At 41.7% G+C, this 72,089-nt stretch overlaps 2 protein-coding genes across 7 annotated transcripts; one reads left to right on the top strand and one right to left on the bottom strand.

Annotated features, from left to right (window-relative positions):
* Window positions 1-15,519: 15,519 nt before the first annotated feature.
* PSMB4 (proteasome 20S subunit beta 4) lies at window positions 15,520-17,791 on the top strand. Its single transcript, XM_068965462.1, has 7 exons — window positions 15,520-15,659; window positions 15,902-16,108; window positions 16,331-16,477; window positions 16,644-16,725; window positions 17,092-17,208; window positions 17,407-17,495; window positions 17,681-17,791. Exons 1-7 carry the CDS (start codon window positions 15,520-15,522, stop codon window positions 17,691-17,693), a joined length of 795 nt encoding a protein of 264 aa, XP_068821563.1. The 3' UTR covers window positions 17,694-17,791.
* Window positions 17,792-21,365: 3,574 nt separating this feature from the next.
* On the bottom strand, window positions 21,366-51,156 carry POGZ (pogo transposable element derived with ZNF domain). Of its 6 annotated transcripts, none has more exons than XM_068964569.1 (18): window positions 51,033-51,156; window positions 49,891-50,049; window positions 40,845-41,020; window positions 39,837-39,945; window positions 38,389-38,679; window positions 38,090-38,308; window positions 35,229-35,335; window positions 34,210-34,547; window positions 33,663-33,817; window positions 28,708-28,808; window positions 27,879-28,025; window positions 24,873-25,007; window positions 24,584-24,756; window positions 24,289-24,429; window positions 23,753-23,809; window positions 23,442-23,554; window positions 23,167-23,191; window positions 21,366-23,037 (listed from the first exon to the last, which is right to left on the bottom strand). In XM_068964569.1, the coding sequence occupies exons 1-18, from the start codon at window positions 51,154-51,156 to the stop codon at window positions 21,366-21,368; spliced, it is 4,242 nt and encodes a 1,413-aa protein (XP_068820670.1). The 6 variants fall into 6 exon arrangements, with proteins under 6 accessions (XP_068820670.1, XP_068820671.1, XP_068820672.1 ...); XM_068964570.1 differs by having other exon boundaries at window positions 38,090-38,281; XM_068964571.1 differs by lacking the exon at window positions 49,891-50,049.
* Window positions 51,157-72,089: the final 20,933 nt, after the last annotated feature.

The raw sequence follows: 72,089 nt of genomic DNA, 5'->3' as shown, positions 1-72,089 counted from the left end.
TGAGCTCTGCAGCCCACAGACACAACTAGGGAGAAACCTCCATGCCTCAGTGAAGAGCCCACATGCTGAAGCTAAGACCTGACATGGCCAAAGTAAATTCTAAAAAATGAGGACAGTTTAAGAGACCTCTGGGAAAACATAAAACATACAAATATTCATATTATAGGGGTCCGAGAAGGAGAAGAGAGAGAGAGAGAAAGGTACAGATAAACATATCTGAAGACCTAACAGCTGAAAACTTCCCTAACTTGGGAAAAGAAACAGACATCCAGGTCCAGGAGGAAAGTTCCAAACAAGATCAACCCAGAGAGAATCACACCAAGATACACTATGATTAAAATAGCCAAACTTTAAAGAAGGAATATTAGGAACAGCAAATGAAAAGCAACAAGCTATATACAAAGGAACTCCCATAAGACTATCAGCAGACATCTGTGCAGGCCAGAAGAGAGGGGCATGATATAATTAAAGCAATGAAAGGGAAAAGCCTATATCCAGGAATACAGGAATACACCCAACAAAGCTTTCATTTGCATTTGAAGGACAGATCAAGTTTTACAGATAAGCAAAAGCTAAAAGGGCTTAGCACTATGAAACTAGCCTTACGAAATTGTTAAAGGGTAGTTACAAGATTCAAAATTGGTATAGAGAAATCTGCTGCATTTCCATACACCAGCACGAACTATCAGAAAATGAAATTAAGGGTACAATCTCATTCACAATCACATCAAAAAGAATAAAATACCTGGGAATAAATCTAACTAAGGAAGTAAAGGTATATTTTGTCACCCTGCTTATTTAACTTAAATGCGGAGTACATCATGCAAAATGCCAGGCTGGAAGACTCACTCGTTTGATTTCCTTGCAGTCCAAGGGACTCTCAAGAGTCTTCTCCAACACCACAGTTCAAAAGCATCAATTCTTCCTCACTCAGCCTTCTTTATTCTCGCATGCATACATGACTACTGGAAAAACCATAGATTTGACTAGATGGACTTTTGTCCACACAGGGATGTTTCTGCTTTTTAATATGCTGTCTAGGTTTGTCGTAGCTTTACTTCCAAGGGGCAAGAGTCTTTTAATTTCATGGCTGCAGTCATCATTCACAGTGATTTTGGAGCCCAGGCTGGAATCAAGATTGCCAGGAGAAATATCAACAACCTCAGATATGCAGATGATGCCACGCTAACGGCAGAAAGTGAAGAAGAACTAAAGAGCTTCTTGATGAAGGTGAAAGAGGTGAGTGGAAAAGTTGGCTTGAAATTCTACATTCAGAAACTGAGATTGTGGCATCTGGTCCCATCACCTCATGTAAATAGGTGGGGAAACAATGGAAACAGTGACAGATTTTATTTTCTTGGGCTCCAAAATCACTGTGAATGGTGACTGCAGCCATGAAATTAAAAGATGCTTGCTCCTTGGAAGAAAAGCTATGACAAACCTAGACAGCATATGAAAAAGCAGAAATATCCCTGTGCGGACAAAGGTCCATCTAGTCAAAGCTATGGTTTTTCCAGTAGTCACGTATGCATGCGAGAATAAAGAAGGCTGAGTGAGGAAGAATTGATGCTTTTGAACTGTGGTGTTGGAGAAGACTCTTGAGAGTCCCTTGGACTGCAAGGAGATCAAATAAGTCAATCCTAAAGGAAATCAACTCTGAATATCCATTGGAAGGACTGATGCTGAAGCTGAACCTTCAATGCTTTGGCCACCTAAAGTGAAGAACTGATTCACTGGAAAACACAGATGCTGGGAAAGACTGAAGCCAGGAGAAGAAGGGGACAACAGAGGATGAGATGGTTGGATGGCATCATTGACTCAATGAACATGAGTTTGAGCAAGCTCTGGGAGATGGTGAAGGACAGGTAAGCCTGCTGCAGTCCATGGGGTCACAGAGTTGGACATGACTGAGTGACTAAACAATTTTTTGGGAATTCCTCTAGTGGCCCAGTGGTTAGGACTCCATGCCTTCACTGCTGAGGGCCTGGGTTCAATTCCTTGTTGGGGAACTAAGATTCCACAAGCTGTGTGATGCAGCCAAAAGAATAAAAAAAAAAAAAAATATATATATATATATATATAAACACTTTTCATCAGCATAATTGAAACTAAAATAACATAACATTTTCTTTATCAGATTGGCAAAAAGTGAAACAGTGATAATACCCAATGGTTTTGAGGGTGTGGGGAAATTGGGACACATTCTAATTACACAATCATACACCATTTACGAGAGTCAAAGTTTGATACAATCTGTCTTAGTTGGCTTGGGCTGTTATAACAAAATACCACAGACTGGGTGGCTTAAACAATAGAAATTTATCTGCGTAGTTTCGGCGGCTGGAAGCACAAAGGCCAAAGTGCCAGCAAGGTTGATTTTTGGCGACATTTCTGTTCCTGGATTACAGATGGCTGCCTTCTTGCTGTGCCCTTACCTGGCCTTTGTGCATGTGGGGAGAGAGAGCTCTGGTGTCTCTTTCTCTTCTTATGCAGACACCAGTCCTGCAGGATCAGGGCCCTACCCTTCTGACCTCACTTAACCTTCAATTACCTCTGTGCCTTGTCTCCAAGACAGAATTCAGAGCTTCAATACGTGAATCAGGGCGGCTGTGAGGAGAAGCAAAATTCAGGTCATAACACAGTAACACAGTCTTTTTTTGGGGGACTGCTCCACCAAGCACGCATGTGGAATTTTAGTTCCCCAACCAGGGAGGGAACCCATGCCCCCTGAGGTAGAAGCCTGGAGTCTTAACCACTGGACCACCAGGGATGGTCTAGAGAATTGCAGATATATATATATATGTGTGTGGCTGTGTGTATTTTAAATACGTTTATTTATTTCTGGCTGTGTGGGTCTTCGTTGCTGCTCAGGCTTTCCTCTAGTTGCAGCGAGCGGAGGCTACTCTGCAGCTGTGGTCCTTGGCCTTCTCGTTGTGCTGGCTTCTCTTATCACAGAGCATGGGCTGTAGGGCGTGCAGGCTGCAGAAGCTACAGCTCCTGGGCTCTAGGGCACAAGCTCAAGGGTTGTGGTGCGTGGGTTTAGTTGTTTCACAGCATGTGGGATCTTCTCAGACCAGGGATTGAACCTGTGTCTCCTACAGTGGCAGGTGGGTTCTTTACCACCGAGTCATCATGGAAGCCCCATTTGAAATAGTTTTAATATGTCTAAGTTTTAAAAGATTTATTTAAAAAAATTTTTGGCCGTGCCACACAGCATGTGGGATCTTAGTTTCCCTGCTAAGGATCAAACATGCATCCCCTGCAATGGAAGCATGGAGTCTTAGCCACTAGACCCCCAGAGAAGTTCCCATAACATAGTATTTTTGAAAAGCATCTGCCAACATCTATTAAAATTAAAAATATGCTTATTCATCATAGCCAACAGGTGGAGATTACCCAAATGTCATCAATAGAGTAAGTAAAATATGGTATATAGCTTCTGTAAGATCTTAGTTGGTGAGGGACAGGGAGGTCTGGCGTGCTGCGGTTCATGGGGTCGCAAAGAGTCGGACACGACTGAGCAACTGAACTGAACTGAAGATCTTACAGAAAAATCCAAATGAACGTTTTGGCCAATCCAATACATACAACAGGATATTATTTTTCCTTAAAAAAGAATGAAATTCTGACAAACAAAATGAATAAACCCTGAAGATACTATACTAAACAAAATAAGTTGGACAGAAAGTGACAAATATCGTGTGGTGCCACTTACTATACAGTATTTAGAGCAGGTAAACTCATAGAGATTCAAAGTGGAACAGGGCTTACCAGGGACTGGGGTAAAGAGGGAAGGGGTAGATATTATTTAATGGGTATACAGCTTCTGTCTGGGATTAAGAAAAAATTCTAGAAATGAACAATGATGTTAGCTGTACAATATTGTGAAGATACTTAATGCCATTGACCTGTACACATAAAATGGCTTAAATAATAAATTTCATGTTGTGTGTACAATAAAAAAACTCAAAACAATTTTAAACGTACACACCAATTTATACAATGGAATACCACACAGTAAAATAAACAAACAAAAACAATCATACCATTATATGCAACAACACGGATGAATCTCAAAGTGTTGAGTGGAAGAAGCCAAACACAAAGAAGTGCATGCTGCAGTATTCTGTTTATCTGAAGTTCAAGAGCAGACAGAATTTCTATGTTAACAGAAGTCAGAATAATGGTTTTCTTTGCTGAGGAGGATTATTGATGAGGAAGGAGGAAGGAACATAATAAGAGTTTTCTGGGGGAAAGATTTATATCTAGATCTGAATGGTGGTCACATGGATATCTACACACATAAATGTTATTTGAGCTGTGCATGTAGAATTTCTACACTATAGATAAACCCATAAAGATGTAAAAAAAAACCCAAGTATCTTTGATTTAGAAATCACAATTTTGGGAATCTAACAAAAGCATCACTATGTAATAATAAAAGTTTGCACATCATAAAAACAAATCACAAGATTCTGGGACAATGATGATTACACAGTTTTTGAATCTCACTGAATTCTCTCATAAAAATAGAACAACTAGGCAGCAAAGCCAAAATCCCATTAACAGTGACAAACTGACGGGACCAGAGCCCCAAGATATCCAAAAACAAGTGGATGAGGACAAACCACTAAACGTTAAAAGACCAGTGTGGTGTCAGCACTTGTGTGGGAGACACCCTGGGGCCTCTGACACACCTGAGAATACCAGACCCCCAAAGAGCCAACAGACATTCACAGGAAAGCAGAACAGGGTAATTTGAAAACAGCAGTTCAAGCAGAGCAGGGCTTTGCCCAGTGATGCAGCTGAAGAATGCAAGGAGTCCGTGGTAAGGTCTGAGGGGGCTGGAGAAGCCTCGGTCCCAGGAACCCTCTGATTGAGCGGGAAGGCTCCTTCTGGGACAGGGCTCCACACTGAGGAGAAATTGATGCAAGCAGAATAAAAATCAATTAAAACAGGACAATAGAGCCAGATGAAGAGAAGGAAGGTCTAAGGAAAAGTGAAGAGAAAGCTAGGAAATCTCAGAGAATAGGTCTGGTTTTTGAAACATTACCTAAAAACAACGGCAGAGGGAGCCCTGTGATGTTAGAAAAGCTATCCTGAGCCACGCCTCTTAGAAGCTCGGGAAGAGAGAGATTTCCAAGAGAAAAGAGAAACAAGAAAGGATAGGGGGCAATTCCCACACAAAGTTATTATAAAAATAAAGAGAATAAGAAGCAGAATAGCATCCCTACTGACAATGAAAGTACACCAGGCAGACATGTCCACGAGCAGAACAAACTGTAATACGCTATTTCAAAATGAGTTGAAAGATATTGTGAAAATAATGTAGGAAATGAAAGGACAACAGAAACGAGAATTTGAAAAATGCAGCTATTAGGTGACTAGACATAGGAAAGAACTGAAAATAGAAGAAAAAAATCTTTTCAGAAATGAAGACTAAATTAGAAGGAATATAAGACTAGGTATATATAATAGGTAGTGTCTTAAGAGAGATAGAAGGTAAATTTTTTTTAATTAAAATAAATGAAGAGATACAGGGAATACATACTAAAAACTAAAAATCAAGAAAAAAAATTAAACAACTATATATTTAACTAACATACCACATATAAAAGATTATCAATTCAGAATAACCACTGTTGTCACGTTCTGGTAAAATTACTGAGATTTAAGGAAAAAAGTATTTCATTATCCAAGCTATCTACATGAGGGGGAAAATTATATTGACATTAGACTGTTCGACAGGAACAAATTATGTCAGAAGAATTCCCTGGTGGCTCAGTAGTAAAGAATATGACTGCCAATGCAGGAGATTCAGGTCAGTCCCTGGGTTAGGAAGGTCCCTTAGAGAAGGAAATGGCTACCTACTCCAGTATTCTTGCCTGCAAAGTCCCATGGACAGAGGAGCCTAGTGGGCTATAGTCCATGGGGTTGCAAAAAGACTTCTCAACTAAGCAATGACAACTGAGATACACTCAAGAGAGAAAAATGTGGGCTAAGGGTTTTATATCCAGCAAAACTGACTTGGCAGTTTGAAGGGCACACACAATTTTTACTAGTGATAACTAAGAGAATGTATATTCCATGAGCCCTCCCTGAAGGATCTAGAAAAAAGCTTTACAAACAAAATGATTACAGCAACATCAACAGAAGGGCTGGTGGTAAGACATATATATGTGTGTGTATATATAACTTATAGAACCAGGAATAAATATATGTTTATTTTCTTTTCCCCAAACTCTTCCTTTGGTGAACAATTCAGTCCAAAGCCATTAGGTGGGACCAAGCAACGTGGGCAACCGTGTATGAAGCAGAGAATGGTGGCACAGCAGAGATGTGAGGAGGACATCTAGGCAGGGAGGCAGGCGGCAGTGACAGGGAACTGACACAGGCTGTTGGAGCCACAGGAGGATAGAGGGTGGTCACTTGGAGAGATGGCCCAGGATGGTAGCCTGAATGGGGTCCAGAGAAAATCTTCATGAATGGATGGTCCAGTAGGCTGTTGGAGCCAGAGCAGAGTGAGGAGGGCAATGGTGAAGGGATGCAGATGCTGACAGTGATGGAAGATTGGTTATGCATAAAAGAACTGATTTACATACAGAGAGAGGATAATTGGAGCTAGATTTCTCATTTTCAGAAAAGGAAATTACAAATATGGAAAGCGAGGAGGTCAGAATATGCCCAACAGTGCTGGATTGAAATTGGAGATACTGGTATAAACCTGTATAGATAGTTTTCAGTTCAGTTCAGTTCAGTTGCTCAGTTGTGTCTAACTCTTTATGACCCCATGGACTGCAGCACACCAGGCTTCCCTGTCCATCACCAACTCCTGGAGCTTACTCAAATTCATGTCTATCAAGTGGGTGATGCCATCCAACCATCTCATCCTCTGTCATCCCCTTCTTCTCCTACCTTCAATCTTTCCCAGCATCAGGGTCTTTACAAATGAGTCAGTTCTTCACATCAGGTGGCCGAAGTACTGGAATTTCAGCTTCAGCATCAATCCTTCCAATAAACATTCAGAACTGATTTCCTTTAGGATGGACTGGTTGGATCTCCTGCAGTCCAAGGGCCTCTCAAGAGTTTTCTCCAACACCACAGTTCAAAAGCATCAATTCTTCAGTGCTCAGCCTTCTTTATAGTCCAACTCTCACATCCATACATGACTACTGGAAAAACCATAGCTTTGACTAGACGGACCTTTGTTGGCAAAGTAATGTCTCTGCTTTTTAATAGGCTGTCTAAGTTAGTCATAGCTTTTCTTCCAAGGAGCAAGTGTTGTTTAATTTCATGGCTGCAGTCAGAATCTGCAGTGATTTTGGAGCCCTCCAAAATAAAGCCTGTCACTGTTTCCACTGTTTCTCCATCTATTTGCCATGAAGTGATGGGGCCAGATGCTATGATCTTAGTTTTCTGAATGTTGAGCTTTAAGCAACTTTTCCACTCTCTTCTTTAACTTTCTTCAAGAGGCTCTTTAGTTCTTCTTTGCTTTCTGCTATAAGGGTGGTGTCATCTGCATATCTGAGATTATCGATATTTCTCCTGGCAAACTTGATTCCAGCTTGTGCTTCATCCAGCCCAGCATTTTGCATGACATACTTTGCATATAAGTTAAATAATCAGGGTGACAATATACAGCCTTGATGTACTCCTTTCCCGATTTGGAACCAGTCTATTGTTCCATGTCCAGTTCTAACTGTTACTTCTTGACCTGCATACAGATTTCTCAGGAGGCAGGTCAGGTGGTCTGGTATTCCCATCTGTTGAAGAATTTTCTACAATTTGCTGTGATCCACACAGTCAAAGGCTTTGGCGTACTCAATAAAGCAGTAGAGGTTTTTCTGGAATTCTCTTGCTTTTTTGATGATCCAGTGGATGTTGGCAATTTGATCTCAGGTTCATCTGCCTTCTCTAAATCCAGCTTGAACATGTGAAACTTCATGGTTCATGTACTGTTGAAGCCTGGCTTGGAGAAGTTTGAGCATTACTTTGCTGTCTTGTGAGATGAGTGCAATTGTACAGTAGTCTGAATATTCTTTGGCATTGCCTTTTTTGGGGATTGGAATGAAAACTGATCCTTTTCCAGTCCTGTGACCACTGCTGAGTTTTCCAAATGTGCTGGTATAGTGAGTGCAGCACTTCAACAGCATCATCTTTCAGGATTTGAAATAGCTCAGCTGGAATTCCATCACCTCCACTATCTTTGTTCATTGCTTCCTAAGGCCCACTTGACTTTGCAGTCCTGGATGTCTGGGTCTAGGTGAGTGATCACACCATCGTGGTTAACTGGGTCATGAAGATCTTTTTTGTAGAGTTCTTCTGTGTATTGTTGTCACCTCTTCTTAGTATCTTTTGCTTCTGTTAGGTCCATACCATTTCTGTTTTTTATTGTGCCCATCTTTGCATGAAATGTTTCTTTGGTATCTCTAGTTTTCTGGAAGTTTATATATAGTTTTCAGTATATATATTGATAGATACAGAAATAAATATGATGTAAATGTATGTGCACAGCTCTATCCACTAAGTAGTCTTGGGGACAGCAAAATCTCAGTAATGAACTCACTAGAAACCAAATTTGGCCTCTAAATACCAAGGTCAAGAATTTCAGTGGTGGTCCAGTGGTTAGAACTCTGTGCTGTCACTGCCAAGGGCCCAGGTTCTATTCCTTGTAGGGGAACTAAAATCCCACAAACTGTGTAGCCAACAAACAAACAAACAAACTTGTCCTAAAACAAACAAACAAACAAAAAGAGGAATAAATATCTGTCTCCACTAAAAGGAATCAAGGTCCTTTGGGAAAATGACTGATCCAGGGCTGGTGCAGAGAAAATACGCGCCTGGAACATCTTGTTTTGCCAAAAAGTAAGGATGTGATCAAATAATGACGTGTGTGTTGGTCACTCAGCCATGTCCGACTCTTTGTGACCCCATGGACAGTAACTATCAGTCTCCTCTGTCCATGGAAATCTCCAGGCAAAAATATTGGAGTGGGTAGCCCTTTCTTTTTCCAAGGCATCTTCCCGACTAAGGGATCGAACCCAGTCTCCCACATTGAGGCAGATTGTTTACCATCTGAGCCTCCAGGGGGGAAGTCCAAATAATGATAGGATACGTTAAAAGGATCCAGAAGCCAGTATTTTTAAATTAAATGGCTCTTGCTGGCCAAATCTGGAATAATTTGAGCATCAGAATGAATGTTTATATCTATGAGTTCATGCTGCTGCTGCTGCTGCTGCTGCTGCTGCTAAGTCGCTTCAGTCATGCCCGACTCTGTGCGACCCCATAGACGGCAGCCCACTAGGCTCCCATGTCCCTGGGATTCTCCAGGCAAGAACACTGGAGTGGGTTGCCATTTCCTTCTCCAATGCATGAAAGTGAAATGTGAAAGTGAAGTCCCTCAGTCGTGTCTGACTCAGCGACCCCATGGACTGCAGCCTACCAGGCTCCTCTGTCCATGGGATTTTCCAGGCAAGAGTACTGGAGTGGGCTGCCACTGACTTCTCCCTATGAGTTCATAAAAATATATTAAAAAAACTAACTGGTCACATTTAGATAATGATAGGGGCAAATCATTTTAAAAGTCATTAAAGAGAAAGAATAAAGCATTTATCTGACCTTTCTTAGATGGGTTTAACACCAGTTAACCAAAAAGTAGATGAGAAACGTCTCTTTATGGAAACACTTAAGCTAATGAATGAAAACAATGTTATAGAATTAGAATATCATTATTGTGCAACACCAAATAAATTAACTGAAAAGGAGCAATTGATAATATCACAATAAAGAGAGACAACTAGACACAGTGGGCACACTGTGATTAAAAAACACACCACCACTTACAGTCTTGCCAAAGGCATCAAATAAGAGTGTAAAGAGACCTCTGGGTTGAGCTGTCTATGTGCAGGAACTGAAGAGGACTGAAGAACATGTCAAAATACTCTACTAGCATGCAATCAGTAAAACCCAGGCTGTGGGCAGAAAGTAGGGTACACAGCGCAAACATCCTGAGGTCTTCAGCAGATACACTGTCATGCAAAGAAAGGGCTAGAGGAGGAAGTATGTAGATTAAGAAACTCAAAACAAGTATAAGTCAAATAAACAGGAAATCCAAAGTATAGTGTCCAGGGAAGCACACTTGGATAATGAAAGTATAAAGAAATCCAAGGGGATAATTATCACAAAATTCAGGAGAATGGCTATTTTCAGGAGAGGGAGACAACTGCGATCAGAACTGGGCTAGCTGGAGAAGTTCCATTTCTTGATTTAGATGGTAGTTTTCAGGGTGGTGGCCTTAAAATAATTCATTAAGTCATATACTTATTTATGTGTGTTTTATCTTTCAGTTTTACAAAGGTAAAAAAAAAAAAAACACATAATAGCCTTCTGATTACAGATGTGGTGGGCTGATAACGGTTTCCCAAGATATATCCACAGCTTAATCTCTGGAAGCTGTGAATACTTCCTTTTCTGCAAAATAAGGAAAAAGAGCTTTTATGTGGAAAAAGGGATTTTCCCTGCAGATGTGATCAAACTAAGGTCCTTTAAATGAAGAGACTATAATGGATTATCTGGGTGGGTCCTACCTGTAATCACAAGTGTCCTTATAAAAGAAGAGCAGAGGGGGATCTGATAGAGGAGGTTCCTGAGCAGAGGAAGTAAGAGGAAGATGGAGAGAGATTAGAGTGATGTACAGGACAAGGAACACCAGGTAAGCAATGCCAGCAGCCACCAGGGGCTAGAAGAGGCAAGGAATGAATTCTCCTCCAAATCCTCCAGAGGGAGCATTGCCTTGATGTTGCTTGGCTTTCAGAGTCTGGCTTCTAGAACTGTGAGAGAAAAAAATCTGTTGTTCTAAACCACTAAGGTTGTAATTACTTGCTAAAGCATCCACAGAAAACCAATACATCAAGTAAGCTGGAGGGCAAGGCTGGTCAGTATTCCTCATACAAGAAGCTAGAAAAGTTATAAAAACCATATTCTTTTGAAGGAAACAAGGACATGTCAAAGGAATGAAGACTAAACCAAGCTGAATTCCAATGACAAGAGAATCTTTCTGAAGTGAGGTGAGCCCAGGCTAGAGATAAGGCCTAACTTAGCTAGAATGTCTCTGCTTGGGGAAATTACTGAAGATTTTGATGGTCATGTAACATTGGAGTGACAAGTTAAAACTTAAGGGGCCTCAAATGATGGCTAGTTTTATATATGGAAAATTTGCTGAACTCTGGGAATGTTCATGAGACTGGAGAGTTGGACTAAAAGCTTCTAAAAGGCACAGTGAATCTCCCCTATGTGTGTGCTTATTCACTCAGTCATGTCTAACTCTGTGACCCTGTGGACTGTAGCCCACCAGGCTCCTCTGTCCATGGGGATTCTCCAGCCAAGAATACTGGAGTGCGTTGCCATGCCCTCCTCCTGGGGATCTTCCCAACCCAGGTCTCCCGCATTGCAGGCGGATTCTTTACCATCTGAGCCACCAGCAAAGCCCAGTAGTGGAGTGGATAGCCTATCTCTTCTCCAGGGGATCTTCCCAACCCAGGAATCGAATCGAGGTCTCCTGCACTGAAGGCAGATTCCTTACCGGCTGAACTACAGGGAACCCCAAATCTCCCATAGTCTGGCATTACTGATTAGGAAATGAAGACTTTCTGAGGCAGGGAAAGAAAAGCCTCAACCACTCAACTGGTCTCCTCCTCAAGATACTTGCCAGATTTTGAGACTCCTTGGAACAGGAGCCTGGAGAGCTAGCTCAATCTTCTACCTGCCCAGCTTTTAGTTAAAAGATTGTGAGGAACATGCCTGAAGAATATGGGTGAATCGGGCTGAAACAGCAACCCAACCTTAACATAGCCTAATCCTTGCCAGGATGGACGGCTCAATCCCTCATCTTATCTGCCTAATGGGAAAAAGGGAGAACCCTTTCTGGGGGAAGGGAACATGATATGGAGCCTCTGTAGTTATTCACAGTTTCTGGAAAACAACAAAAAAGCATGGGACTTGTAAAGAGAGAAGAAATATGACCAAAATGAAAAGAAAAAAAGAGATAATAGACTCACAGATGACCCAGATACCAGAGTTAGTATGTACGCGTGGTGCTCAGTCGCTAAGTCAGGTCTGACTTTTGACAACCCCATGGACTGCAGCCTGCCAGGCTCCTCGCACATAGGATCAGTGATTTCAACAAGGGTTCCAAGCCCATTCAGTGAGAAAAACAGTCTTTCCAACAAATGATGTTGAGAAAACTGGCTATCTGTATTTGTAATAATGAAGTTAGACCCTTACCTTACACCATAGACAAAATTTAACTCAAAATGGATAAGAGATCAAAACATAAGGGCTCTAAGTATTAAGCTGCTAGGAGAAAACATAGTGGAAATGCTTCTTAACAGTGCATTTGGTAATGATTCCTTGGATATGACATCACAAGTATAGATATGCTATCAAAAGTATGGGCAAGAACAAAAGATAAACAGGACTACCTCAAAATCTGAAACCTCCGTGCATCAAACAACACTGTTGAAAAACAATCTGTTTCTGCTTTTGTGGAACTTTTGGTTTAACACGGCAGCCAGTTTTTAGATGAGTGTAACACATGCTGTGAGAAAGATATTGCAGAACTGAATTAGAGAGGATATAAAATTGCAAAAATCCCTAGCACATACCCACAGGCAAGTGCATCCATGAATAAGCTGGACACATTTTCTTTTTCATCTGTCTGTTACAGCCCCCAGGGCCTGGCCCTGAGCAGGTCAAGAAATGATCCTCAACTCTTTTGTAGCTGAAGTTTAAAATTCCACTTCTCCTAAAATATGGAGCATTAGCACTTTCACTGTGGGAGTGTAAAATCTTAATGAGGTGGTGGTGATGGTGATGATTAATTTCAATTTAGTCTACTGTTATTTCTTTTCTGAGCATTTCAAGACATTCCCTATAACCAGGGATATCCTGACATGGTACAGAACCAGTCTGATGACTACTGATTTAAAAGCTTGAACACTGGTGAGAGCTATATACTAATTAAAGCCAACCACAGAAAACTGGGCGAACTTAAAAATGACTTTCCAGATAATACCAGACCTGATTTAAAAAGAGAAGAAACTTCTTAACTTGCCTTGTTTCAGTTTAACTTACGACTTGCTGTTTTCATCTTAGCACAAAAGACATGCTAGTCACCTTCTTCTGAATACTGCATCATCAAACCTTTTTAGTGGTTTGCTTTCCCGATCATCCTACTCTCAGGCTGGACGAATCTAGGATTCTTTCACTTTTCTTCTTTTCGACCCTGTGGAATTTGACTGCCTGCCTGATCTCTGGAACTGGTACTGGCCCTATCAGAGCCTTAATCTAGGGATCTAAAATAGAGTGAGATCAGAAACCAGCAAGCCACCTCAGGCCATTTCCAAACAAGGATATAGTCAGTTAATTGATGGCTAAATTGCTTTAAAGTTCATATGATGAGGGCTCTCCTAGCTATGAAAGTCAAGGATTCTAGCAGTTTTGGAGGAATCCCAGTAAGCCTTTTGTTATCACCTGCTATGTGTCTAAGTAAGCCTCTGAGAGGCCCAAGAATCACCTGGAATATGGGGGTTGGGAGAGGATGGCTATTAATTAGAAGGAAAAAATAGACTACCTGGTTTTCAAGTCCAAAAATTGACACAAAGAGCATCAGTTGGGTGCTTATTTAATTTATATGCAGAGTGCATCATTGAGAAACGCTGGACTGGAAGAAACACAAGCTGGAATCAAGATTGCCGGGAGAAATATCAATAACCTCAGATATGCAGATGACACCACCCTTATGGCAGAAAGTGAAGAGGAACTCAAAAGTCTCTAGATGAAAGCGAAAGAGGAGAGCGAAAAAGTTGGCTTAAAGCTCAACATTCAGAAAACGAAGATCATGGCATCTGGTCCCATCACTTCATGGGAAATAGATGGGGAAACAGTGGAAACAGTGGCAGACTTTATTTTGGGGGGCTCCAAAATCACTGGAGATGGTGATTGCAGCCATGAAATTAAAAGACACTTTCTCCTTGGAAGGAAAGTTATGACCAACCTAGATAGCATATTCAAAAGCAGAGACATTACTTTGCCGACTAAGGTCCGTCTAGTCAAGGCTATGGTTTTTCCTGTGGTCATGTATAGATGTGAGAGTTGGACTGTGAAGAAGGCTGAGCACCGAAGAATTGATGCTTTTGAACTGTGGTGTTGAAGACTCTTGAAATTCCCTTGGACTGCAAGGAGATCCAACCAGTCCATTCTGAAGGAGATCAGCCCTGGGATTTCTTTGGAAGGAATGATGCTAAAGCTGAAACTCCAGTACTTTGGCCACCTGATGTGAAGAGTTGACTCATTGGAAAAGACTCTGATGCTGGGAGGGATTGGGGGCAGAAGGGGACGACAGAGGATGAGATGGCTGGATGGCATCACTGACTCGATGGACCTGAGTCTGAGTGAACTCCGGGAGTTGGTGATGGACAGGGAGGCCGGACAGGGAGGCCTGACGTGCTGCGATTCACGGGGTCGCAAAGAGTCAGACACGACTGAGCGACTGAACTGAACTGAACTGAATGCAAGATCTTGACCCTTCCCTTTCCAGGGTTTCAAGACCTAATGAAATAACTTCATTTCAATTAAGCTAAAATTTCATGCATTGCTTTAGTTCAAATTAACTCAGGGAATTTAAAAAACAAAACTGATTTGGTTTCCTGCTGAGTAAAAAATTTTGCATCTAGTTGTGAAGGGAGGAGTGGCAAAGGAGTAGTTTTAGGATTATTGTTTGATTCTAGACACTGCTTTCAGGCACTGCTACAGAATCACACTGAGATGGGAACGCTTGGAATTTAGTTACACTCCCACAGTCGACCGAATTTTTCTGCTAAGAGGTAGGCAAGAGCATCTGACAATCAGAAAATTTTCACAGATTTGTCCAAGGTCCTACAGAGTGAGTGATGCACCTGAGAGAGCACACATCCCAAGGTACTCGCAACTGTTTGATTCCTTTTTTAAATTCTGAGTTTGAAAACTCAGACCTACCATTACTTGCTCTGTGAACGGGTTAATCACTACACAAGTCTCGGTTTCTTATCTGTAAAATGGGTCTAATATGCCGCATGAAGCTGCTTTGAGAAATACAAATTTAACAGACCCTGAGTTCACTGTTAGTTTCGTATGGGGTTTTCTTTTCCAATCTAAAAAGAGAGCTGCTTCCTCGCGCAGCGTCAGCGTCTTGAAGTGCCCCACCCCCGCCCCATATCCATCTCCCACACCACCCACCCCTTCCTTGAATTCGTGTGTCTGAACACAGTTCTAGTCCAGACTCTACCGCGTTGTGACACGAGGTCAGGCAATTCCAGTTCTCAGGGTCTCGATCGCTGCCCGGGACACAGGTACGGTCGGCCCCGACCTTACCAACATGGCTGCTGGAAGTGGCTTGTAGGAAGAAGAAAGGTGCGGCACTGAAGGATCACTTCCGCTTCCGTTGGTGCAAAAGCTTTCACTTCTCGTGCTACCGTGACTAAGATGGAAGCACTGCTGGAGTCGCGGTCCGGACTTTGGGCCGGGGGTCCGGCCCCCGGGCAGTTTTACCGCATTCCGCCCACTCCCGGTTCCTCTGTGGACCCGGCGTCCGCGCTGTACGGGGCTCCGATTACGCGCACCCAGTAAGCTCTCGGCGCCTTAGCTTGCGCGGGGGGAGGGACAGTGGGGCCTGGTGCTGCCCGCCGGTTCTGGGAGCCGGGGAAGTCGAGGCGAAGACCCGGGGCGCGCGACAGCGGGGGAGCTCGGGGAGGAAGGTCTCGGAGAATGAAAGGAGCCGTGGAAAGTCAGAAACGGAGCCCGCAGCTCGGGAAGCCGGCTCGTGCTTTTCGCCGCGCCGCCCCTCAGCAGACCTCCCTCTCTCTAGGAACCCCATGGTGACCGGGACCTCTGTCCTGGGGCTCAAGTTTGAGGGCGGAGTGGTGATCGCAGCAGACATGCTGGGCTCCTACGGCTCCTTGGCTCGTTTCCGCAACATCTCTCGCATTATGCGAGTCAACAACAGCACCATGCTGGGTGCTTCCGGAGACTATGCTGATTTCCAGTATTTGAAGCAGGTTCTCGGGCAAATGGTGTAAGTCATCTAGAGAGTAGAAGTAGTTGCCAAGTGGGGAGGGGAACCCACAGTTTTTTAATCCCTTCAAAAATTTCTGTGGGTAGAGAACAGGGAGACTTGCTGGGGGTGAAGGATGTGAGAATTTTTGCAAATAGTTTATTTCAGTGGGTTTAAATGGGGAAGATTGTGGTAACGTCTCTTGGGAGTGGATGGAAATCCTGACTTCTGTTCTCTTATAAGGATTGATGAGGAGCTGTTGGGAGACGGACACAGCTATAGTCCTAAAGCTATTCATTCATGGCTGACCAGGGCCATGTACAGTCGCCGCTCCAAGATGAACCCCCTGTGGAACACCATGGTCATTGGAGGTTATGCTGATGGAGAGAGGTTGATTTTAATACAAATAACTTAATTTCCTTGACCACCCAACCTCTAGTGCCTGTTTAGTGTCTGTCTCTTCCCCCTGAGTGAATCCCACTTCTGCCTCAGACCCTATAGTCCCATTCTTCAGCTAAGATACAGAAACCTAAGATGACCTATTGTGTCTTTTTAGCTTCCTGGGTTATGTGGACATGCTTGGTGTGGCCTATGAAGCCCCTTCGCTGGCCACTGGTTACGGTGCATACTTGGCTCAGGTAAGTAGTCAGTTGAGGGGTAGAAGACAGAAGGTAAGATTAGTGGCTGTCTGTCTTACCCTTTGAATTCGGACATGAGAAACAGACTATGTTCCCTACTGCTGGGTTTATTTTTGGTCTAGAGGCTGTAATGACAAGGTGGGGTATGTCTTGGAGTGAGTCAGTATATGTATGCAAAGTGAGGACACCCATGAATTTCCCCTTCAAGTGGGTCTTAGCACAAGTAAGCAGAATTCATTCTGCTGAGGCAGTAAGTAGAATGTCAGCTTTTCACTTATTTATGATTCTTTTTACATCATGGATTTGCAACAGATCACCTGGTATTCAGCCCATGGTATCTCCTGTTTTTTCCTCCAATCTCCCTAGCCTCTGCTGCGAGAAGTTCTGGAGAAGCAGCCAGTGCTGAGCCAGACGGAGGCCCGAGAACTAGTGGAACGCTGCATGCGAGTGCTGTACTATCGAGATGCCCGTTCTTATAACCGGGTGAGAAGTGTGAATAGTAAATGGGGATCTAATTGGCAGGCTGTGCAACTCCTGAGTCTCTATACGTTGAAAAATAGGCCATTTCTGTGTCTATTTTTCACATTTCAGAAAAACCCTCCATTTGACCTTTGACCAGGCCTGAGACGTCTTTGATGACAGGGTTGGTATTTTCATTGAGAGCTCTGTTTTTTTTTTCAGTTTCAAATTGCCACTGTAACTGAAAAAGGTGTTGAAATAGAGGGACCCCTGTCTGCGGAGACCAATTGGGATATTGCCCACATGATCAGGTGACTGACATTAAAATTATAGTGGAATAATAGTTGGGAGATCCCTGGTTGTAGTAAGGTTGGTTTTTCTGGAGGTCTCAACCAAAAATTCTCTGGGTGGCAAGGGTTTGGGTTGAAGATAGAGCTACTTTTGGGAATTGATTTCTCACTCTATGGCTTCATGATTTTATCATCTCTTTTTTTAGTGGCTTTGAATGAAATACAGATGCGTTATCCAGAACTGAAGTTGTATCCTTCTTCTAACTTTGAACTTGGTTGGTTCAAAGGTACTATTCTTTTTGTAAAATAAATAAATCCTTTGAAATGCTGGCTGAGTGGTTGTATCATTTGACTAAGTCACACCAAGAATGAAACTGCTAAGTACTGCTATATGCCATCTCCCTGCCTAGTCAGAGAACTCTGGTTCTTGTAGCACATATAGACTTCTCTGCATAAAACAGAAGCTCCACTACTGTCTTCATTTGGGTCTGTACTGAAGGCTGCTTTCTGTAAAAGTCAGACTTGATCTTTGTGTGATAAATTAGCTTTTGTGTTTAACATTTTTCTTCAACATTCTCACCCATGCACTAGACTCTGAAATAGACTTTCTGGTTAATGTCGACTGCATATGGAATTTGTTAAAACATCATTTCAAAGATGGAAATGTAACATCTAGTCGACCTGTAGATTACTCCCAAACCAGAAGTAATAGCCTTAATCCTGCACCCATCCAACGTCCTCACCCTTCATGGGGAAACCTAATTTTGACATATAACCTAAATGTTTATTTCCAAATCTACTACTGATTTCTAGCACTGTAAGATCAGAGAAGGCAATGGCACCCCACTCCAGTACTCTTGCCTGGAAAATCCCATGGACAGAGGAGCCTGGTAGGCTGCAGTCCATGGGGTCGCTAAGAGTCGGACACGACTGAGCGACTTCACTTTCACATTTCACTTTCAAGGATTGGAGAAGGAAATGGCAACCCACTCCAGTGTTCTTGCCTGGAGAGTCCCAGGGACATGGGAGCCTGGTGGGCGCCGTCTATGGGGTCACAGAGTCGGACATGACTGAAGTGACTTAGCAGCAGCACTGTTAGACCTCTTAGAAATATTGTGTGTTCACTTAAAAGTCCTGTAGTTGTGAGTCAAATCAGTTGGGAGTTATTAGCCAGTTCTTTTGCCAGGATGGTGTTAAACTTGAATTTTAAAAAAACACCCTGGGTAATACTGATGGTGTATCTTTTCTAAACCTCTTTTTGAGAAACTAGTATAGGCAGGAAACCCCAAAACTACTACAGGCATACCTTGTTTTTTATGCTTTGCAGATACTGCAGCGTGTTTTACAAATTGAAGGTCTCTGGCTACTCTGCATTGAGTAAGTTTTGGTGTAATTTTTCCAACAGCATTTGCTTACTTTGTGTTACATTTGGTGTGTTACCCTAATCAGTGATCTTTAATGTTACTACTGCCAAGATCCAACCTGCTGAAGTCAACTGGTGATAAGCATTATTTGGCAGTTTTTTTAAGGTATCTAATTTTTTAGACAGTGCTATTGCCTGTTTAATATACTATAGTATAAACATATGCACAGGAAAACACAAAAAATGTGTGACTCGCTTTGTTGTTGATAGTTGCTTTATTGCGGTGGTCTGGATCCCAACCTGCAGTATCTCCAAGGTATGCCTGAAATTCAGTGAGGTGAGAGCTGAGGGAGAAATCAAAACCCTTTCACTTGTGTCATCCATGATTAGTCAGCAGAATTTAAGCAAAAGAAAACCATCCACTTTCAGTCTGAATTTCACACACTCAGTCTCAACACAAAGTAGTCAATAAATACTTGTTTATTGATTAAACTGAATTATAAAAAACAAAACAAAAAAAACTTCCTTCTACTACTAAGCCATGCAGGCAGAATCCACAAAAGTAATAACTTCCCGGCCAAAACCCAGCCGATCCACTGTTGGTATTATGGCCTTAGAAAAATTACCCATCAGGAAAGTCATACAGTGTGCAGAGGCCAGGAACCCAGCTCTAAGTCTGGGGCTGCTGCGGAGACTACCAAAGAGAAAGATTAGTCACTGTACATAAGAGCTGACCATAGTTCTTGAACTTTCTGAAAGGCAAAGTTTTGACTCAAAAGTCCATATTCTGTCAAAATGGCATCAGGCAAAAAGCTGAGGAAGAGAAGCCCAGGTGGTTCCTCCATTCAGTTTTCATATGCCACGGGTTCACAAAGCTGGCCAAGCTGTTTACGGAAGGGAACACTCCAGTTCACTATATTATAGTGTGCTGGGCGTTAAAAACACAAAAAGAAAAACAGATGAGGAGAAACAGGTGGTGTACTACCAGGCCCATCACATTTTGAGCACCTCCCAGTCTGTGAAAGCCTGTTCAAATAGGGTCACCTAGGAAAAAAACCACATTGTTTATAAATCCGTTTCCCCTCAATTTATTAAATGTTCCACTTATGTACATTTTAAAGTTGAACCATTTACAAGCCTACGTGGGGTGCCTCCTTGGCTCACAGAAGGGAAACGCTGCAGAAAGCCTCAGGATGGACAGAAAGACAGGATAGTTGTGGGAAAGGTAGACCTGGATTTCTTTTGCTCCTTTTCTCTGTTACAGTACATTTCAGTCTACAGCCATGAGTACATACGATTAAAAAAAAATCCCTCATGCAAATTGTAGAAAAAGTTTTCTTTCCTTGAAGCTGGCAGTGAAAAATAAAGATTCATGTCTTTTTCTTTGTGCACACCCCTATGTGTTTCTTCTTCAGGTCAGATTCTTCTCTAAGCGTTAAGAGAAATAGGGGAAAGCCACAGGATAAGCAGGATTTCAACAAGTGGTCTTTTTAAAGTTCAATACAACTTCTTGCAGTTAGCTGCTGGCTGGAGGACATGTGATCCCTTGAACAAGTATGCTGTCCACTTAATAGGAAGTTCGACAAAGCAGGGGCTGCCCCGTGGATTGCAGGATGAAGACCCATACACTGGGAATGGCTTCCACCCTAAGGTTCTGTGTGATCACCTCAGTACCTCTTGCTTGCTAATGACCCATGTATGATCCTTTGTCCAGAGGGATGGTGTAAGAATGGGGAAGGGGGGTCAAGGATCACGAGTGCAAAGAATATTGGTTTTATTGTGGTTTTGTTGGAGGGAGGGTGGTGAGGAAAAATAATCTCATCGTCTTGGATGATTAAAGGTGGTTTCATGCATTTTTAAAGCCACAATTTTATATCTAGAGTTTCTGTGGAAACCAACATCTCTGGAGAGGGAAGGAAAGAAAGGAGAAGGAAGAGAGAGTTCAGTGGGATTCTTTTTCCATTTTCATTTTTATATAAAAGTGTTAAGACCACAATGAAAAAACTTTATCCATATATATATATAATAAACCAGTTTGTGAGCTACAACGTTTGTCTTTCCCATCTTCAGAAATGTTCTCACATTGACAATGGTTGGATAGCATCATGCCCAAAGACATTGGCCACACAGTAAAACAAACAAAACCCAGATGTACTATGATACAGTTGAGGTAAAAGGGGAAACAAAAAATTTAACATTCGCCCACAAAGGATTTTTTTTTCTTTTTCTTGATTTTTGTCAGAAAAATACCAAACACAGTGATTTAAATTTAAAAAAAAGTCACAAAAACCGGTTTTTAGCAGAAGTGAATGACCAACAGGCCAGCTTATCGGCTCAGACGTGATCGCTATAGGTTTTCCTAATAATCCACAAATCCACAGGGATGTATATAAGTCAACATCAGGGGGGAGTGGTGGCATAAAATTAAAAAATATAAACCCAATACCCCCACTTGGTATGCCCCTTTATCCTCTAACCCCCCTCACACTTCCCCACCCCTACTCCACACCCCTTTGTGACCCCAACACTCAAATCTCCATCAGATCTAGGTCAGCTTCTTCAAAGCCATAGAAAGACTCGGTCTCGCTTTCACCCTCAAAGAGCTGGTGAAGGCTTTCAGGCTCAATTGTCTCTTCTGGAGATGACCTGGGTCGAGGAGTGGAAGCTGAGGGTTCCTCGGACTGTTCCCCACTCAGCTTTAGCTGCTCCTCTAGGGAGGCAATTAGCTCCTCCTGCATGTCAGCGTTTCGTGTGGGTGAGTTCATGTTGCCATCAGGGCCAGGCAGAACGCTAGCCACCAAGAAGGACCGCTGAACTAGCTCTGGACAGTCCCCAATAACACCAAGCACCTCAGCCAGCCAGACCAGAACTAGCTGAAGCAGAACATCAGAATCACACGCAGTATCTCCCATTTCCCGAGCCTGCTCCTTCCACTTTTTGTGCAGGAAGTTCTTGACAGTCCGCTTGATGCATACATCTAACGGCTGGATTTTGGAGCTGCAGCCTGCGGGGACGACCGCAGGCAAAGTGCTAGAGGCACTAAGCATGGCCAGCACCTCTTCTGATAAGTGAGTGCGGTGGCAGTCCATCACCAGCATGCCTTTGCTGCGCTGGCAAGCCGTGTGTTTTCGCCACACTCGGGTTGACCACAGCTCCATGATCTCGTCGTCACTGTAGCCACTCTCCTTCGCCTCTAGCAAGATAGAGTCTGGCACGTTAGCAGGCTGATCCATCTGTCCTCGGTAGAAAACCAGGGTAGGGAGGACAGTGCCATCTGCCAGAATGGCCAGCACCACATCACACCAAGGCTCCCCTGTGCCCACTGTCTGCAGGGCATTCTCCTTTCGGTCTTCACTGCTCAGTACCTCCGTATCGAGGAACAAGGAAACCTCATCAATAGCCACAATCATGGACAAGGACAAGTCCTGGTTGTGAATTTGCCGTTGTACAAATTCAATGAAGAGTCCTGCATTCTCCGCCACATCCTTAGGTAGAGTGTGGGCCACAGCGCGCCGTGCGTGGGGAGTCAGGTGGTGCCGTAGCATGAAACGCACAGCCCACTCGTATGAGATCTTAAATCCCCCCTCCAAGGAACGTCCTATTTTGGTGGCTTTCTGGAACAAGGTCTCCTCATTTACAGGTAGCTGTTGCTCTCGCTGGGTCAGCACCCACTCAGCCAGTTTCTCTTCTGCCTCTAAGCTCAGATACTTGCCCTCCAGACTCTCCCCCTGAGAGGCCTGGAAGCGCCGAAGCCAACGCCGGATGCGTCGCTGGGGGTTTCGGAAGTGTTCAGCTGCCTGTTCCGTGTTGCAGCATAGGGCAAACAGGACCACTCGAAGCTTCTTCACAGAAAGCTGCTCTTTCTTGCCAATGCCACTGCTACTACCACCCCCTGACACTGGCTCAGGCTCCTGGGTGACTGGGCTCCCTTCATCCTGGTCATCAACATTCAGACATTCGGCCTCCTCCGCAGCCAAGGGTGGAAGGGCTAAAGTCTGGAGATGCGTGGGGGTGGGTGGTGGGGTTGCAGTTGAGGCCGGTGACGGGAGTGCCTGGGCCACGGGAGCTGGCAGCTCTTCAGGCTCAGCTGGGGTGACTCCAGCAGACTTCACAGTGGCAGCTTTATTAGAGGAGAAGGAAGGAGGAGGGTACAAGTTTTTCAAGTTCCGGTCGTGTGCTCGGTCACGAGTCTGGCCATGCCTAAAGGGTTAGCAAAAAGGAAGAAAAAGCTCAGTTAAATTAGGAAAACAAAATAATAATATTTGCAGTAGTAATAAAGAACAAACATACTATAAAATAAAAGTTAAACCATCAAACGAGTTCTGTTACCTTGAGTGAGATATCCAAGTGAGTCCTATGGGAAATAACACAATAAAAAAATGTTAGCTTGGTGAAGAAACAAACCCACCTGAGACAGTTCTTGAGATTTTAACTAAAAAAGCAAATCTACTACTTTCCCAGTCTTATCTAAATCTCAAGTTAGAATGCTTCCACCCTGGTGAAGTATGTCTCAGCAGCAGATGGGTTAGGCCGGGAGCAGATGCACCTGCTCACTGTAACCTGCATCCTTAGTCCCACCTACAACCCCCATCTCTCTTACTCACCCCGTGGCAGGATGCTGCTGGATCTATGAGAAGGGTTGAATACCAAATGCTTAGCCATGGCATCTCCCACAGAGGTAACAAAGGTACATGAAGTGCAGGCCAGCTTGCTTCCACTGAGAAAGAGAGTCAAGAGTATGTCAGGCAAACGCAGCAATGACTACTGAGAGTTAAGCTTCAAGGCTTAGTAAAGAAAAAGAGTGTCCCTCCTTTCTCCTCTCAAATTGATGCATATGTCTATCCCCCAAAGTAATATAAGGGATTTAATGTAAAAGCCTGAACAATTAACAGTCCATCAGTAAGTTTGTCATTACCTCACAGAATTTTTAAACAAAGCCAAATACTTGGGGCTCTTCCGTGGAACATGATTGCTGAGAAAGACAAAGAGAAAGCTGTATGAGTTACATGGTTCAGCTCACTAAACTAGAGATCACCAGCCATTGACAAGGCCTGAACAAAAGAAATGCCTCTTCAATCAATCCTAACCTCAACCCAAGCCCATCACATTAGTATTTCCTATTAATATGCAAATAGATCCTGGAGGTGGGGGGAAACCTATTAAAAGGCATATTCTGGTTGGAGGTGGAGGGGTGGTGACCACGTCAGGGGCCATATTTCTAAGAAGCGCCCTGGCCCTCATACCACATTTTGAGTAGCACGGTTGTACAAAACCAGATTACAGACCAATGAAAGCCAAATAAGGCCGGGTCTGGCCTCTGACTCTACTAGCAAAGGTGCACAAACAGCTCCAAAAGTTGAAGGGGGAACCACCAGAAGCAGGGGAGGGAATGAAATGAGTTCTGAAGAATCTGAAATCCCAGAGAGGAACACTGGTTTAATCCTGACTCACTTGATCATGTGGTTGGCGTAAGCTCGAGAACAGCAGGTACTATAGCGACACAGAGAGCAGTGAACGTAAGTAGGAAAATGATTGGGGAAGTCTGGGATCTCAAAGCTGCACTCCAGACACGTCTGCCGGCCCATGACACTCCTGTCGAGAAACAGAAAATCTTATTACTGCCTCAGGGGTCCCCAAACCGTACAGATTTAGGCAACAGACTCTGCTTAAAAGGCTACCAGATGACACTGGCTCTCAGGAATAGCTGTGCCCACCCGGCCCCCAGCCTCCAAGAGAAGGCACTGACATTTTCCTAACAGCTCTCTTCTGGACGTTGCGCTGCACAGGGGGGTAAAGGAAGACGGGCAGAGGGTCTGCTGAGGAGGCCAGTGGTGCTGCTTCCTGCAAGCTGCCAGGAGGTCCATCACTGGAGGGTACAGGAGCAGCTCGTGGCTGCCCCCGGGAAGCCCGGATTGTCACCTGGGAGTCAAGGGAAGGAATAATTAGACACTACCTACGAAAGACCCTCAGAACACTGAAAAGCTCTCTTCCTCCCCTTCTTGGATCCGTGAAGGGAATGCCGACAAACCCCTTACCTTGGTGCCTGGTTTCAAACCTTCCAGCTGCTTGGGTTTACGGAAGGTTTTATGGTGCTGCAGCTTGTGTTCGATTTTGTCCTTGGCAAAGAGAAACTGTAGCCGGCATTTGTTGCAGTGATAAACATTCCTCTTCTGAAGGGAAAAAAAGAGACAGAATCCTTTAAAGGTTTCCAATGAATTTTCTTCCTGAGGAGAAGGTAGATCATTGCCAATCATAGCATTCTTTCCATCTTTCTGTTGATAATTTAACAGAGTTAAAAAGAAATAGACAACATTTAACACTGAACCTAATTTTTCAATCTTTATCTATAACTTTATATATTTTGCAATACAGTTACAAGCCTTATTATTAGGTGGTGAGAATCATCACTTCCCATGCTCCCAGAGAAAGGTGGACTGAAAGCCAGGGTAACTAGGTCCTCAGAGAATCACCCACTGACTTGCTTTAACAGTTTGGCCGAGTGGCTTCAGCTTTACTTGCCCTATTACTATTTTTTTTAGTTTAGTTATCGTTTTTATTTGAAGTACTGTCAATGTTCTTTTCATCCTTGATAAAATACAAGCTTGAGACTGTCTTATTACTTTATCTTTACAGTGTGGATGGACATTGCTACTATTTCTGGATATTATTTTTAAAAAATACAATAAAATGTACATGGTGAAAAAAACCCCATACTTTTATTTTGTACTCCTTCATGCGCTAAGTTTACCTTCAACTGCACTCCTCAGTCCCCTTCCACAGAAACAACTTGTTACCAGCTTCCTGGGTATTCTTTCACAGATGGTCTGTGCAGATAACCATACAGCAAACTCAAATGTCTCCATTCACCACCCCTGTTTTCCTTTCTCTTTTTTAACAAAACAAAAAAAAAAGTACTTTCCTACAAAGTGCTGTTTTTTTTTCCCTTTTAACACATCAACACAGATATGCCTCCCTGAAAGGCCATTTTGAGGATTCAGTCTGCCCAGTATCGAAACAGGACACATGTCTATGATTCCTTCCTAGGACAGCGAAGGCTCTATAACATCAGCTACAGGTGACAGTTCCTATGCTAGTATATGGAAATACATCAGTGGGGGATTACAGCAGTCACTATGTGTGAACCTAAGAAGGTGCTTACAAGCGAGAAGCCAGGGCACGTGTGCACACACGTGGATGTCACCCACCAGTGCACCCATCTTGTTCTCTGTTTTGTTCCCTCTCTATGTACCTTCACTCCCCTCCTCTAGGGGCTCCTTTCCTGCAGCATTTTAAAACAAAGGCTTATATGTTCCATCTTCAAACCAAAACACAGCAGCAGCAACAACTTCTCCCTTGCTCCCGCCCCCCCTGCGTCTGCCACCCCTGGTCCTGCCCTTCATAAATTTCTTTAAGTAAGTTCTCTCCATTCCTTACCTCTCATTCATCTATCCCACTGAAATTTGGCTTCTACCCTGCTGACCAACAAAATGGCTAAATTAAAGGCTGGCCTCTCACGATTCCATCTTGCTGATACCTTCCTGCAACACTTGACCACACATTTTCCTTCAAAATGCTTTTGTCCCCGCCTCTTCCTCGACATCACAACTCTTTGGATTTTCATTCCAGGACTATGGCCCTGGCTTTGTAGAGAGAGAACTCAATGGTCTTTCACCTTATTCTCAATTTGGGGGTTTGGGGGTGGGGGTGAAGCTTCGCACTTACAAGTTTAAATCTACTGGATTTATATAATGATGATTTCTAAGTATCTTTCACAATTCAGGCCTCAGACCTATATATCCAACTATTTAGTACTCAATTACACTTGATGTCCATAGATACTGCCAACTCAGAACATCCATCCAAACAGAATCCTCCTCTCAAAAGTCACTTTCTCCAGTGTTCCTATCTCAATACAGTCTCCCCATTCATCCAATTACCCAAGACAGAATCCTGGGCACTATTCTTAACTACTTCCTCACTACCTTCACCTAATCCATCTCTAAACTACAGATAGCACTTATCTTCTCAGTATCTTGCAACTCTAATCCTCTTCATTTCAAAAGCCAATAGCCACTATCATCTCTCAGGTAAACTATTGAAAAAGCCTTTGGCTTGTCTCCCTAACTCCTGGAGCAGCCAGTGTAATCATAACTAAAAGCAAATGTGAACACATCACTCCAGGATTTGAAAATCTCTTCAATGGCTTCCCAACATCAACTTTTGTTTTAATTAACAGAAGTCTGTATTTTATGTTGATTGGCTTAGTTTTTACATACACTCTTTTTTTTGGTTCTAGGTTCCCATCCAGGATACCACCTGATATTTTACTAGTCATGTCTCGAAGTTCCTCTTGGCAGTTTTCCTCAGGCTTCACCCAACTTTTTATAATAAAAGGTGAAGCGCCTTTTTATTTTTTAAACTATTTTATTTTTTGGTCAGTTAAAGCCACAGGTTTGTTTATTTACTGGTCATACCGTGAGGCATGGGGGAATCTTAGTTCCCTGACCAAGAATTGAACCGGGGCCCTGCATCTGAGAGTGCAGTCTTAAACAGTGAAGCGCCAGCAAAGCTCTGGAGACTCCTTTTTATGGCTCTAAGATTCTCCATGATATGTTCTCTAACCTCCAACCTCCCCCATACCCTACACACTCCAACCACACTGAACTTTCAGTTCCTTGAGCCTCCCTGTGCCTCTGAGCATGCTGTCCTTCTAGTCCACTTCACCTGGCTCACCCTTCCTCATCCTTCAGGTCTTGCACAACCCTTTTCCTGGAAGACTTTCTAGGTTCCCAGAGTGGGTTATGTTCTTTTTTATATTCTGTACTTCCCCTAACACAACACTGTTCCTGCTCTATTGTACTGTTTAACTGTCCCGTTTAAACACTAAATCTCTAGCGTCTAGCCCAGTGCCTGGTACATGTTACTGGAATTCAATACATTTTTCAAACTCACACATATCTTCTCTACCAAAATCATTTGCCTCGCTCAGACCTGGCCCCAGCACCCATAATTAAGCAGGGCAATTGCTTGGTGTCTGGTACCTGGTGCCTCATGTAATGCTGCTGGAACGCACTGCCATTTTTGAAGACCTTCAAGCAGTAAGGGCAGAGCAGGTGCCGAGTATCTTCATGGATCATCCGAAAGTGGACGTCCACCTCAGAGTAGAGTGAGGAGCGGTACTGGCACACCTGAACCACATAAGGAAAATAAGCCACAAGTGAAGTGAACAACTGAGGCCTTAGAAAAGGGGTAGCAACAAAGTGTTAACATAGAAAAAAAATTTCTCCTAAATGTACAGAAATCAAGTTATTTTTCTGAATTTGTAATGCAGAGTTATGTTTGTGATCATGAATTCAGCCGTGAAATATAGTAAAAATGGGAAGGACAGGAAAGTCTGAAAAGTCCAAATTCTCACTAAGAGGAGCAGATTTTTTCCTATCTCCACAGGAAACATTCAGGGGACAGACACTCCCTCACTTTTTAAAAACTATTTATTTATTTGGCAGCACTGGGTCTAGAACTGCATGTGGGATCCAGTTCCCTGACCAGGAATCAAACCCAGACCCCTGCACTGGGAGTGCAGAACCCTAGCCACTGGGCCAACGGGGAAGTCCCAGACACTCCCTTACTACAGGCATTGTGTTCCAAGACTAGGTTCCTCAGCTGGGTACATGCATATATCCTTTATGTTTTTCTCCTGCATGAAGAACCCTGAAAATAGAACCTGGGTTCAGTATTTCTTTCGTATTTCCTCAGTGTTCCTTAAACTGAGTATGTGCAATAGATACTGGGCAGTGTTCATTAGTGGAGTCCTCACATTCAGCCCGAGAGCAAAAGACCAAGCAAAGCTCCCTAAGGAGAAGGCAGTACCTGGCAAACATAAGGCATCTCTCCAGGCTTATGAGTGTCCTTCATATGCTGGAGAAACAGTGGCTCGCTCTCAAATGCCCACTCACAGATCTTGCACTTGGCTGTAAGAAGAAAAACAATCGGTAAATACACTCGAAAATATGACCAAAATCCTGCTGATTCATAATCTTTTCTTTCTGACTCCTGTATCTTCATTTGCAATAGTAGGTAACTTATGGGGTCTCTTCTTTAAAATGGTTGTCAACAGTTGTGTTGCTGATAAAAAGTATCCTTCTGTCTCTAGCTCAGATGTCTTCACCAAAGCTCCTTTCTAGATTTTGAACTCTCTACAAGACATTTACACAGGAATAGCTTACCATCTACAAATACGGATTTGTCCTTAAAAGACTGACAACATGAACAGAATTTCTTGCCTTCTTATGAGTTATTGCTAACAAACTGAGATAATTAAACTTTAAAATTAGCCATTTTATCAAACGTCTATATAAGGCTGCAATTCTAAATTTTTGGCAAATATTTTAATTGCTACATATTGTGAATTATACAGGCAAAATAAAGACAGTTATTTGTATTTTTCTTAACATTACTAAAATTATTTTCAAGTTTTTGTGAACACAAAAATTGTAAATTGGAAGTGCTAAGTGCTTATTTACTGTCTAACCCCTGCCCACCACTCCCAAATGAGTGACGCTGAAATAAAACAAATGAACAAAAACCAGGGGTTTTAAATATGGGGTCCAAGGAACCCAGGTATCCCCTGAAATTATCTGCAAAGAGTAAAATGTTTATTTTGGGGGGAAGTTTTGTGTCGATTCTCAAAGGCATCTGCAACCCATTTAGAACCACTTCCCAGAAGTACATCAGGTATGAGAACCAGATAAATAAAAAATTCTGCCTTGAATGAGGAAAAGTTGATCACGTAAGTTGAACCTTGAAAGAATAGTGATTTGCCAGACAGAGAAGACAAGAGGAGAACTTGAGCAAAGGCATGGAACTGCATGACATGTTTGGGAAACTGTAACCAGTGGCATGACAATCTTTTCTCCTGTTTTCCTGCCCTTTACTTCTCAATTCAATTTGCTTAGCTTCTTTTTTTCTTTTCTAGAACACTTTAAAGCATTGGTATTTCCCAGCCTTCTGTCCAAGCCTTTTCCTAAATCAGCTCTATTGTTACAACTGCCTCATAATATCAATAGTAACATTTATTAAACAATTTCTAATGCATAAGCAATATCCTAAGATTTATATGGATTATCTCATACACAGAAAATCAGTGAGAAAGGAATCAAAGCCATCAGTGGATTTAAGGGCTCTCTAATAACCTTTCACACCTGTTCTAAGGGGGAAGGAGTTGATCTGAAGAAGATTCAAGAGGGAAACTTGACTGATTTTCCAAAGTGGCCATCCTAACACTGTCCCTCCCAGCACTGTCACTCTCACCTCCTTAACACCTACCTCAGTCTCTTGCTTTGAGAAAACAGGTGTGAAATACTATACTCTGCTTCCTGCTTTCCAAACTTGGAAGGACAGATCCTTTTTGCCTTTCTAAGGTTCATCCAATCTCATCATTCCATGTATATATACCATGACTTTACCAAACAAGGGGTTCTCCCTTTCCCAAGTCTTTCTTCACAAAGGATCCTCCTGACATGTGAACACAAGTAAGCATCCATCCCTCAACCTTACCTCTTCCTTCATCTATTGCCCTTAAACAAGTTTAAACACAATAACCCACTGATGTTCTGGAGACAATTCAGGAAACTTGAAAATGAAGACAGATGATATTAAAGATTTATGATTAATTCTGTTAGGTCTTGATGAAGATACTATGGCTATGTATTTTGTTTCTTTCAGGCTGGAAATGACGTTTACTAAAGTGTTAACTGTATCAGCTGGACTGATCAAGTTTATACTTGTTTAAACTTGTAGTTATCACAAAGTATGATTTCCATTAGAACCCGTAGCTTGAACACAGATCTGGTTGCTCAGGGCATGGAACCCCAGGAAGACCACTGCACTCTGTCGCACTTGGCCTCGGTTTGTGACAAAAGTCCCACTCTCCCTGGGTGTCTCCCATGGCATCTGCTCCGTGGCTTGTCAAGAATGATTTTACGTATGCAGAGCCATCTACCTGTTTCAGAGTAGGGTAGTTATGCATTTGCTCACATGAATAACCAAGTGTGTCTCTTCCCATCACCCTTCAGAACCCACATTCTTCAGGGACCCATCCTAAGTGTTCCCTAAGATTCCTGCTTGCGGTCCATGTAGAGTCACGAGATCTGCAGTGGGTGTTAACTCTTCAGTAAACGTCAGCTCTCTTACCTCTTGGCCCCACGTTGAGAGGTGCAGATGGAAAAAGGCCATCTTTTCTGGTGAGGACGGGAATGCCTATGTATTTTAAATGTCCTTACTTTTCAGAGATATATAATGAGTATTTAGGAGTGAAACGTCATTATGTCTATAATTTTAAAACTTCAGAAAATAAAAAAAATTTTCAAAACTAAAAAGAAAACAATGATCTCAAGATGTTAACATGAAAAAATAAGCTACTTTCATGAAGGATCTGCCACAGATGCAAAAAAAAGGGAGTTATAAAAGAATCCAAGAGTAAAACTGATATATACTAAAGCACAGAAAAGGCATTTACCTGTGTTTGGATCAACAATGTCTGGGTTTTTCATCAGTATAAACTGAAGTCATAAAATACTCAAAAAATTAAAAGTCAAGGATAAAACCGTGGTAAACGAAAAGGGAAAGACTGATGAGGTCCTGCACTGTCCACTTTGTTTTTCCCACTAGGAAGAACTTATCTTATTATGCACAGTACAATATGTAAGTGGACTAACACACACCACCAGATTTGTGTGAAAGCAGGTGTTTTCACTGGGAGATTCAGATGAGTAATTTGGACTTTCCATCACTGACAGTGAAGAACGTGGGACCTAACTTAGACCAAGTTGCTACTCTGCTACATGTGGTGTTATGATGGTTGAAACTGTTATCTACTCCACCCACTAATTGTTAGTCCAAAGTTCCACTGCCTTCTATAGGAACCACCAGTATACACATAGCTAGTGACATACGAAATGGGATGAGCTCAAATTGAGACTATTTGCTCTGGTGTACACACTAGATTAAAAAAAAAAAAAAAGAATAATTTAAAAATTTTTATTAAAAATTTTTGATTATATGCTAAGATTATCTTGGCTATTTTGAATTAAATAAAATATACTATTAAAATTAATTTCACCTTAAAATATTTTTATTTCAAATGACTACTAAAAAAATTAAAATTACATACACAGCTCATTATATTTTCTGTTGATAAGCACTCATCTGAGCCACTCATGACAATCCTACTTCCCTTGACAATATGACCACAGCCAAAGAGATATAAACGGAAAACAATTCTGCCTTACAAGGAACAGACCTAGGAAAGACACAGGAAGACATGGCCTCTTTTTCATCTGCACAATCTTACATTTGAACAAATTCCTGAGATTAACATAGTTTTTCTGCTAGAAAGCCAGAGACAAGAAAATTGTTGAAAAGTAAAGACTTAAGTTCTGGGCTTGAAGCTTACTCCACCTTAAGTCTTCTCAGTTAAAGGATCTAATTATAGATGTCTTTAATGTTTAATCCATTTTTAGTTAAGATTTTTAATCTGCAGCAAAAGCATCTATATTATGCATATTTTTCTGTCTCTACATGTTTGCTCATGCTGTTCCCCATCATATAAAATCTTTTCTTACTGTTTTCCATCCACCTAAATCCTTCTTGTATTTAAGACCAAGTTTATACATCACCTATTCTGTGAAATCCAGACACAAGGATCTTTTCCCTTCTCTGAACTATTCTACCTATCATTCATATCATCCAATGTCTGTATTTATAACAAATACATAGTCTTGTTCTCTTGTCTCTTCAACAAAACTAGAAATCCCTTATATGATAAAGGAAATATTTCTAGAAGACTGGATTCAAATCCTCACGTCACCTTATTAGAAGTGTACGCTCTTAAGTAAATGACTAAATATTTCTGGGGTTGTATCCAGCCTGTTTCTCATCTTTAAGATGTAGCCAACAAAGGTCCATCTAGTCAAGGCTATGGTTTTTCCAGTGGTCATGTATGGATGTGAAAGTTGGACTGTGAAGAAAGCTGAGCACCGAGGAATTGATGTTTTTGAACTGTGGTGTTGGAGAAGACTCTTAAGAGTCCCTTGGACTACAAGGAGATCCAACCAGTCCATTCTAAAGGAGATCAGTCCTGTGTGTTCTTTGGAAGGACTGATGTTAAAGCTGAAACTCCAATACTTTGGCCACCTCATGCGAAGAGTTGACTCATTGGAAAAGACCCTGATGCTGGGAGGGATTGGGGGCAGGAGGAGAAGGGGAAGACAGAGGATGAGATAGCTTGGATGGCACCACCGACTTGATGGACATGAGTTTGGGTGAACTCCGGGAGTTGGTGATGGACAGGGAGGCCTGGCGTGCTGCAATTCATGGGGTCGCAAAGAGTTGGACAAGACTGAGCAACTGAACTGAACACTCCAACTCATCTTATATTTCATGAAACTCTTAATGGTAAAGTACTTTATAATATTGTTTTATCCTACATAAAAACTACAACATTACTAACTAAAGTGAAGATCCAAATACAGATGCTTGCTCCTTCTATAAAACAATCTAGGTAGCAAACCCTTAAAATATACCTCTCTACGGTGGACCAATGCCCCTAATATTTGGAATCGAGCACTGAACTCAACTCAAGCTTGAACAGAATAGAAGCCAGGCTTGTAAGAAAACAGAGTAAGTGAAGTGCTGACTATAAACATGCAAAAACCTACCTGACACTGTTACCCACATATGAATAAATATAAAGGGCTCCCCGCTAGTGCCATTCATTGAGTGAAGAACAAAGTACACCCCTAGAGTTAATGAACTTCCAAACTTACTAGTTGATTCATAGGGACTATGAACATTTTCCAAGTGGCACTGGAGCTGGAAAGGAGTGGAAAACTGGCGGTAACAGTGCTGGCAGATAGTATGACCATCCACCTCACCATTCTGCTGATCAAGTTCTACATGATGTTTCATATGGTTCATAAATCTGTAGCACAGCACAAAGGAAAAGTACAGACAACACAAAAATCAGAAGCCTTGGAAACATAACAGCGGAATCACAGAACAAGACTTTACATATGTCCCGCCCCCCACCTTCGCACCCAACTTCCTCTTTTTTGGGACAGTCCTTTGCTCAGCCCAGAAACTAAGAGGGTTCCCGAAACTTATCTGAGAAAGGAGATGCACTGGTCTCACTCTACCCAAAGTTATCTTTTATTTATTACCACAATATCTCCTGTAATATTAGTTATTGATTTGATAACCCTGAGCAAGAGAGGCTATAATCAGGGCCATTCTCCAAACAGAAAAACTGAAACGTGTAAGCAGCTTTCAGCCTTCACTTGTCCAAGGTGAGCTCCAAGGCTCTTCAACACTCACCGAATGTTGTTTTTTAGCCTTTTGGTACAATGTGGGCATCGGAAAGATGTGGCGACCTTAGGGAAGTTTGTGAGCTGGGCTACCGTGCCACCATCCCGGCCATAGTAGAAGTCATCTACTAGCATAATGAGCTTGGTCTGGACGGCATCACCCACATTCTCATTTGGCTCTGGTACTTTGGTAGGTGGTGACAGAGCAGGAATAGGTGTAGAAGAGGGAGTGGAAGCAACAGGAGCTGTTTTCTCAGGGGATGGGGGCTTTGCTGCTGATGGGACACTGGGTTCTGAATCCAGAGATTTTCCTTTCTTCTGGTATTCAACCATTTCTGGGCAACAGTACTATAAAGAAAGAAGATATCTGATCATCCTGGTTCTCCTGGGCTGGGATGCATGCACTCCTCAGGTCCACTAACATTCCTTGCCAACAGTTTGGTTCTAGGTATTCTCACCTAGTTTCCACCCTGCAGTTTTCTACAATGTCCAGGTCTCACTCTTTTTCATGTGTCTGTGTGTGTGTACTTAATATATAGATATATGCCACTCCAAACACCATACTTTGTACTTCTTCCTGTTTTAAATCCTTGAACTACTCACTAGTATAAGCTGGTTCTGGGGTCCCTGGTAGGAAGAAGTCCCAACCTTTGCATCTGGACTAACACCAAAAAATGAAAGGCTTGAGTTGGTAATTGCTTAATAGCTCCTGATTCATCCAATGACACAATAAACAGAAAATGAACTGAGGCCAAAAAGTTCTGATTATCTAACAAACCCGTCCTCCTGTGCAGTTCAAAATCTACCAACTAAGGAATTAAGGTCACATATGCTCTCATCTATTTGAGGGACTTTAAATGTTTCCTATTACATTTTTGAGTTCTTCTAAAACAGGCCAAGAGTATAACCCATTAAAAAGCTTCCAAGTCATTTCAGAGCCCTTGCCTTACACTCTCCCAAGACTACAGGAAGTAAATAGTGAATGGTAGCCATTTATGCTGGATTCCTATCACAGGTGACATCACTTACACACATGTGACCTCTCAAAGCTTCAGTAACACGGAAGTGAGCATTACACTGTGGACATATCTTCCGTCCACCATCCTGGAGGTCAAACACTGGGATGGGCGAGGTCACTAGAAGAAGTGAGAACACGGTAAGATTAGTAAGATCCTAGAAAAAAACTATCAGCCTTTTAGAAAAAAAGGTTATTGAACACTTCATAAGGGGTATAATTAAGGTTGGTAAGCAAGCATGAGAGGTCACTATGAGACACATTCCTTTTACCATTCTTCTAACTTTAGGCTAGGGGTTAGCAAACCACAACTCAGAGACCAAATCCAGCCAGCTGCCAGTTTCTGCTTGGCTAATGAACTAAGAATGGCTTTTAGTGGGTTGCCAAAAAGTTTGTACAAGTTTTTCTGTAAGTTGTTGGGGAAAACTGAATGAACTTCTAGGCCAACCCAATGTTGTTGTTCTGGTTATAAATCATGGTGAAATATACTTCACATAAAATTTCCTCTTAAGCATTTAAAAACGTTTGGTTCAGCTGTTAAGAATGTTCACATTTTCATGCAAGCAATCTCCAACACTCTTTTCATCCCTCAAAATGGACACTCTATGCCCACTGTTAATCCCGCACTGTCCATTCCTCCTAGAACTCTAGCAACCACCACTCTACTTTCTGTGAGTTTGACTGCTCCAGATGCCTCACGTAACTGGCCTCACAGTGTTTGTCCTCTTGTGACTGGCTTATTTAGCATGATGTCCTCAAGGTTCATTCATATTATATCATGTATCAGAATTTCTTTCCTTTTTAAGGCTGAACAATATACCACTTAAGTATTGATGCTTTTGAACTGTGGTGTGGAGAAGACTCTTGAGAGTCCCTTGGACTGCAAGGAGATCCAACCAGTCCATCCTAAAGGAAATCAGTCCTGAATATTCATTGGAAAAGACCCTGAGGCTGGGAAAGACTGAAGGTGGGAGAAGGGGACAACAGAGGATGAGATGGTTGGATGGCATCATCGACTCAATGGACAGGAGTTTGAGCAAGCTTCGGGAGTTGGTGATGGATAGGGAAGCTTGGCATGCTGGACATGAATGAGCGACTGAATATACCACAGTATATATACACACCATATTTTGTTTATCCATTTATCAGTTGATGAACATCTGAGATGCTTCTATCGACAGGCTTTTGTAAATAACGTCGCTGTGAACACGGGGGTACAAGTATCTGTGTGGGTCCCTGGGTGTATATACCCCAAAATGGAATTACTACAACATGTGGTAATTTCATGTCTCATTTTTTGAGGGACCATCATTGCATTTTACATCTCCATCAGCAATGCACAGGGGTTCCACTTTCTTTACATCCTTCACCAACAGTTATTATTTTCTGCCCCCTTTTTTTTTTTTTGGATAAGAGCTATATTAATCGGTATGAAGCAGTATTCTCTGTAGTTTTGGTTTGCATTTTCATGATTAGTGATGTTTAGCATCTTTTTGGTGCTTAATGGCCATTTGTATATCTTCCTTGAGAATTCTCTATTCAGCTCCTTTGCTCATTTTTTAATTAGGTTGTTCTTTTGTTGTTGGTTGAGCTGTAGAAATAGTTTATATATTCTCTATATTAAGCCCTTATCAGATATATGATTTACAAATATTTTCTTCCATGAAAAGTGAGTTACTTTGCCACTCTCTGTAAGCCTAACCCTTGATGCTCTAAAGTTTAAAATTTTGAAGTAGTCTCATTTATCTACTTTTTCTTTTGTTGCCTATGCTTTTGGTGTCATATGCAAGAAATCACTGGCAAATCCAATGTCATGAAGTTCTCCCCCTATGCTTTCTTCTAAGAGTTTTATGGTTTTAGGTCTTTTATTTTGGTATTTAATTCATTGAGTTAGTTTTTGTATATGGTGTATGGTAATGGCCCAACTCCATTTTTCTGCATGTGAATATCCAGTTTTCTCAATACCATTTGTTAAAGGTTCTCGTATTTTTAAAGGGTTCAAATAAAAGCAAAAGAAGTGTAAGATTTTCTGACACATAAAAATAAAATGAAATTCAAAATTCAGAGCCCATAAATAGTTTTAGTGGCACATAGTCATGTCTAGGGCTACTTTTGCACCAAAATGGCACAAAGCAGTTGTGACAGAATCATACTGTACATGAAGCTGAAAATATTTACTATCTGGTCCTTTACAGAAAAGGTTTGCAAGTCCTATTCTAGGACTGAAACTGAAAATGGTTATGCTCATAATCCTTCTATACCTGAAAACCTCTCTACCAAACCTCAACTTTAAAATCGAGTTCAGAAATCCATCTCCTCTTCCCTGAACTATCTTTTTATCCCACTCATCTCTGATCACTCAATCCATTTTATTAGTCTCCAAAGCACAATTAACAGAAAATTCCTTTGGGCTGACTTAGTTACACTTTTCTGGAGAAGGAAATGGCAACCCACTCCAGTGTTCTTGCCCAGAGAATCCTGTGGACAGAGGAGGCTGGTGGGCTGCTGTCCATAGCATCGCCCAGAGTCGGACACGACTGAAGCAACTCAGCATGCATGTGCGCACTGGAGAAGGAAACAGCAACCCACTCCAGTGTTCTTGCCTGGAGAATCCCAGTGACGGGGGAGCCTGGTGGGCCGCCGTCTATGGGGTCACACAGAGTCGAACACGACTGAAGCGACTTAGCAGCAGCAGCAGCAGTTACCCTTTTCACAAGTGGCAATCCCCTTTACCACACTAAAGTTTCTGTGATAACAGACTATAGCAACTATACCCTATTTTCTCTATTTCACAGTATAGACTTCTGATACAATAAATACATTATGCTAATGTTTTTGAATGATTGGCTGCCCAGAGTCTTTCTGATTATCGTACCTTTCATTGAAGACTCAGGCCCGCTGGTTCTTTGAGAGCCATGTGCGGAGCTGTTGTTGGATACCACCACTGGCCCAGGACTCTGGCCCAGGGAAGGGATGGTGTTAAGGGTATTCACCAGTTTGGCCACTTCATTGCTATTTTCACCTGTAACACCAGGTCGCTTCACAGTGACAAAGCTGGCAATGCTCACTGCAGGTGGAGAGGGGAAGGAGGGAGCTTTGTTGACCAAGTGATAATCACCTGTTCTCCAGCCGCCACCCATCCCAGGTCTGCCATCTCCTCTTCCCAAGCCTCACCTAGTTTGGGGTTCTGAGTCTGGCTGGATTGGCCTGGAGGCTGGACAGCAAGGTGCCCCAGTGAGGTCGGCTGTGTGGCAGTGGGCGTGGTGGAAGTGCTGGGAGTGGACTTGGTCGACTGGGACTGGGACTGTGGGACGGTGCTTCGAATGGTCAGAGTGGCTGGGATGACGGTGGTGAAGGTGTTGGTGGTGGGCCGCACAGGCATCGTGGAGCCTGGCCTCACAGGGGTCATCTGAGAGAACACTTGTGGGACGCCAACTGTCGGCTTAACAAACTGGGTACCTGGGGCTTCAAAAGAGAGACAAAGAAAAGCACCAAATCTTGGTTAGTGAGCTCTCCTAAAACACATTCCCTCTGTGTTTACCGGAAATACTGCAATAGGAAAAGATTATTTCCCCAAACTGATAAAAGCAGTTAGCCTCAGTAATCAGCCCTAAAAACATTACAGTGAAAGCAGATTTCCATCAGCTCCTCCCGAAACACCTCAGCACGGTGCCCTTTCTATTCCAAGAGTAAATCATGAATAGCCTCACCTTGGTATTGGAAGAGAATAATGGGTATAGAGTGGGAAGCAGTATGGGTATACATAGGCCAAGAGGCAGAGCTGGTTGTGAAAAAAGTAATCCTCCTTTCTCAGAATACTAAACAGAGTCTTTTATTCTCTTATACAAACTCACATAGAAGACAGACTGTGTGTGGCATTCTACTAAGATGTCCCAAAGGTGAGTCTCCTGGATCAACTATAGACAATTCACTTATAAATATTTAAGAAATATCAGAACTAGATAGGATAAGCTCAGACCTGAAGGCCAAAATCCCAATGGGCTCTGAGAACAATGACAAAAACTTAGGAAGACAAGCTACCTTTACCACAACTAAAATAAAACAGTATTTTTTGTCCCAAAATGTAGTAAACACTGAATATAGAACTGGGGGCAAAATTACAAGATTTTAAAGAATTACCTTTCAATTTAATTTCTTAAAAAAAAAAAACAAACCACTAGTCATTGCAAATATTCATCCTCAAAGAATATGTCATTTGTTTAACTTATATTCCAAATCTATGCTGTAAAATGCAAGCAAAATAAGTTTATAAGTCCACCATGTAAGTAAATAGACTTATTAGGAATATAGAATTTGGGAGTTTGCATTAATAACAGTCTTTCAGGATAACAAACAATAGCTGAATAAAACAGCAGAAACAGAAAAATAACTATAAAAACCCTGTTTTACTACCTTATGAAAGGTGGTAAAAAGTTAAAAAGAAAAATAAAATAACCACCCTGGCCAAAGGTTAGGAAGTTTTTAAAAAATGGGGCTTAAATCAATATGATTTTTATAGTTTCAGAAAGCATACTTTTTAAATGACCTTCCACACTTAGAAACAACAAAAGCAAGTCTTTTGGATGCTGGTTTATTCCAAATGGGTAGACATTTTTCCTTACCTGGGACTAGTGTAATTGGTCTAACCGTTTGGCCTTGCTGTACGTTCAACACAATCCCAACCTGATTCATTGCATTTTGTACAGGCCGGACATTTCTTACAGGAAATCCCTGCATTAAAAAGCAAAATGACCTTTAACATGGAGATCAGCTAACACTAGCAGAGACTGTATTCAGACCTATGTCCAAAAAATTCCCACACTCTCACCTAATGATTCTCTCTCGAATTAGAGCTTTCAAATGACTGAGATGGAGAAAATTTTGGACTTCTGGCAAACTTTTGAGTGACAAATATTAAAACTGGAGACTGAGGTTTGGTGCATATGAACTAAAATGAAAACCTAGTTCTTGTCTTAGGAGAATCTCAGTTTAAAAAAACTCATTCACATACTGACCCTTAGGAATGGGGGAAAAAAACTGACACTAATGGAGTGATTCAACATATAAACAACTGTAGGAAACTGTTCCCAAAGTCTACTTCAAAAGGCCATATGCTCTGGGAAATTTGTAAGACAAGGCAGGAAAAAGCATCTGCCTTTTTATCCCACACCAGCACTGGGTTTTCAACTCCAATTCACATTTATATCAAATAAGTCATCTTCCTTCTCTTTCAAAGATCTCCCTGCACTTCACCAATTTTGCACCTATATTTCTGTAAGTCAACTAACTCACCCCATTTCAAGAAAAATAGCCCAAGCAAAGGGTGAGAACTTTTGAGGACCAAGTGTTAAGGCTTCCTCATGCAAGCTTCCCACTCTCTCCTGCCTAGACCTCAATCAAATTACTTAATAGCCCTCTGGGGGTATAAAGAGGAAATTACCCAGCTGTATGCTATGTTGGGCTTTCTACTAAAGTCAGCATCAAATTAAAAAACTAATACATGAGAAAGCCAGATCAATGGACATAACCTAGAACCATTTCTAATTATGCTGGAGACTCAAGTCAGAGCCTTCAAAGGTTCCCACAGTTCCAGAATTCTACCAGGTCCCAGAATTCAGAGTCCTACTTACCTGTGTAGTGATAAATATTGGCTGTGAGGCTACCGGGGAACTAGTCACATGGTTGGCATTCTGCATGACCTGCACAGGCCTCAATACTGGTTGAGTAACCATTGTGCCAAGACCTGGGGCTGGATTCTGGGTTAGGATGAGTGGCTGTCCACCTTGTTGGACCAAAGAATTGCCAGCTAAAGGGTAAAAGGAAGAAGAAAAAAAGAAAGAAAACACTGTAAGCCACAATTTATAAGCACTGGTGTGCCCTTGTATTAAGATATCCAAGACTCACTCACCTCAGGTTTAATGTCATCAAACTTACCAAATATTTAAGCTTTACCCAAAGCTACAATTAACAAAAAAATACACAGATACAGAAAGTTCACTAAAATCTCCCTCATATATCTTAACTTGTTGTTATTTAATTGCTAAATTGTGTCTAACTCCTTTGCAATCCCATGGACTGTAGCCTGGCAGGCTCCTCTGTCCATGCAATTTCCCAGGCAAGAATACTGGAGTGGGTTGCCATTTCCTTCTCTAGGACATCTTCCTGACACAGGGATCAAACCTGTGTCTCCTGCACTGGCAGGCAGGTTCTTTACCACTGAGCCATCAGGGAAACCCATGTATCTTAACAAGGCATGTCTTAACACACATGGTAAGACTTTTACATGGCTATCACTTTGATGATTTAAGTGACCACATATAACTTCCCCATACCAAATCAGCAAAACCAAGTAACATATAAATTCTTTCTCCATATTTTTACTATGTAAAACCTATTTTATTGGAATGTGATTTGTTGTTAATCTACCTTAAACTTTTTAAGAGGAATATTCATCAACAAACATTAATTCAGCTTCCTAGTGAGCCAAATCTCAGAAATGCAACAGATTCTCTAAATATCCATTGTCTTGTACAGGATGTACAGGTATGGAAACAGAGACTTATGTCATCAGAACTTAGAAAGAAAACACCTGCCAAAACCAATAAATATGGCTTCAGAAGGTTCTTTCATGAATAAATAGTAACAATATCATAAATATTTGAAAACTAAAGTATTTTAAATTCTTTTTCCCATGTGATAAAAGTAACTTTGGAAATGTTTTTAAGTCCTCTATTTGCTGGATGTTCTCAGTTGCTCAGTCATGTCCAACTCTGCGGCTCCTTGGACTGAAGCCCTGGAGAAGGCAATGGCAACCCACTCCAGTACTCTTGCCTGGAAAATCCCATGGACGGAGAAACCTGGTAGGCTGCAGTCCATGGGGTCGCTAAGAGTCAGGCACGACTAAGCAACTTCACTTTCACTTTTCACTTTCATGCACTGGAGAAGGAAATGGCAACCCACTCCAGTGTTCTTGCCTGGAGAGTCCCAGGGATGGAGGAGCCTGGTGGGCTGCCGTCTATGGGGTCACACAGAGTCGGACATGACTGAAGTGACAAGCAGCAGCAGCAGGACTGTAGCCCACCAGGCTCCTCTGTCCATAGGACTGCCCAGGCAAGAATCCTGGCGCAGGTTGCCATTTCTTATTCCAAGGGGTCTTTCCAACCCAGGGATCGAACCCTTGTCTCTTGAGTCTCCTGCATTGGCAGGTGGATTCTTTACCGCTACCTCCACCTGGGAAGCCTCCATTTGCTAAGTTTGGCTAAAAAATCATTAACGCTAAGTTTCCTGATTTACAAAGACTACTCTAAATTCTATTTCAGAGAGCCAGTATGCCTAAATCAAAGATTCAAGCAAAATACTGCACTCTTTTCACTAGAATGGGATGGACTCCTCTGAAGTTTTAAGTTACATGTGACAAATGGTGTTACTAGTTAGCTACAAAGCTAGACCACCGAAGTGGGTATATAGGTGGCTGGCTATTAACAGGCCAACAGTGACTTGTTCTCCCAGAAACTGAGAGACCATCAGTGGACTAGACTCTCACATAGTTACTGGGCCAGCAGACAAGTAATTATAGAAGCTGACAGACAAAAAAATTCCAAGTTCTGTCTATGCTAACTATATGAGTCCTTCTCTCTATATATATGTATTTCAGCCTAAATATTTTATTATGAAAATGTTCAAATATATATAAAAATAGAACACTAAAATAAACCTCCATGTACCTATACTACCTTCAATAATTATCAACTTAAGGCCAACCTTCTTTCATCTGTACCTCACACCCCCCTTACCAGCTCCCATATTATGCTGAAATAAGTATCAGATCATATCATCTATAAATACTTCAATATATACTTCTAAGAAATAAAGATCCTAAAAAAGAGGAAATATAACATCATTATTACTCCTAAAAAATATTATAATTCTGTGACTATAGTGGATAACACAAGATATAATTAAAGTTTGCCAAGAGAACTTAAACATTGTCACTATTCCTATCCCAGCCCCCCAAATGATAAATATGTAGAGTGATGGATATATTAACCAACAGTGAGAATCCTTTCACAACACATACATGTATCAAATCCCCACAATGTACACATTAAGTATCTTACAATTTTGTCAATTATACTCAATAAAGCTAAATACATAATTCTTAGGGGCTTTCCTGGCGGTCCAGTGGTTAGGACTCTACACTTCCACAGAAGGGTGCACAGGTTGGATCCCTGGTCTGGGAACTAAGACCCCACATGCTGTGCAGTGCAGCCACAAATAAACAAAACAATTCTTTGATATTAAATATCCAGTTAAAATTCAAATTGACAATAAATCTCAAAAGACAGGCCTTGTTTCCATGAAATCTATACATATTCTGCTACTATACAGAATGTTAACACAAGCATTTTCTGCAAATATTCTCTGATGTCAGGGTCATGTTTGAATTTTGGTGAATCGTTAGGACCTTTCCAAAAATAAAGTGCAAATAAAGAAGGTTTCTAAGCCTAGACTAGGTTTACAATTCAACTGAAAGCAAAACCAGCATATGGCAAGTCACCCAGAGTAAATATTTATTTAATGAATTCTATAAATTCATTCCAATACAATAATTCCAATTCAAACAAATGAATTGTTTTTAATGATTCCTGCATTCTTATTCTTTCCTAAAAGAAATGCTGACAATTCAAACGTCTTCCAAAGCTCTATTTCCAGAAAATGAAAAAGTCAGTCAGAATCTTGAGGCTTAAAAAAGCCTTTAAAAGAATCATCCAACCAATTCTCTACCTGTAGGTCTGCTCTCAGTTAGGTACCACAGCCTTAAACGGATTAAATAATAGAACATCCAACTGCTTCTCTCAAAACACATTGTTTATTTTACAAATCTGAAGGTCTTGATTTTTTTCATTAAGTTTATTTACATAGCCTTAAACATAAGACGGCTAAATGGAGTTGAAATGGACCAAACAGGAATTGAAAATCGTAATTACAGTAAAAAATTTATAACATTAAATTCACATCATTCACAGCTCAGAATTAAGCAGGTCATTTCATTTCATAATGTTCCTTTCCAATGCATACATACGATCAGCCAGAACTATAGGAATAATTTCTGAATGCTGAGTGATGGATTCTGAAGAATGGCAAAAACAATAGTAAAACATCTTCTGCAATTTTATTCCTAATATTATCTTAAAAAAGAAAAAGCCTTACTGAGATGTAATTCACATACCATACATATTATATCACCCATTTGAAGTGTACAATTTGAAGGCTCTTTAAAGGTGATGGCACCCCACTCCGAGTGTTCTCTTGCCTGGAAAATCCCATGGACGGAGGAGCCTGGTAGGCTGCAGTCCATGGGATCACGAAGAGTCGGACACGACTGAGCGAGTTCACTTCACTTTAGTATATTCCACAGGTTTTATGCAATCATCACCACTATTTAATTCCAGATTTCATCATCCCCAAAAGAAACCTTATACCCATTAGCAGTTATTCCCCATTCTACTTTCCCCAGCCCTGGCAACCAACAATCTTACTTTCTGTTTCTATAGATTTGTCTATTATGGGCATTTCATAATAATGGAGTCATACAATATGTGGTGGCCTTTTTGTATTTGACTTCTTTCAGTCAGCATGTTTCCCAAGGTTCATTCATGCTGTAGTATACACCGCTATTCCACTTCTTTCTATGGCCCAACAATGTTCCGTTCTATGAATAGACCACATTTTGCTTATTCACTCAACATCTTAGGTAGTTTTCACTTCTGGGCTATAATGAATAATGCTGGCATTTCAAGAGTATTTGATAGAAGTCACACAGTTGTATATTTTATACAAAAAAGAAAGCTAGACAAACTCAATCTATTAGTATGTGCTTATCTATGCATGAAAGAAATTTTAAGCCTTTATTTATTTTTGGCTGTGAGACTTACGGGATCTTTCCCAACCAGGGATTGAACTCAGGCCCTTGGCAGTAAAAGCTCGGAGTCCTGAATACTGTACCACCAGAGAACTTCCAGAACTAAAGAATTTTTGGAAGGACACACAAGACATATGTAACTGTAGTAACCAGTCTATATCTTTTTTTTTAAACTATGAACACGGGTCAACATTTTAATTTGAATACTAGAACTTTCTAAAGTAAATAAAATCAATTTTTATATTTCAACAAAATTTTTGCATATAGGCCACAGGAATCAAAGGTCCATTCAAAGAAATTAAGTCATATGATACTCATCTTGGGCCTTGGAACGCTATGATCAAAGGAAAATTTAGCAAAACTGGTTGCTCATAGCACTCTGACAAGATTATTTTGAGAGAAACATAGGAAAGGAGTATAATGCAGTGGGAAGGCCACAAGTTTCGAGTCTAAATAATTCAAATCCAGTTTAGTCACTTACTATTTGACTCTCTACACCTTGGTCTCCACATCTGTAAACATGAAAAAATCTTCAGCAGTTCCTCATCTTTATATATATATGAGGGTCACTAATTACATGCTGAAAAAGAATTCTAGGGATTTTCCATGTAATAAAAAATTTTTTTTGATATCCAAAGATTGACTGGTGAGGCCATGTGTAGAGCAATCTCTTATGGCATATTTTAAATGCCTGTCCCAGGAATCTCACTTTATATGACAGATATGCTTTCATAGTAGGCACAGATATGATGCCTGAGAATGTTCATCCTAACACTGTTTATAATCACAAAAAATGGGATTGTAATAAATGTCTAAAAATATGGAAGGTAAATGGTTATATCCAAAAGTAAGAATACCAGGTTCACTTCTACTGGAAATGTAAGATACAACATGTCTAGATGGGCATTTCAGGAAAAATACTGATCAAAATTCTTAAAAACTGTGATAACCTCTGATACAATTTGACATTTAGAAGTGTATTCTCAGAACTAAGGATATGAGAAAACACAGATGTTTACAAAAACTCTACTACGGCTGATTTGTCTGTTTTCTTCTGCCTCATCCTGATTTAAAAGCAAAATCTAGAAAACCTGCAAAAGTGTTTGGTGGCTTATCTAGGAATACTACGAAAACAATGCTGTTATTTTTGGTGAAGAAAATAAATTTTGTATAGTTTATTTCAGTGTAAATAAAATGTGAATTTTGTGTAAAGTTCAGATTTTTGGGGGGGTGGGGATGAAACATATTCTTGTGGTAAATTCTCTTTTCAAAAATATTTATCATCTTCAAAATTGAAGACAAGTTCTTTTTTTTTCTTTCCTTTTTTTGGTATATGGTTTACTACTTTGGGGAATAAAAAAGCCAGTTAAATTGGGAAATTATTAAGATTTATCTAACTTTTAAAATATTACATGCTATATGACCCCTGATATAAATTGTTAATTGACTATGTCAAAGTCTTTGACTGTGTGGATCACAATAAACTGTGGAAAATTCTGAAAGAGATGGGAATACCAGATCACCTGACCTGCCTCTTGAGAAACCTATATGCAGGTCAGGAAGCAACAGTTAGAACTGGACACGGAACAACAGACTGGTTCCAAATAGGAAAAGTGTTAGGACCGAACAGGCGCCATGACAGGCTTCAGGGGTCCAAGGTAGGCCTAAGTCTCCTTTACAGAGGGGCTGAGTTATTGCCAAGGAGGAGCTGAGATCATCCTCTGCAGGCGCCAGGACTCGACCAATCAGTATACTCCCTGTAGCCTGGTTCAAGCTTATCAGGACAAGGACGAACCCCCCACCCCCCCACCCCGAGAAAGCCCGCGCGCGTGAAAATCTAGCCAATTAGCAGATGCTAAGGAGCCCTTGCAACCAATCCGCCCCTGCCAACGCCCTGTCTCTGTCTTCACCCTATAAACACTGCTGTAACTCAGGGCTCGGGCCCTCGTTCCACTCCATTGCATTGGATGAAACTTGGGTCCTGGCTCGAGCTAGCAATAAAATTCCCTTTTTGCGTTTGCATTGCTGTGGATGTCTTGTTCTCTCAGTTCTGGGGATTGGGACCTTGGGCATAACAAAAGGAGTACATCAAGGCTGTATATTGTCACCCTGCTTATTTAACTTCTATTCAGAGTACATCATGAGACACGCTGGGCTGGAAGCAGCACAAGCTGGAATCAAGACTGCTGGGAGAAATATCAGTAATCTCAGATATGTAGATGACACCACCCTTATGGCAGAAAGTGAAGAGGAACTAAAAAGCCTCTTGAAGAAAGTGAAAGAGGAGAGTGAAAAAGGTGGCTTAAAGCTCAACGTTCAGAAAACTAAGATCATGGCATCTGGTCCCATCACTTCATGGGAAAGAGATGGGGAAACAGTGGAAATAGTGGCAGACTTTGTTTTTTGGGGCTCCAAAATCACTGCAGATGGTGACTGCAGCCATGAAATTAAAAGATGCTTATTCCTTGGAAGGAAAGTTATGACCAACATAGATAGCATATTCAAAAGCAGAGACGTTACTTTGCCAACAAAGGTCCGTCTAGTCAAGGCTATGGTTTTTCCAGTGGTCATGTATGGATGTGAGAGTTGGACTGTGAAGAAAGGTGAGCGCTGAAGAATTGATGCTTTTGAACTGTGGTGTTGGAGAAGACTCTTGAGAGTCCCTTGGACTGCAAGGAGATCCTACCAGTCCATTCTAAAGGAGAAGTCCTGGGTGTTCTGCTGGAAGCCAGCGTGAGGAATTCCACCCGTGACAAAGTCATGAGGCAGAGATCTGATGGGCAGGGTCGAGTCAGATCTCAGGTTTTCCTCCTGGCATTTCCTGAGCACGTACCCCCCAAAATAAGAATCTGCCTGCTTTTCCACTCTTCTGACATTCTCTGGAAAAAGTCAATTCAGGGCTTTAGTCTTCTACATTTGAAAGAGTGTTTCAACCCAAAAACCCCTCTGATGGCTTTCTAGCCTGCCTGCAGGACTCGTACAGCTGTGCATGTGATTGTTTGAGGCCTCCTGACCGCAGGAGGCACAGGAAACTTAAAACATCCTAGGAATGTAGGGGCTTCCGAGGAGTCAAAATCATTAGAATAGGACTGATTAAAAGTTTCATTTATTGAGCCAATACTTGCTGCCAAATTTTCATATCCTTTATTTTTAGATATAGTTGGTATATAGAAAAACAAGTAGTAGACCTGGTATTAGCAACATTAGATCTTTGAGTTAAGTACCTTCTTTGTTATAACCCACTGCGCCTTTGTTCTACAGAGATGTAACCTAAGTGCTTTAAGGAGATGCAGATTAAAGAAAAACATTTGAGGGCAAACAAGATTAACATTCTTTAAGAAAGACAGCCAAAAAAGTGTTACAAGCCTCCTGGCCAGAAGATAATGTAAATCACCTGAGACCTTTTGTATACAAAAAAGATATACAGAAAGGGTCTGGACTGCTGCCCCTGCATAACTCTGTATCTTCCATTACGTAAAATTTAGGGTATATAAACACCTTTTAAATAATAAAGTTGGAGGGGGTTTTTGCACAAGCCTGGCCTCCCCCATGTCGATTTCTTGCTCTCTCCCTCTCCTTTTCAGGCTGATCCCTTGGAACGTGGAGGCTCACTGTGTCTAACTACTGGTCCTGGCTTCTAAGATCCGTAAGAGAGAGAGCCCAAGGCGGGGCACTCTCCGATATTCAAACGGGCGCCGGCGGGCTAACGTAGACGGTGCAAGTTCCTTCTCCGGAACTTTATTGGTTTTCCATGTAAGCCAAGCTAATCAGCCTCTTTTCTCCACTCAATTTTCCTACTACACTATTTCTTCCTGATCTAATCTTATATTAATAAATAAATAAGTCTTTCCTCGCCAACGCCGTCCCCGCTTCGAATTCCCTGGATACACCAGGGCTGGACCCCGGCAGTGTTCATTGAAAGGACTGATGCTGAGGCTGAAACTCCAGTACTTTGGCCACCTCATGCGAAGAGTTGACTCATTGGAAAAGACCCTGATGCTGGGAGGGACTGGGGGGCAGGAGGAGAAGGGGACGACAGAGGATGAGATGGCTGGATGGCACCACTGACTCGATGGACGTGAGTCTGAGTGAACTCCAGGAGTTGGTGATGGACAGGGAGGCCTGCATGCTCCGATTCATGGGGTCGCAAAGAGTCGGACACGACTGAGCAACTGAACTGAACTGAATGTAAATGAATGAATATAGCAAAAAAAAGAAAATAGGAAATGAAACAGAAGCCAATACTATGTAACTTCACTAGTCAATAAACTCACTAAAAAAACAAAAAAAAACACCACTACTCTTTCACCATTTCCTTCAGGTAGACAACAACCCTATCCTATTTTCCACACCTAGGAACCAATGACCAAATGATGCTGCCGAAGAAAATATCGAACAAAACTACTCTGGGAGAATTCTTACCAGGCTAGTGGGGCTCTTCTAATTAAAAACAAACAAACCCGTCCCCTTCATATCTCCTTAACAGTTAGGAATTTGGGGGTCACATTTTCTTTCCTAGAAATTATCAGTAATAAGACAGCTGCCCTCTGACTTGAAACACCAGCATCGATTCAGCACTAACTCAGAAGGAACACCACCACTTACTTCCATATCAGAGAATCAGGACTACACTCACTCCAACATCAGCAGAACCACATCAGTACCTAAAACTGAACAGGTACAGCTAATCTTAAGACCTCTTTTAGTCTCTCAACCCTCTAGCCCAGGAAGAATTTCCCAGCAGTCCCACTTACCATTGTTGTTGGCAATGAGTGTGACAAGAGTCTTCTTTGTACTGTCGCTGTTCTGTGCCCCGCTGCTACTAACGGTGGTAGATGTAGAGAGATGCCCAGCGACAGAAGCATGGGCAGCGATGGGCACTGGAGCCGAGACAGGCTGCTGGCTCACAGAAACTGTGGGGAAGGGGAGGCACAGTCACTTGGAGACAGGGACAGATGACACTGAAGGACACTTTCCTAATCTTTCATCTTACTGCAGGTCTCTATAGCCAGAAAGTTTCCTGCTTTATTCGTAAATCTGACTGGTTATCTGATTTCTCCTCCTATGGGTCCCTCACACCACAAATTAGACACAATGCCTTCTTTATTGTCTCAGATTTCCTGGTGAATTAAGTTAGATTACAAGCTCACTGAACCAGATTTCACTATTTTGCTTATAGAGCACAAGCAAACCTCTAGAACTCAAAAGGCTTATTATCACCACTACTGGTATTCATAACTGTGCATTAGTAAGCTCTCCACAAGACCACGAACTGTCCTGTTTCAAACCAATGCCATCTTCAGTTCTCAAGGCAGGAAAGATTTAAAAAAAAAAAAAAAAAAAAAAAGAGCAACAGATACAATTCAGGAGAAAAAGAACTACCACCCACTTTATGAATTTAGGGCAATCTAGAATTTGACCCTGCAACCGCACCTTTTTGAAAAAGAAGCTACAAGCCTAAGTTTGTAAACTGTCCCTGAAGGCAGACACAAAGCAAATTCTGCTCAGCTCACAAAGGAAACCAAGTTCAAATAAAACAAACCAAAAAATCCCTCAAGACTATGGGAACCTGTTTCTCACTGGGTATATAAATGAACACTAACACACACCACTTGTTCACACATCATTTCGTAAGAGAACTGCTTGCTTACGTGTTTGATAAATATTGGTGAACCCAACTCTCAATGTTTTTAATTTATTAAATATAGTGTTTCTAGCTTTGTGTATAAGGAAAACCAAAGCATTTACAGACCAGAGAACGGGGGAAAAGGTCGTACCAGTGCCACAGAGAAGCAACCCTGAATTCTTAAAGTTTTGCACCTCATACTTTCTTAACAAAACCGCCATTCAATTCAGTCAATATAACAACAATCTAAGATCAAAGAGTTTTTGTTACCTGTAGTAGTTTTATCCACTGAATTATAATCCTCAACTACAGAATCCTCAATGACATCACTGATTTTCTGCCACGGCTCCAACTCCTCCTCCTCACATTCCATAAACAGGTCGGTGTCCGCCATGCTACAAGAAAAGAGATTAAATTAAGATACTGACCTCACAATGGGAGAAATAGTTTTATACAAAATATGGAATCAGACTCTGAAGCTATTGGTAACCTACACCATTGCGCTTCCTCTACCATTTCCCCTAACCTCCTCCATTTCCAAGGTTCCAGAATGATAACTTTTATTCTTAAAAAAAAATTAGTGTGGAAGACTCCACAGCAAATTATTTAATAATTACGGTTGAAAAAATTTAAGCTATAATACTCAGGGCTGAGATTAGGGTGAGGTGAACTTTGTAAGTGGAGGGTCAGACCTTTCCTATTTACAATTACTACTTCGCTCATTATGAATTTTTTTGCACGAATACTGAGTTTTAAAAAATGATACATTTGCCATTTGAGGAAAGCATCCTAGGAACTTGTTTGGAAAACCAAGAACTTCTGAAGAACGCACTAACCATTCTGTGTCTAGACTGCTGTTCTACTGATCCTGGACTTGAGGTACATTTCCAGTCTCCAGCCAACTCTGCTTGCTTCAGACTGGCCCCCACAATCCTAACTGGCAAGAGCCAGTTCCTGAGTATCATCCTGTGGCTACTGTTCTGAATTCAGTGCTCTTTGTGTGCTGACAGACTCCTTGGTTTGTCACATGTCTGAAGTCAAGGGGAGGTTCTGTCAGCAACCAAGGACCTCTCTGCTCAGTCCTGAATAGAATTTCCTCCAAGTACCTGGCTTATCCCTGAATTTGTGCTAGCAAATCCGTATGGTGGTTGATTAATCACTAAGCTGTGTCCAACTTTTGCAACCCCATGGACTGTAGCCCGCCAAGCTCCTCTGTCCATGGGATTTCCAAGGCAAGAATACTGGAGTGGGTTGCCATTTCCTTCTCCAGGGGATCTTCCCGACCCAGATATCGAATCCCAGTCTCTTGTATTTAGCAGGCAGATTCTTTACCACTGAGCCACCAGGGAAGTCTGTACCTATCTAATACCTAAAATATATTTAAAGGTAGTTATAAAATATAAATATACCAACTCTATAAAGGTATATAATTATACCATTCCCTAGATTTTTCTCTAATTGTTTAATATATTGTACAATTTTAAACACATTGCATCCTTAAAGTTGTCTGCCCATTTACCTTTATTTCAAAAATCTGAACAAAAGCCCAGGATACACTTAAGTTCTGTGGTGAAATTTAAATGTAAATAAAATAAAATAGCATAAAAACGATATATAAAATACGGTTTATCTTGATTACTGAGCCTTTTTGTACTCAAGATAAGGGCCATACTCTAATTTCAACCTCTGTGCATGCGTGCATGCTCAGTCCTTGACTCTTTGCGACCCCAAGAACTGGGCACCACCTGGGAATTCCAACCTTAAACTCCACCAAGATTTTGGGAAGTCAGCCTTTAATTTGAAAACGCTTGAACTACATTCTTCTTTTAAAAATAAAGCCTGCCTATTTGCAATGCAAATGAACAGCTATTATTATTATGCTGCCCTCCAATGTTAGTTGAATGGAGGTCAAGTTTTTTGCCTTGGAATGGGGTAGCACTACCGCCCAATGTTCAAACAAAGCTTTCACTGCAACAGTTCTCAGTGCCTCCGTAGCTCAGAATTTTCTCCACCACACCCCTAAGGCAAAACAAACAAAACCACCAATTTAACCATTGCGTTAGGGCCATACAATTTGATAGTTTGCAAGATGCCCAACAGATGGCGTTGTTTACTTGAAAATTTAAAACATTCCATAGCTAGAAAAGGGCCCATTTTATCGAGTAAAGTGCTTTACCTGATTCTAAGTGGTCTCTAATATTCTAATTATTTATGTTTTCTCAAATCAAAACCATAAAGGAGAGATGCTAAGGTAAGAAAAAGCTCTAAGGTATCAACTTAAATTTCCTTGTCATTTAGTTGCTAAGTTGTGTCTTGACTTTGAGATTCCATGGATTGCAGCCCACCAGGCTCCTTTATCTGTGGGATTTTCCAGGCAAGAATGCTGGAAGGGGTTGCCATTTCCTTCTCCAGTAAATTTTCTTAGTTTTTCATTTAATTTACATATACAAAAGACAATGCTGGCCAGAAACTGAATTAAAAAGAAGCCAAATCCGTATCACAGGCGTTCTTTAAGACTACACAACACACTTTTGTATTTTCCAGTCTAGTTCCACTGAAAGAGATAACATTCTAAACAACTTTTTTCTAACTACTTAATTGTGGTTTTCAGTGTCATGAATATGGATATTTTAATAGCATATCCAAAGGCTAGTCTTCTACCTCAACTACTTATAGCATCTTAAGAGACTGAGTTCATGTTTTGTCAAACAATGAAGATTAATAAAAACAACGAAAGTTTCCTCCACCTCACAGTCAAATTATGTTATTTCCACCATGAAGAAGGTATCCTAAGAAACAAAGAGTGGAAAAGGCAGCTGTGAAAAGATGGAAAGAAGGACATTTATATCCTAATTACTTTTTACCAAGTGAGAAAAAATAACTCCCTAGGGTATATGCTCTGCCAAGACAACCAATGTAAATTAAAGGGTTCAAGATAGAAAAGAAAGTTCAACTCAGAATATATTTTTCAAGATTTTTACAATGTGAAAGATGGAGTTAACCAACAAGGTGTATCAACTCAGAAAAATAAATCTACTGACTGAACATATTTTATGACTTACACCCAAAACATCTCAGAAAGACACTGAAATCAAGTTTTTCAAACAGTTCTCAATTCTGATCTAGACTCTGTATCCGAGAATGGAATCAGTCCTTTCATTTCACCATCTATAGCTCAGGGTCAAAAAATTAACTCTGCTGAAAAGATGGGCCATGCCAAAATAGATATCAACCTGAATTAAATTCCTTGTAAACTTTAAAAATGAAAAATGCAAATTTAGTACCCTTCTATAGTTTTCCAGCTATCAAAAAGGAATTTTCATTAATACAATGAAGTGCTATATTTAATATCTTCACCAAGATGCTCAAGAAACACAATTCTCTGATCCATGAGAATACAGTCAAGTCATCTGTGGCATATAGTTACCTTTCAACTATTTTTGAACAAAGACAAGAATTACTATATATGTAGTGCTAAAATGAATAAAATTTTCCAAATGATCAGTCTACTTGTGTTTAACTTCTCTACACACTAAACCTTCAACTTAATTTCTCACAAGGAAAAAAAAATCTGTAAATTTTCCCTATTATTTTGCTATAAAGGATATATAGGCTTGGCATATATTTCACACTAAAAAACAAAGTTATATTCAAGTTGAAACATTTTCATTTCTCCTGAAAAAGTGCCAGGTAAAAATGTGAATTTTGGAAATTAAAGGCCAGCATGTAGGGAACACCATACTCCATCAAGAAGAAAACCTGGACAGGCAGTAAATTTGAGGTTCACACTGTAGCCAGTAAAGGGGCAAACCCGCATCAATACCCTAGGGATTCCTTTTCTGCTGTTCTTAAAATAAGATATAAACTTTAATTATATACAAGAGTAGGGAACTCACTGGCAGTCCACTGGTGAGGACTCTGCTTTGACTATAGGGGGCCCAGGTTCGATCCTTGATTGGGACACACACACACGTTCGATCCTTGATTGGGACACACACACACACACACACACACACAGGTTCGATCCTTGATTGGGACACACACACACACACACAGGTTCGATCCTTGATTGGGACACACACACACACACCCACACCCATAACCCAACTTTAAACATTATCAACCAGGCTTTCCTGGTGGTCCAGTGGTTAAGAATCCATCTTGCTATGCTGGGGACACTGGTTCAATTCCTGGCCCAGGAAGATCCTGCATGCCCCGAAGCAACTAAGCCCATGAGCCATAACTAATGGCTCTCACACTCCACAACAAAACAAGCCACCACAATGAGAAGTCTGCACACCGCAACTAGGGAGTAGCCCCTGCTTGCTTCAACTAGAGAAAGGCTGTGCACAGCAAATACCCAGCACAACCAAAAAATAATTTTTAGAAGTATCAACCAACCTTATTTCATGTATGCCCTCTTTCCTTCATATTATTTTGAAACTAATTCCTAATATCCCATTCCTAAATATTTTGTGTGTTGTATGCACTCAGTCATGTCCAACTCTTTTTGACTGTAGCCGTCCTCTGTCTATGGAATTTTCCAGGCAAGAATACTGGAATGGGTTGCCATTTCCTACTCAAGGGAATCTTCCTGACCCAAGTATTGAGCCCGTGTCTCCAGCACTGGCACCTGAATTCTCTACCACTGTGCCACCTGAAATATATTGTGTATCTCTAAAAGGTAAGGACTTGAAAGATTATGTATATATTAAGAAAAAAAAAATCACAGAGAATTCCTTGGCAGTCCAGTGATTAGGATCTGGCGCTTTCACCACCAGGGCAGGATTTGATCCTTGGCTGGGGAACTAATATCCCACAAGCCCCTCAGCTAAGTTAAAAACTAATCAAATAAACAAGTCATAGTACCATTAACATGGAGAAGGCACTGGCACCCCACTCCAGTACTCTTGCCTGGAAAATTCCACGGATGGAGGAGCCTGGTGGGCTGTAGTCCACGGGGTCGCTAAGAGTCAGACACGACTGAGCGACTTCCCTTTCACTTTTCACTTTCATGCATTGGAGAAGGAAATGGCAACCCACTCCACTGTTCCTGCCTGGAGAATCCCAGGGACAGGGGAGCCTGATGGGCTGCCGTCTATGGGGTCACACAGAGTTGGACACGACTGAAGTGACTTAGCAAAAGCAACAGTACCATTAACATGCCTAAAAAATTTATAGGCAACGCTGAAATATACAGGCAACACTGAAACCTCAAATTCTCTCAAATACCATAGTTTTTCTTTTTTTTTACGATTTATTTATTTTTGGTTGCACTGGGTCTTCACTGCTGCATGTGGGCTTTCTCTAGTTGAGGCTGCTGCTGCTGAGTCGCTTCAGTCGTATCCGACTCTGTGTGACCCGAGATGGCAGCCCACCAGGCTCCCCTGTCCCTGGGATTCTCCAGGCAAGAACACTGGAGTGGGATGCCATTTCCTTCTCCAGTGCATGAAAGTGAGAAGTGAAAGTGAAGTCACTCAGTCATGTCCGACTCAGCGACCCCATGGACTGCAGCCTGCCAGGCTCCTCTATCCATGGGATTTTCCAGGCAAGAGTACTGGAGTGGGTCGCCGGTGCCTTCTCCGAACAGGGGCTACTCTTGGTTGCAGTGTGTGCTTCTCATTGCGGTGGCTTCTCTTGTCGTAGAGCATGGACCCAAGGTGCATGGGCGCAGTAGTTGCATTACATGGGTTTAGTTGCTCTTTGGCATGTGGGATCATCCTGGATCAGGGATCGAACACCCCTGAACTGGCAGGCAGATTCTTGACCACTGGGGAAGCCTGTCAAATACTGTTATTGGAGGATGATTTACAATGTTGTATTAATTTCAGGTGTACAGCAAAAGGATTCAGTTATACACGTTCATATATCCATTCTTTTTCAGATTCTTTCCCCTATCGGTTATTACGGGATACTGAGTACAGTTTGCTGTGCTATACAGCAGGTCCTTGTTGATCATTTTATACACAGTAATATGTACATGTTAATCCCAAACTCCTGATTCATCCCTCCCTCCACCTTTCCCCTTTGGTAACCGTACATTTGCTTTTTTCTCTCGTTAAATTATTTATTTGGTTGCTCTGCATCTTCACTGCTGCGTGCTCCCTTTGCCAGTGGTGGAGAGGAGGGGCTGCTCTGGTTTAGGTGTGCAGGCTTCTCATCGTGGTGGCTTCTTTTGTTGTGGAAGACAGGCTCATAGAACCCAACGGCTCAGTAACTGTGGGGCACAGGCTTAGTTCTTCTGTGACACGTGAAATCTTCTCAAACCAGGGATCAAACCGGTGTCCTCTGCATTGGGTAGATTCTTACCCACTGTATCACCAAGGAAGTTCATAGATTTGTTTTTGAAGTCTGTGAGCCTGTTTCTGCTTTGTAGTATCCTTTTTTAAGATTCCACGCCTAAGTGATATTCTGTATTTGTCTTTCTGTCTGACTTCACTCGGTATTATAACCTTCAGGTCTATGCATGCTGCAGCAGATGGCACTGTCTCAGTCCTGTTTATGGCTGAGCAGTGCTCCACTGTACACATGTACCACGTGTTATTTACGTCTCTGTTGATAAGACATTTAGGTTGCTTCCATGTTTTCATTAAATATCATATTTCTTAAAGTTTGCTTTGATTTGGAGTCAAGTAAGGTCTACATATTATGATTATTTGATAGATTTCTTAGGTCTCTTTTAATTTCTAGGTCTTGATTAGCTGGATCTACAGGCGTGATTAGATACAGGTTTAACATTCCCCTCTCCCCCAACAAGACTACTCTTAAGGGCAGGATTTTCTTCCATCAGGCTCCCATTCAGGCTCAATGCCTAGATATAGTCATTCTAAATCTATAATTTCCTTTTCATTTGTTAACTGAAACACTCTGATTTAAAAAACAAAAACATATCTACTATCTGGTTACCCAGTGGTGCAGTTCATATAGAAGTCTTGATTCTTTCCATCTTGCTTCTCTTTATTTACCAGTTTTCAAAATAATAATGTTTCACTAGCATTTCAAAATGACCAATAAGCTTGTTCTTAAACTATCATTATATCACATAACAGATTTAATCATTTGATGGGCTTTGATCCACAGGAGTTAACCTTACTGATATTCAAAGTGTCCTATTTTGCTCACTGGAACTTCTCAGTTGGCTCCTGAGTTCTTCTGACATGGTGCTCAGGAGTGTTTGATAAAATTCTGGCTATGGGATAAATAAAAAGTTCCAGGCTCATCTCATACATTCCTGCCCCATATCAAGAATCATCCATTTTCCCAAGGAACGCTGATTCCTTCTGTTACAGAATGATATTCCAAGATCAGACTAGATGCTAGGGGTTTTTCTGCTCATTTTAAACATAAAATTATTTCCACATTAATCCCCAACTCTTAGTCAGCTACCTTCAATTTGCTTCTGTGTCATTTGGAAAAAAAAAAAAAATTCCACATCTACAAATAATCCTTGTCTTAGAACCTTAAAATTCTGTTTTCTCCTGAGATTCTTGAGATGTTTCAATCTTTTAAACTTATATTTATTCTCAGTACTTTCACTCTTTTCCAAACCTTTCCCTTCCCCTTCACAAGATGCTGACATCGTTTTCCTTACTGGTAGAATTCACATCTAGTTAAAAAAAATTTTTTTAAGAAGAATCAAAGAGGACACAACATACAGATTTTAATCAAGTCCTTTAGCAAGTAACTTTTTTCTTTTAGTCTGCCTTCATTACCTTAACACAATCATCTACGTTTTGTGGAATTTTTAAGCAGTTTATTTTTTATCATTGAGTAGAAGCTGAAACTCCAGTACTTTGGCCACCTCATGCGAAGAGTTGACGCACTGGAAAAGACTCTGATGCTGGGGGGGATTGGGGGCAGGAGGAGAAGGGGACGACAGAGGATGAGATGGCCGAATGGCATCACTGACTCAATGGACGTTGAGTCTGAGTGCACTCTGGGAGTTGGTGATGGACAGGGAGGCCTGGTGTGCTGCAATTCATGGGGTCGCAAAGAGTCAGACACGACTGAGCGACTGAACTGAACTGAGTGCTTCATCTATGGAGAAGCCATCATTTGTTTATCCATCCACATGTTGGCAGATAGTTGTTTTCAATTTTCAGGTTATTATGAATAAATCTGACATTTGGGCACAAGTCTCTGTATGTACATATGTTTTCATTCTTTTGGATAAGTAATCTGAGAGGAACTTCTGGGTCATACGGTAAGCCTATGTCTGGCCACTTTTCCAAACACTAGGATAAGCAGCGTCTGCTGCTAAGTCGCTTCAGTCATGTCCGACTCTGTGCGAATCCATAGATGGCAGCCCATCAGGCTCCGTTGTCCCTGGGATTCTCCAGGCAAGAACACTGGAGTGGGTTGCCATTTCCTTCTCCAATGCATGAAAGTGAAAAGTGAAAGTGCAGTCGCTCAGTCATGTCTGACTCTTAGCGACCACATGGACTGCAGCCTACCAGGCTCCTCCATCCATGGGATTTTCCAGGCAAGAGTACTGGAGTGGGGTGCCATTGCCTTCTCCAAAGTAGCGTCCGACTTTCCCAATTTACAAGTCCTGCAGAGACGGCCTTGTTATTTATTTATTACTTTATAGTCATGCTACAGGGCATATGGGATCTTAGCTCCCAGACTAGAGAGTGAACCCTGAATTAGGAGCACAGATTCCTCACTGATGGACCACGAGGGAAGTCTCTGCAACTTACTTTATAATGTGAAGTTGTTTAGCTCCTATGACCCTTGAAGTTTTGGGCTCTTAGCTGATACGCTGGAACAATAGGAACATTCATATTTAACTAACATATAAGATAATTCAATTTAACATTCTTCCCTTAACTACCAGAAATATTTGAGTGGGCAGGAACCATGTCTTTCTTATTAAACTGAAAAAAACTGATCTACGATGTGTCAGCTTCAGGTGTACAGCAAAGTGATTCAGTTATACCTGTATATGTTCTTTTTCAGATTCTTTTCCCTTACAGGTACTGAAATAATGAATACAGTTCTCAGCAACTATTTAAAAGACTGTCTTTTCATGAATGCCAAGATATAAACAGATCACTCGAGAATTTTAAACAAAACTTGTAAGTACTCCTAACACAAACTTTATCCACAACACATAGCTAATAAGGTTCTTTTTCAAGCAAACTGGGAGGTGGGAGGGGGATGAAATAAAGACCTATACTTGACTTACAAACGAAGAGCTGCTTTCTACCTTCAATAAAATTTCCAACATAGCTAAAAAAATGTCATCATATTCCAGTGTTCTTCAACATATAGTAAAAACAGTCCAAACTGCGCAACATATCTACAGAAGGTAACTATGTTCAACAGCCGCACATAGATTATATAAAAGGAAATCTAGATCATTAAGGAATCTACATATGCCAGTGGCTTTTAGCCAACTCATAACATTCAAACAGGGATAATCTGCCCCCTGGAGACACTTTTGGTACTCATACTAGGGGTGGGGCTGGGCAAGGGTGCTACTGGCATCTGTCTAGAGACAAGTGCCCAGGGGTGCTATTACACATCCTACAATGCACGGGATAGCCAGGGACTTACCAGGCCCAAAATGTTAACAGTGCCAAGATTGAGAAGCCCTGATCAAACTGAATCCATGTTCTGAAGCAGAAATTAAAAAAAAAAAAATCATCTCACATTCTATGCATAAAGAACTCTCATTTTTCTTTTAAACTGAAGTACAGTTGCGTTCAGTTCAGTTGCTTAGTCATGTCCAACTCTTTGCGACTCCATGGACTTCAGCACGCCAGGCTTCCCTGTCCATCGCTAACTCCCAGAACTTACTTGAACTCATGTCCATTGAGTCAGTGATGCCATCCACCCATTTCATCCTCTGTTGTCCCGTTCTCCTCCCACCTTCAATCTTTCCCAGCAATTCTTCTTCAAAGAATCCCAGCGGATTCTTTACTAGCTGAGCCACAAGCGAAGCCCATAGTTGATTTACTTTATGTTAATTATCTCATTTCTTTCAAAAATAATTTATCCTCTCTGCAACAGAAAAGATGAGCACAAGATTCCCATGAATTGTTCAAATGGTTACACCTTACACAATAAAAATATTTTTATAAAGCTCATATAAATCTAGTTTTGTTTCACCCTATAATGATCTGCCCGTGAAAGAGCTTGTTCCTGCCTAAGTACATCATTTCTCCTTAGAAAACTTTAGCACAGCACTGTGACATTAGTTCTCTAAATTTATGGTTACTATCAGTAATCCCCATTATCAGTATTAACTGTGGTAAATAATCCTTGTGAAAATAATTTACCAAAGTCCCCAAATCTCCATTTTGAAAATTTCTGGTTTTGACCTCTTTACTATTCTATTCCTCTATGGGTTGCTTTTGCTAAATATATCAATTGTTCTCGCCTCTTTAACTTTCAGATCATTTTCTCAGAGGGTGGCGAACCAAAATGACAGGATGCAAACTTATTACTATGGTCTTTCTCAAAGTCTTATTGTGCTTGAACTTAAAATTACAGAAGTAGCTCTATATCTCGAAGCCAAAGGTTATGACAATAATAAATTTAAATAGAAAAATGTGAGCCGATAATCCAAACTCTACCTGGCATCAGCTGTTCTTTTGTTAGAACAACAACAACAAAAAAAAACAAATAAAAGCTATTAACAACAATACGTAACCTGAATCAAATCGAGCACTTAAATTTAACTTCCAGTTTTTAGGAAGGATAGCAACAGAAGAATAAGTAGTACCACAGGGAAATAACTGAGATAAATCCAAAAGCGAGACATTTTAAAACAAAATGATCAGACAAACGCAGAAAACAGAATACTTTATAAAACTGCTAACACACTAAAAATGTCAAGCACACACCCACAATTACACACATGTACACACACAGAGAAGACTAAACCAGACTGAAAGAAACTAAAGAGATGTAACAAAATGCAACATGTGAAACCACTGGATTCTGGTTCATAAAAAAGGTATAAATGACATACTGGGGACAACTGGAACATTCAAAAATAGACTAGATATAAAATTATATTTGAGAATTTTACTTTTCTTAGAAAGGATAGCAGTATTAGTTATGTAGGAGAACGTATTTAACCTTAGCAAATGCATGAAATGTTCAGTGGAAGTATCACGACTTTCAGGTGGTTCAACAAATATGTATTTGGGTGTTTTCTTATAGACATCAAATATGCCAGCATGTTAAAAATCACTGAGTCTAGCTGGTGCGTTCATTGTAGATTCTCCTTGTATTCTTTCATCTTTTTTTACATGCATGAAATTTTCTTGAATAAGGTCTGAGAATCTAATGAAAAATATGGTGGCTACAGTTGATAACACTGTATAACTGAGATTCACTAAAAGAATAGAACTTAAATGTTCACACATACACAGCCTAAGTATGTGAGGTGACAGGTGTGTTAACTGAATGGGGGAATAGTTTCACAATATTTATGTATGAAATTGCCACGATGTACACTTTAATATCATACAATTTTATGTCAGTTACACCTCAATAAAGGAAAAGGAAAAAAACAGGGGGAAAACTACCTAATTATCTTTTGGTTGTGATATTTTATACCTGTATATTCTGCCATTTCCTTTTTGCTATTAATTAAATCAAACTGGTAGCCTTGTGGGTTGAATTTTCTGTTAACCTCTTTTCATTTCTAGGAGTAATTTTCACATAGATTATATATACATATTTCTTAATATATTGCACAATAATTAAATAATCCTACGAAAAAATAAAACTAAGCTGGGGTACACAGATTTCCAAGGTGGTACTGCAAGATGAGATGAACACTGCCATCTTCCATTAATCAAGGCATCTCGATCAGCTGACATCTTGGTAACTATCTGGTTCCTCTGTTCTGTGGTAGTAATCTCACTGGTAACGTGACTTCTGTGTACTCAGTACATTTTACTCCACACTGCAACTATCACAGGACTACTGGCGATTTTCAGTCTTTGGCATTCATCTTTCACCATAAGATGGGTGTACCAGATACATACCTTTCTAGGGAGGACTGAACTGTTACCTTACATGCTGGCAAATATGGTCCTATAAAACCAGCTAATGAGTAAAAACCTATAGAACTGAAAAGCAAGATACAAAGAGACTATGAAATCTTATTTAAAAGTAGCAAAAAGAACCCCTCAGTTACAACTGTCAGTGTACTTCTGAGGTATTTAATGGGCAGAAAGGTTTACCTATCTTCATCTCAAATAAGATGAAGAAAACATCTGTTTTCCTCCAAAATTCTCCAGACAGATTTGGCTTTTAAAGCTCTGGATTCCTATGTCTGATTCTTTTATAGCGCTAAAGTTCCAGGAATGAAGAATTCAGTACCTAACATTTTCAATTCACTGCTAGTGCATACCCACCCATAAATCAAGATAAAAAGAACATGTCGAACAGTAAAAATGTTTTAAAAACAAACAAAAAATTTAGACTACTCTCTCTTGCTCCTGGGTGAGAAACAAACAATAGTAATCCTCAAAACAATTTGCATTTGTATTCAAATTGAAGGCAAAAGGAGAAGGCAGGGGCAGCAGAGGATGAGATGGTTAGATAGCTTCACTGACTTAATGGACACGAATTTGAGCAAACTCCACAAGACAGTGAAGGACAGGAGAGTCTGGCGTGCTGCAGTCTAAGGGGTCGAAAGGAATCCGGACACAACTTAGTGGCTGAAAACAACAAACGTCAAGTTACCTCAATTTTTTCCTTTAAAAGGGATTCCAGAAAACCTATAGGGCTGAATACTTAGTATGGCTACGAAACAAATTATTGTTGAACTTGTAGTAAGCAGCTTTTATTTACCCAGTCTATCACTCACAGGAACTATTGTAGAACCTCACATATAACTTTCACAATGGGTTCTTAAATATTCTTAATAATCTGTCTAATATTCCTAAACATAAAATACTTCCCACTTATCTGGCAGCAAACTTCCTATCAAGAAGAATCCATATATATTCATTATAAGCTCTCTACTGAACTGAAGTGAGCAGTTAAGTTTCCTATTTTTAAAGAATTCAATATTCAGTTTCTCTCCCAAGAAAAGTTCTTCATTGACATGTCTGTTGTCTAAATTCCATTTCTACTCAATTTAACTCTGCCAAAGCTAGCAAAATGTTATTTCCTTCTCTCCTCCTGAGTTACATATAAAAATGTTTTTGTGGATATGGTTTATTATCACAAACCACACTGCCAAAGAATCTATCAAAGTCTTATCATACTGATACTATAACAAAGACACTACCAGTTCTAGGATTTGCAATTTAAATCAGAAATCTCCACTTACAACAAAAAGACCTACACGGAGAAAAAAGACGAAACACCATTTGGAATATATTTTATTTTACTGTCATATAATACCAAGCATTATTATGCACTTTACATTCATTACCACAATGAATTCTCTAACTATGTCCTAAATAATACACTTTATGCTGCTGCTGCGAAGTCGCTTCAGTCGTGTCTGACTCTGTGCGACCCCACAGACGGCAGCCCACCAGGCTCCCCCGTCCCTGGGATTCTCCAGGCAAGAACACTGGAGTGGGTTGCCATTTCCTTCTCCAATGCATGAAAGTGAAAAGTGAAAGTGAAGTCGTGTCTGACTCCTAGCGACCCCATGTACTGCAGCCTACCAGGCTCCTCCATCCATGGGATTTGCCAGGCAAGAGTACTGGAGTGGGGTGCCATTGCCTTCTCCTAATACACTTTATAGATGAGGTCAAATGAGGTTTAGAGAGTTTAAGTAACTTGCCCAAGGTCACAGCTGCTCTGGTATATTTACTAAGCTTTTTTGCTCTGCAATTCTCTTCCAATTCACTGCCTCTTCCACTATGAACTCCAACTAACATTTCTGAATTCTCCAGAAGTTTCTAAACAGGAGACAGATTTGGATGATCTCAGGAGCAGAGGATAGGACAGACCCAGTTTCTGGTCTCAGAACCCCTTCACATTCTTAAAATTATTAAATATCTTAAAGAGCTTTTATTAATGTGGAAAAGATCTTTTGATATTTACTTTAGAAATTAAAACGTAAAAAGTTTATTTATCCGTACAATAAAAAACAAACCCATTACATGATAACATAGTTAAAATATATTAAAAATTTTCAATTAAAAATGACTTTTTCCCCAAACAGTGAAATAATGTTGTTTTACATTTTCAGAAATCTTTCATGTCTAGGTTAATAGAAGTCAGTTTGATTCTCAAAGCTGCTTCTGCCTTCAGTCTGCTGTTCTATGTTGTTTTGGTTATGCATATAATGAAGATCTGCTGTCACACAGACAGAAAAAGGGAAAAGCATTCTAAAAACCTTTTCAGACAGTTGTGTGTCGAGACAGTACTAAAACTAGACAAATAATAGTTTCTTAAATAGTTGGATATTGGAATCTGAACCCCTCCTGATGAAAGTTATGTTAAACTCCATCAGTGTATGCTGAATTTTGAAGATTACTCACGGTGACCTGAGTTATGCAAAAGTCATTTGAAAATACAGATTTATTGAATTATGCCTATCTTCCCAATGTTGACACATTTCGCCATAAAATATGTTTGAAAAATCAGTCATTAACAATGACTTGCAAGGAAAGTCTTTTAAGTACCAGAAGTTGTTAAACTTGATATCAAATTTTTAAAAATTCTAATTTTCACTCTCAAATTTTTATCACTGAGAATACTGTCAATTGTTTTCCTTGAGGTGACAAGCTCACTTCATTTGCTTTCAAGAAAACATCGGCAAACACTCAAGTGTGAAAAACTAGTCTGTCAGTCGTTCTTTCCAAGTAAAAATGCTGGCCCAGGAAACAAGCAACTCGCCGCTAAATCTCTCAAGTGCCTTTCCTTATGACAAAGATTTACCTCAGTAGGCAGTATCAGTGGTTTATGCACATTTCCCATTTGGTCACGGATTCTTACGAATTAAAAATACATGTACCGAAGGGCTGAAATTTAATGGTTATTTTTACTGCTTCATCAAAGACATTCTCAAGTAAGTATGGTAGTTGTTTCCCACAGTAGTTTTTATCAAGTGTTGCCTTTGGACCATCAGCGCAAATGCCAGTGAAAAAGCTAAGCAGGGTCTCAGTATTATTTTGAAAACAGTTACCACCTCCTAGCTCTCCTGAGACGGCTTGAGGGGAACCCCAGAAATTAGCAGGCCACATTTTGGGAACTGCTTTTCCAGATTTTACCACTGGTTCAAGGTGGGGTGGACACAAAATCATGTTCATCCCAAGAGACTCTATTCTGTCAGTTCCTTTAGCTTGAGATACTTCAGCATGGCTGGTATGTTACAACCATAATATACAAAGGGGAGGAAATCAAGGGCATAGACTGCCACTTAATTGTTCGAAGACGATAGTTTGAGCACCTTTATGCTAAAACCGTTAACTCTTAATATGGTGGTTACCTTAATCTGTCTCAGCTGAAGGACTGCAGATTAAAAGCGAAGAGACGATATACCCTCCTCAGCATCCCATCCAAATAAGCTTGGAGCTGAGGTATCCCGCAAACAGCACTTTTAGCGACCTGCAAGGTACTTTTTATGCATCCTGAAGTTAAGACCGATTGTGCTAAATAGTTCAAACTCAGAATCCAAATCCCAGAGCCAAAAGCAACGGATCTCAAAATTTAACGTCATTTGCCAAGAAGCAGCCCTCCGCCCCTGCCGTTTCCCTTCATCTAGATGGAAAAATTCCTTTGAAAGTCAAATTGCACGTCTGTGGGGTTTTGCGAGGAGGTGGGAGGTGTCTAAAGGAGTGTAGAGGGCTGGGCCACAGTCTGCAATAGTATGACGGCTCTTCCGAGACAGGACACCTGTATCTCAGTTTCCATCTCGAAAAAGAAATTTGGACTAAATGTCTTACAAGACTCCTTCCAGCTCTACCTTTTTCTGAGGTGAAAATGTTCTAGACAAGCAGAGAAACGTCCAGCATTATTAACAGTTAGAAGGAATCCCGCGTCTGCCGGGAGAGAAAGCAGGACAACTTGCGAAAGCAGAAAAAGCAGGTGGATCAACGATATCCCTCCTTTTCAGAAGGTGCTAAGAATCTAGAGAAAATAGTCCCTGGGATGAACATGGCGCCCACCGCGGCAGGATATAACCATACGAAAATAAGCTTTTTCCGCCCCATCCCATTTTATAAATCACGGCGCCATCCCGAAGAAATTTTAGAGCCAGGGGAGGAGACTTTGTAAACTAACTGCAGCGCACTAAGGCTTCGGACGTACTACAGGCGGGATTACATAACACAAGGGAGCGGCTAAGCAATCACTCATTTTCCTCCCCGCGCTCAAAAAGAGTGCCCCGCTAGTTCCCCGGCGGGGGTGGCGGAGGAGGGCCGAGCACCACCCCCACCCCCGGGGGACGTCGGCCCGCCGGCCTCCCCGGCGCGGCCTCGCCCCCTCGCCCGCCCCTCCCGCCGCGCCTCGCCGTCTCGCCACCGCCCGCGCCTCCGCCCCTTCCCCAGCGGGCCGCCGCCCGCACCCGCGCCCGCCCACTCCTCCGAGACGCCTCGCGCCGGGTGTGCGTGTGGACGTCGGGTGTGTGCGGGACCGTGGGGCGCGAGTGCGCGCGCGCGCCGCGGCGGGCGCCGGGGGGCGGGGGCGGCCGGCAGGCAGACAGGGGCCTCCCCGGCCCGGCCCGGCCCGCCGCGCGACTCCCGCGGCTCCCGGGGCGCACGCACTCACACACGCGCCCGCGCGCCGCACCCCACGCCGGCTGCCACCGCGGACCGCGCCGCCACTCGAGGGGGGCGGGGGCGCGCGCCGCCGGGCCCCCGCCCCCACTCCTCGCGTTCCCGCCCCATCCCCCTCTCATTGTCTCGCCTCGGAACGTCTCGCCGAGCAAAAAGATAACGGAACCCCCGGGAGAAGGGGGTGGGGAGAGGGAAGGCTCGCTCGCTCACTCACCTCCCGTGGTCGTCGCCGCCGGTAGTCTGACCCGAGGAAGGCGCCGTCGCCTTAAAGGGACCTTGCACCCGGCGCCGGGAGAAGGGGGTGGGAGCAGGGGAGGGGACGGGGGCTTGGGGGGGAGACGGAGAAGAGGGAACCGTTGAAATCTCGTCTCCGCGAGGGTGAAAGGAAACCTCCCTCGGGTTCGAGTGATTTGGGGTGGATTTTTTTCCCGAGGGGGGCGGGGGGGGCCCCGAGGGAGGGGGGCGGGGGGGCCAAGGAATGCGGCTCCGTGTACGGGAGCTGGCGCGGGGGAGAGAGACGCCGACTCCCCCCACCGACCCTCTCGCTCCGCGGAGGGATACGGCTCGTCACTTCCGCCCTCCCCCTTTTGTGGTTTTTCAATTGGTTGGAGTGCGTGGCACGTCATGGACTCATCCTAACTCATGCCCGGGCTTCTTTTCTAGTCAAGTTTGTCTGGGCCTGCAAATAAATAAATAATTTAAAAAATGAAATGAAAAATAATTAGCTTTAGAAGCAATCTCTGAATTTTGGTGAGAACGATGGGGTTTCCAAAGGAAATACTTCCCTGGACTTCCTGGGAAAATTTTGAGAGTCTCTACACTTTCCACCCAAGGCTTATACCTAATCAAGAGGATAACCTCATTCTATAGGCCAGATGGTGAGGCCCAATGGCACCAACGACTGTCATTGGAACAAAGGCATCAAAATGGCACTCACTGTACCTCAAGAGACATTTCAGTCAAGGAGCATTAAGTGAAGAGCTTTTAAAAGCTATTTTTACCCTAAACCTCTCTAGATTCTGGAAGCCACACGTGATTGCTTATCAAGGTGATTCATGTATGGAAGCTGCTTTGAGATGAATAGACTAGTCGTAGATCTTCAAAGAAACTGTAGACTCCCCAGTAGCTTTTTGCTCCAATCAAGGCTGAGATGGATTGGCCTAAAGAAATTGTTTTGTCCATTCAAGATTATCCTCCTGTTATTCTACCTCAAACAAAAACTAACCTCTTTCCCAGGTTAACTTAAGAAATTTTTTCCTTTATGACCTCCTGAGGTGATAAAATTTTAGTATTTCCCTTGGATATTTGAGGATATTACTGCTCTTTAAGCAATACACAAATATTTGTTCCAAACCAAATGCTAAGTCAAAGTACTTGGTGCAAGACTGGCGGATGCAGAACCATATTTATTCCTTCTCTTGTACACACTCCAAACCACCAGACTACGAAAATAGGCAGTGGGAGGAAGCATCCCAGATTGTGCTCCCATGCACACGCACGCACCACCACCCATCTTCATCACCCATTTCACACCAGAAACGTGAGTGGTTTCAACTAGTCATTCACAGGAAGAACTTTATTCTGTGAATTGTAAGACTCACTGAGCCTTCTGAAAATACTTCTGAAGCTTTTCCAGACCCGATCTGGAAAGGCCCATGGTGGGATTATGGAATGAATCGTCAAAAGACATTCTGCATGAAGCTCTAATCCTATTTTATGTTTTCCTCCAAAAATTATTATAATTCATTATAATGTCATTTGCCTCTGAAATATTCTTGCTGAAAAATATTTTGCCGTGCTCTTAAGTGCCAACTTATGATCTATGCCAATGAGGTCTAACCCAGCAGATTGTACCATCTCCCACTGATCAATAACCATTAGAGTACCTTACTGAAAATGCATCTATGCATCCATTCATTTATTCAACAAATATTTATTGAGTACCTGCTATATGCCAGGCACTGTTCTAGGTGCTGGGAATGCAGTAACAAGGAAAACAAAATCCTTGAATTCATGGAACTTTAGTGAGGAGAGACATACAATATACATGTAAATTGTTCCAATATCTATTATAGAATACCAAATGGTTGCAAAACTTGGTGGCTTAGCACAACAGTTTTATTATTATCCCTCACAGTTCTGGGAGGTCATCAGAGGACTAAGCTAAACAGTTCTCACTTGGAGTCTCATGCAGTTGCTGAGGCTGAAGTCATCCCAAAAGCTTCCTCAAAAGTTTAGAAGTTGATGATGACTGTTGGCATGGACTGCACCTAGGGTTGTTGGTCAGGACAGTCAACAGTTGGCCTCTCCATGTGGCCTGCTGCTGCTGCTAAGTCACTTCAGTCGTGTCCGATTCTGTGTGACCCCATAGACGGCAGCCCACCAGGCTCCCCTGTCCCTGGGATTCTCCAGGCAAGAACACTGGAGTGGGTTGCCATTTCCTTCTCCAATGCATGAAAGTGAAAAGTGAAAGTGAAGTTGCTCAGTGGTGTCAGACGCTTTGCGACCTCATGGACTGCAGCCTACCAGGCTCCTCCATCCATGAGATTTTCCAGGCAAGACCCATGTGGCCTAGGCTTCCTCATATCATAATGGCTGAGTTCCAAGATTGAGGGTCCCAAGAGGACCAGGCAGAAGGTGTATGGGTTTTTGTGACCTAGCCTCAGAGGTCACTGAGGCTAGCATCACTTCCACCACAGTTACACACCCACCTTGGTTCAAGAGGGATGGGAAACATCTCTCAAAGGAAGCAGCAGAAACACCACATTGTAAGTAAAGTAATAATAGTGATATGGTGTAAGTGCTAGGGGTGAGGAAAAGGGAAAACAAGGAATTGGGGGTGTAGGAAAACAGTAGGGGTGGTTGGAGGAGGCTTCGTCATTAAGGTGACACTTGAGCACAGCCCTGAAAAAGGGGAAGTCAAGTTCAGGTTTTATTCTTAGTGAAAGTGAAGTCAAGGGAGGATTTTGAGCCAAGGAGTGACATGGCCTGACTAACATTTTTAAAGGACCGCTCTGGCCACTTGGAGAGAACAACTGGTAGGGGCAAGGTTACCGAGCTATTGCAATTTGCAGGTGAGAGATGATGGTGGCCTGGGCCAGGGTGGGAACTGTGGAGCTGCGCTTCAGTTGAGAGAGTTCTGGAGTATGTTGTTTACTTCTATGTGACCTATTTTTCTCTAATTTAGTTTGTGCCCTGGGAGACAGTTTTGACCCATAAAGGCTAACAACATGTGTGTGGGTAATGGTACTATGCCTGCCACAAAGAAATAAAGGAAGAATATTCTGCTGAATGTTAAAATGGGAGTTTTGCAGGGGCTGGGGACACCTTTGAAGAAAGAATTCAGGAAACAAGGATAAAGATCAACAGATCATCACAGGATGGAGTAAGTTCTTTGACACTGGAAAAGATATTCTCGCTCTGCCACAGCCTGGGGGGATTGATCAACAGTTGAATGACTGATAGCTGGAAGAAACCGGGGGTAGAGGCATCTGTAACCTCAGAACATTTGAAGAAAACTCTAAACCTTGTAACACCAGAGCAGTATCTCGAAAAAAACTATATAGTTAGCATTTCCATTTCCAGAAATGTATTCCCCTAGCTAAACAGGGAAAACCCATATTAATTTGGACAGTCTTGGAACATTGTGTCATCAGCTAACACACAAATTTCTAGAGTGAAATATTAATAATATGATTGATACTTGTCATTCTCCTATATTTGAACCATCTTGATGATTACGGGAAAAACCAAAGCAGCAGAACAAATAGCCTGGATCAAATCCTTAGGAATGAATTCACATAGGCCTTTATAACATATTGGGGATGGGTCTGAGAGCCAACCCAGTTTCCTGTATTGAAGAAATTGGGACCCTAACACTGCTGCTAAAAAGCTATTCCAGTCTTCAGTAACCAGCTTAGAAAAACTGAATCCTCTCCGTATGGGTTTCTAAGAAAGAAGGTCAAAAGTTAATGGAAGTCCCAAGTTGGGCATTTCACAGTTAGGTAGCAGGAGGGTGTTTCTTTTCAACAGTTTTTGGAAACACTTATTTGCTTCCTTGGCTTATGGTTTCTGCCACGAGTTGAAAATTGGAAACACCTGTAACTTGGAGAGAGTCAAGGCAGAGATACAAATGATTTCAACATGTCTTCAGAAGTAGTGAGCCTTGGGTGCCCCTCTGCTGTCATTTTGTTAATGTACAGACCCAGTCACTGACTGCTCAGGTTCAGTGTGAGGGTGACCAGTACGTGTCAGGGTGGGGATTGGAGAGGACTGTGAGGTCAGTCCAGGAAGAAAGCAGCTTTGTGGGGACCAATGCCAGGTCTCCTTAAAAATGAGCATCCCGTTCTTACAGAACACACTTAGGGTCGTCAAAACCAAGAGCTCAAAGGGAGCGACTCATTTTGGAAGAGCTAGGAAAACAGTGGCAACATTTTTCACCATCTGAACATCTCCCAGCTCAAAAAGATTGACAACTGATTGCACTTAGCCTGGAAGTCTAAAGAAGTCAACATGTAGGAGGAGAAGGAGACACGAAATGTCTAGCTTGACAGGGAAATCATCGGGAAATAAACGGCAAGTGAAGAGCTATATCTGACCGCTGTCAAATAAAAAATGGGGA

This window comes from Capricornis sumatraensis, chromosome 2 (assembly GCF_032405125.1).
Source record: "Capricornis sumatraensis isolate serow.1 chromosome 2, serow.2, whole genome shotgun sequence".
In the NCBI taxonomy this organism is placed as follows: Eukaryota; Metazoa; Chordata; class Mammalia; order Artiodactyla; family Bovidae; genus Capricornis; species Capricornis sumatraensis.
The sequence above is the reverse complement of the archived record's forward strand: the minus strand, read 5'-3'. Positions and strand labels throughout refer to the sequence as shown.

What these genes read in the sequence shown, in the direction of transcription:
- PSMB4 (XM_068965462.1), top strand. Translation starts at nt 15,520, where the DNA reads ATGGAAGCACTGCTGGAGTCGCGGTCCGGACTTTGGGCCGGGGGTCCG. An exon ending in GCTCCGATTACGCGCACCCA is followed by an intron (nt 15,660 to 15,901) that starts GTAAGCTCTCGG and finishes CCCTCTCTCTAG; the next exon opens with GAACCCCATGGTGACCGGGA. An exon ending in GGTTATGCTGATGGAGAGAG is followed by an intron (nt 16,478 to 16,643) that starts GTTGATTTTAAT and finishes GTGTCTTTTTAG; the next exon opens with CTTCCTGGGTTATGTGGACA.
- POGZ (XM_068964569.1), bottom strand. Translation starts at nt 51,156, where the DNA reads ATGGCGGACACCGACCTGTTTATGGAATGTGAGGAGGAGGAGTTGGAG. An exon ending in GTTTGAAACCAGGCACCAAG is followed by an intron (nt 24,757 to 24,872) that starts GTAAGGGGTTTG and finishes CTTGACTCCCAG; the next exon opens with GTGACAATCCGGGCTTCCCG. An exon ending in AAGAGAGCTGTTAGGAAAAT is followed by an intron (nt 24,430 to 24,583) that starts GTCAGTGCCTTC and finishes GTTTCTCGACAG; the next exon opens with GAGTGTCATGGGCCGGCAGA.